This window comes from Spinacia oleracea, chromosome 6 (assembly GCF_020520425.1).
Source record: "Spinacia oleracea cultivar Varoflay chromosome 6, BTI_SOV_V1, whole genome shotgun sequence".
NCBI classification, from domain to species: Eukaryota; Viridiplantae; Streptophyta; class Magnoliopsida; order Caryophyllales; family Amaranthaceae; genus Spinacia; species Spinacia oleracea.
Genome location: NC_079492.1, coordinates 12,538,282 through 12,610,109, shown reverse-complemented (window position 1 = coordinate 12,610,109; position 71,828 = coordinate 12,538,282). Strand labels below are relative to the sequence as shown.

The window sequence follows — 71,828 nt, the reverse complement described above, 5'->3', positions numbered from 1 at the left end:
AAAACATTAGATTTCTACGTGGCGCTCTAATATTGGATTAGTGTTTGATTTTGGATTTATTTATTTTAGATTAGTGTTTGATTTTGGATTGAATTTTATTTTAGATTATTGTTTGATTTTGGATGAATTTTATTTTAGATTTATTTTTTAATTATTAGAGTGTTTTCTTTTGGATGGAATTTTATATATAATTAATTAAAATATCTATGTGGCGCCTAATTAATTTTCTACGCGGCACTCGGTTTTTTAATTCAAAAATAAATTAGAAAACTTATTTTTCATTGGCCGAAACCATTAGATTTCATACATGGCGCTCTAATAATTCAGCAAAAAGTTCTCCTTTATATTTATACTAGATTTTGCACCGTGCGATGCACGAATTCTATCAAATTGTTAAGTTAAATAAAACTCCTATATATATCAACTGCTATATTGTGTTTTACGGTAACTTTTGTGTAAGATCGCCTTACCGGAAAGACCACTTTGATAGCTTAACTAAATTTGTTTCATTGCTAAACTAATTAGTTTTAGTGATTTACTAATTAGTTTCATTGTTTAACTAATTAGTTTAGGTACTTAACTACGAAGTAATTGATTTCATTGCTGACACCAATGTGGTATTTTGTGTAAGACCGCCTTATATAAAAGTTTGTATTTTATACATTAGATTAGTTTTTGATTTAGGATTTAATTTCATTTTAGATATCTTTATATATTTTTTAATTATTAGAATGTTTGATTTTGGATGAAATCGTATATGCATAATATTAATAATTACTACGTAATTAATAAAAATATCTACGTGGTACCTAATTATTTATCTACGTGGCACTCGACTTTTTTTATTCAAAAATACTTTTGAAATCTTAATTTTTCATTGGCCGAAACCATTAGATTTCATACGTGGCGCTATAATATTGTTTTAGTGTTTGATTTTGTATTGAATGTTATTGTAGGTTAGTGTTTGATTTTGGATGAATTTTATTTTAGATTTATTTTTAAATTATTAGAGTGTTTGATTCTGGATGGAGTTGTATATATTAGTAATTGATTAATTAAAATATATATGTGGCACCTAATTAATTATCTATGTGGCACCTAATTAATTATCTATATGGCACTCAACTTTTTTAATTCAAAAATAAATTAGAAATCTTATTTTTTTCATTGGCCGAAACCAATAGTAATCCTAGATGGCTCTCTAATATTTTAGCAAATATGCCTCCTTCATATATACATCTCTATTATATAAGCCAACTCCTGAGGGTATTGTGGTAACTTAACTTTTCGTGTCCCCAGACGAAATTACCAAAACACCCTTGAATCCGTTGATGTTGCTCGCTTTCTCGCTGAGCTCCTATCTCTTGCACTCTTTTCTCTCTCCTCGCATTTCAGAGGCGATTTGCGTCCTCTCTCACGTTTCTCTCTCCTCGCGTCCCCATCGTCGTCGTTTCTAGGGTTACATTTCCTCGCCGAATCGCGTCCCAAATCAGCGTTCAGGTAATTTTTTGCGTTTTTTTCCTCCCTCTCTGTCTTTAGCTGAATTGGTTTTCAAGGTTTTGTATTTTCCGATAACTTTTTCTTGATAGTATTTGAATTTTGGTGGAATTTTGTGTGATAGGTTATAAGATTGCGACAACTCTACTTACTTTGATTCCTGTTTTTGATTTAATTAATCAATTGCTTAAGTTCTCTATCTTACTTTGATTCCTATTTCTGATTTGTTTGCCGAAATTATCTCCAGCGGGACGATCTATCCTCCATCTCAGAACGTTGGCTATTTTCATTATGGAAACTCGAATTCCTGATCTGAATTTTTTTGTGTTTGATTTTGTTTTTTTTTTACAGAAGCTGAAAAGCGGCGTAGATTTTGATTAACCCAACTTCTAGGTATCATTTCAATCTCTTAATTATTTATTTGGTTAATTCTTTTTTGTGAGTTTTTTCATGAATTTGATGATAAATTGTGTTGGTTTGTCAGTGAATTGAATGATTCAACTGAAATTGAATTTCTGCACTTGATGTTTTCCTAAGAGAATATTGGGTAATGTTTGAACTTGGTATTCGTCTCATTTCGCTGCCCTCTTCAATTCGTCTCATTTTGCTGCCCCCTTATATATGCATCTGAATCTTCTTCGACTTATTTCTCTGCCCCCTTCAATTCGCTGGAACTCTGCTGCAGAAACTGTTGTTGATGAATCACATTTTATCATCAAACCCTCAATCTCTATTATATCAGGTAATTAGGGTTTATGAATTGGGGCTTTTTAAAAAAAAAAATTGATTGAATGTTGAAATTTGAGATTGTCATTATAAATAAATTGACATAAATGTCATTTTGTAAATTTCTTATTTCTAGGCTTAATGTTTGTGGAATTTTCAGAATCTGATGATTTTTTTGCAATGAAAACTGATGAATTCGTATATTTCTGGATGCAAACCTAGGTTCGTTGTTTGCAGGAACAAAGCCAAGACAAGGGTGAAATATCAGTAAGTTAACAACAAAAATTATGTATTACATTCAGAACTGAATTTTGTAACAGACTAACAGGAAGGAAATACTGTTTTTTTATTCATATTACCCTGGGCTTTTTTATTTGGTTGAATTGAATTTGTTTTAGTACAATTTTGAAGGAAGATATGATTTGGCTAGATTCTTAAAGATGGTTCAGAAAGCTGGACTCTATGTTCATCTCAGACTTGGACCTTATGTCTGTGCTGAATTTTTGGGTAACTAATTCTCTCCTCTACACTTAACCTTATATGCACTTCGTATATGTCACCATTCAAACATGTCTAGGTGTTCTATTACCAAAACACCAGTAATTAGTTGATATGGTGAATATGCACTGTTAGTGGCTTTCTATTTGTATTGATGGCTCCCAGCTATAGATGTTCAAATGAAATGTTGGAGAAACAACGATGTCCTGCAGGTGCTTGGTCTCTTTTGGGTTTGAAATTGAATAATTCACAAGGGTATATATCAGTTATCTTAATTGTGAGATTTTCAGCAGTACTTAGCAGAGTTGATTTTACCTGATTTCCCATTCTTTCCTGCATTGGTGCATAATTTCTTTCCCATGGATACTTTTGAATTTATCTTAGCTCTCAGGTCTCTTTTATAAAGACTTCTGCTATAATTTATATTTGTTTGCGTGACTCTTGCAAAAAAATTTTGTCTGCCTATTTTTTGTCTGCGTGTTCCCTTCTCTACACTTAACCTTATATGCACGAGAATTGTAATGTACAAATGATGTGATAGCAGCCCTGGCTGCAGCTTCAAATTAAAAATCAGACTCATAAAACCTTGATAAGCACAAAACGAAAGTTGCATCTTCTGAATTTGAACTATAGAGTATCTGCATCTTCTGAATAGAGGGAGAGATTCTTCTTTCTCTTTTTGATTCGCAACAAATGATGTACTATACAAAAGGTTATACAACTATCTTTTTTAGAAAATCATTAAGCATGCGTATCATGAATTTGATCTCCTCTCAAAGCTATCTTTAATGCATTTCTTCTTCTCCACTCGAAAACCACTATCTAATGTTGCATCAAAGAACCTCAAGAACCATGATCGCGATTCTTTCAATAGGATTAGTCTGACCTCTTTTGTGTCATTCATTCTTTGGCCTTTATTAGACCATTCAAACTTATCACCCAAGCTTAGTTCTGGTGGTGGCTTTAAGGATTTCGTGTTGTTTTTCCATTGAGGGAAAGTGGTGGTGGTGCTGTGTTAGGCTTATCGTTGCTTTGTGATGAAGAATTGTTGTGTAATATCAGAAGTTTTTCCTTTGAGGAGCTTTGTTGATCAATGACTTGGTGTGAACTTTGCAAGAGAGACATGAGGATTTGTGGGTGAAGCAAAGGAACATAGATCTGCAAACATGCTGAGTGAAACAGAATGTGTGTTAATTAACTATAGGAGCTTAATTTCATACCAAATTAAGTTATGTTTAGAGATTACTATGAACAACTTACTCTATACACTTGACAAGATTTGCAGCTGTAGTTGCTTCTCCTGCAACTAAGGATGCTGAGTCTCTTCTCCTAAGCATTACCTGATAAAAATTATACAACCATAACAGATTTGAGAAAAATACTAATATTATGAATTGAGGGAATATTCACCAAAAATGAGTACCTGTCCTGGCTTCAAAAGACTTGCAGGAAGAGAACTCCAGGGGGTAGTCTGTTGATCATTGGTGTTTAATGTGGATACGCGGGTTCTTCGAATTGGTCACAAAACTTGCAAAATGTTGTGGAAAATAAACAATCAATGTTCTCCAAAAGTTGAATGTCTGTTATTTGAGTTTTGGCATAAGATTTAGTTTTGATTCTAATGGCTTAGTACTATGTAAAAGGTGTTTATTTGAAATGCTTTAGTCCCAAGACTGAGATTCTTCTATATGATGTACTGCAGGTACAAACATTCTGATGTGTTTATTCTTCATTCACAGATTTTTTGATGAACTGCAGGTACAAACTGTCTTCATTCTTCGTTCACAGATTTGGCTGTTGGTGTCAGTGTGTAAAAACAGTTTATTGACCTTACCTAGAACATGTAGTTGGTCTTTTATTTACTTTTTAACGTTGGCTGCAGAATGCTTGAAACTCTTGAGCCTCTACCTGTTTATTTCTCCATCACGGTCCTTTGCTTATAGCAAGACTTACTATCAACAATTTACTTGCCTGAAAAGTTTGGTGAAGCGGAACCATCTCGGCTACACTGTTTGACCAGCTTCATCCAAAGGATCTTATTGCTTAGATATAATAGAGATATTTTCTTATGCTCAAAGTGGGTACACGAGTGAGGCTCTCAATATATTTTAAGCATATGCAATTAGGTGAAAGAGATCACTTTTGTCGGATACTATTTAGATAGGGATGATGTATAATTTTTCTTTGGATGAACTTTGTGAACAAATTTTGTGGCATACTTCGTATTATTTTTGGTCATTAGTTGCAATAAAAAAATTTAAAGTTCTGATATTATCTCGCACGCATCGCGTGCATATAAGACTAGTATATATATATATATAGGATCCCCCTCCAATGAGAAGATCATTTTAATGAGAAGAATGAGAAACGATCTTAACCGTCCAAACAAACTAAATCAATGGCTCACGATCTACCCGACCAATGAAAATCTTAAGGGTAAATTTGAAATCCTCTCCACGTCGATTTTTCAGAATTCTTTCTCTCTCTACCTTCAGTTTTTTCTCTCTTCTTGCGAATCCTCTTCGGCTCTGCTAATGCGTCTTTCATCTTCTTCAACTTCCTTGATTCCTTGCATATCTCTTCATCTTCTTTGCGATCTTCTTTCAATTCTCCAAGGTACGTTTTTTATTTTTTGTTTTTCTTCAGTTTTGCTAGTTTAATTTGTCTCTCTTCATTCAATTAGTCCGTAGTTGTTTTTCGATTTTTCTGATTATTTCGTGTTTCTTATCTTACTCGATTGATATGTCCAACTGATTTTGCTCGAATTTGGGGTTTTCTGTAATTTGATTTTGTGGGATTAGGTTATTTATTGGAATTCAGGTGACTTCTTTGATTGAGTAGGTATGTGAATTGAGTTCAATTTGATTCAATTGTTCTCAATTCTAGGGTTTTGCGTTTATGGAAAGAGATTGTTATATTCGGTGTTATTTTTATTTTGTTGTTCTTCGAGAGTTCTTTGGAGAAGTAGATAAATCTGAGCGTAAAGGGACTGGACTAATTTGCTGAGCTGAAGTTGTAGAAATGTATTGATTATTAACGTGTAAGAAAATTTGTGCATTTGAAGGGATTTGGTATTGGTTACTTAGTAGGAGTACCATAGTATATGAATTTTCACAGGGGTTATCTGAAAACTATTGTATTTCCCTTTAATAGACTCTACTAGATAAAAGGCAGCTTTTAAAATGTTGACGAGGGTTTGAACGGTTACTGGCCTTACTGCTGTATAAGCTGCTGGCGAGCTTTGTTATCATCGGCTTTGATCGATGAATGATAGATCAATCCTCTGGGGTGGAGGGAGAATCAATATCGTGTTGCTTAATAAAAACACCCTTCAAAAAACAGTTTTTCTTTGTTTCTTCAGCCGACTTGTTTCTTTCTCTTTTTATAGACTGGTGGACAGAGTATCATGTTGCTAGATGCTTTTACTTGCCTTTGAGAATGTTAGTAGATTTACTGCTAAAAGTATGTTAATTCAATGCCTTTAAGTTTCCAAGGCCCAAGGGTATGCTATCTTTTTTCTTCTTTTCCTAAAATCCCATGCAGTTGATGATATTTAAGTCGAGATTCTAAAACTATTAAGTAATTGTTTGTTGACATTTCCATACATATGCTTGGTTGATTTTCCGGTGTTTCCATTGGCGATTGGGAAAGACTTTCTTTTGGAGCTGTATACATACATTGTATTCCACTTTCTAGTTTCTAGGAGCTTAATTCTCATTCCTGTAACATATGTCGTACTCAAGATGCGATGTTCACTCACCATCACCTTACAGACGGTATGGTCGCTCTTTCTCGAGATCTGTGTCAAGTTCAAGTTCATTGTCAAGGAGTAGATCAAGGTGCTCACACCTGTCTTGAATAGTTTGGCCTTTTCTTTTTAGCTTGTACTCTGTGTATAACTCCGTATAAAGAGTAACAGGCATGATGGTGACAACAATTTTGTTCTTCTTATCTGGCAGGAGCCGTGAGAGCAGTGTAGAGAATCCAGGAAATAACCTGTATGTGACTAGATTGTGAACACGTGTCACCAGGAAAGAACTTGAGAAGCACTTCTCGAGTGAGGGAAAGGTGATTTTAAACTTCACATTTTTTGTTAGCTGAGTAGAAATGTGGCATTATCTGGTTGAATTTAAACTAAGAAATGTGACCTTTTGCTATGTGTTACTGTAGACACCTAATTTTGTCCCCGTTCCCGCAAGGGAAAGGTTCGATGATGAAAGCATAAAAACTCCACTTGACAACGCATCTCCTATAAAATAAACGAATCTCGATTCCCCATTTCATTTCACCCGAAACCTGCTATTTATGGAAACCTGCTAAAAATAGTAAACTGCCGTAAAAGGTAGCTTCTAAAAGTGGCAAATCATAAAGGATAGAAACCTGTCAGAATTAGGTGTTGCATTCCAACATAAATCCTAAATGAGATAGAAAACCGCGAGAATCCTATTCCTAATAGGATTCGGAAATGAGAGTTACGTATTAATTAAAATCCTAACGAACCTAGAGTTCGTAACGGGCCCAGACGCATTCCGTCATAAAAATTGATACGCGCTAAAAGACTCGAATTAATCTCAAACTCTACCGATTTTAGGAATCCGAATCTGACTAAACAAAACTTCCCAGACCCTATTTTCAACGCCTGGCTCTGGGCGCCGAAATCTTCGGCGCCCAAGCCTGGGCGCTGAAAATACCTGGGTACGTGTTTTTTCCTAATTCTTTGTGGATTAGAACTCTGCAATTCTATCTTTCCACGAACTCTTCCCTATAAATAGGCCCCTAATTTCGACGTGAAAAGACAACAACACACAATTATATTCAGAGTATTGACTCCAACCCTCAGCCTAAGCCTCTCGCTGCGAAACTGTTCACGCGTTCTGTCGCAATCGATCCATAAATCGAACAGAACGTATCCTGTCCCATAATTGAGATTCGTTAAATAAAAAGGAGAAATAGCAAAGTCAAAGTGGTTAGTCTTCTGAGAACCGTGACGCACCTCTCAAGGGTGCGTCGTAATGTGTCCATTTTCGAGGATTTAACTGCTTTCCTCGCCCTTTTATGAACTGTTAAACTAACCTAATCTGATTGTTCTATCACGCCTAACAAATATAATATTTTTGGGAAATTGGATTATCATGCTAGGTCCCTTAATGCTATTTAAATCAGATAATCACGATCGAATTAGTATTATATGTTGCATATCGCTAAAATCAATTCAGATTAGTTTAATAGTTAACGCATGTCCCTTCAATTATTTATGCTGAGCTAGTAAGGATATCCTGCCTCTGGAGTTATCGACGAGCGAAGTACTCCTCTCGGTAGTTACAGTCCCCCGAACCCTCAATCTCTACCTTGCGGGTGTATATTGAGAGATCCCCACACCAGGGATCACAAGGGAACCTACGGCCATCGTGGTCAAACATAATTGCACTCCCTTTATGTCACGATAACCGGGTTTTGTCAGTTTTTCTCATTGTCGTTAAAAACTGAATGGCGACTCCTATATTACTAGTCAATTGGGTGTAAACTCACAGGAAATCCAATGACACTTGATTGAATAAAAAGAATCGTCACACCCACGAGGGACGAGGTCACGCATTAGCCCCGTGCTTTTTCGACCCCCTCACAGTGGCGACTCCACTGGGGATAGTGAAGGAAATACTCATGCTTGTAGGTAATCAAAATAGCCGAAGGGTGAAACGATCCTACCCCGCGTTTATTTCCCCATCAAGTTGGGACGACCTGAAAATCAGCATATTAATGTGAACGGCAGAACATCATAACGAATCTCGGCTCCCTCGGGAGTTGGGACTAAGGATACCTTTTTTCGCCAATAGGGGGGTGCATACGCCGCGCATGTTTCCCACTCGGTATTTGTGCAGGTAGTACACCCATCCCGAACCCAATCGATCGCTTATTAGATCCCTCTCGCCTGCATGCCCCCTTGGCTTGCACTTGCGTGTTGGCCTCTTGGGCGAAATTCGTCTGTTGAAGACACTACCTCGACCGGGGCATGTGTTGGATCTACGATAGAAGCGGTACCAAGCCAGGCGCAAATACTACCCATAGAAGCCTATCATGAACTACGTGACATATTTAATTTTCAAATCCATGTTTGTAATGTAGTTATGTGTAGCGAACTATGTGACTATGTTATGATTGTGCGTACGAATAATAATGTTAGCAAACCAACGACCTTAAAAATTACCCAAACATTCATAAACCAATTGGCCAAAGAGTTATACCAACATACGTGTTCCGCAAACCCGAATGATCGCCACAGAAATAAGCGACGCTCGGGATGGCCTGTAACGAATCCCACAAACGCTGCTACGCGTAGAGGACGTTATTTGGCAAGCACGCAAGTCGAAGTCGCATAAACAGAAGACAGAAAACGAGAACCAGCCAAGGACGCATTTTCAACGCCCCTGGCTGGGCGCCAAAATTTCTCACGCCCACTGCTGGGCGCTGAAGTTGCTGCCTGGCCTTTTGGTCAGGCACAGCAGCCTCGGCGCCCGCGCATGAAAAAATATACGTAGCAAAAAAAAAACTTTTCATTAAAATTGCTGCAGGGGCGTATGAAAAGGCACTCGACTCTAAAAGAGACTAAAAAAAAAAATAACTCTTTGTGTCGTTGTTAGGCCTCCTACGACGACAATGCTCGGCACCAAAACCGAGCATGCTAATTAAACGACCTTGAATGTCACATGGGCAAAATATTCAAAAAATAATGTTCGAATAAAGTCTTCAAGAAAAAATAAATGTTCAAATAAATCCGAGTCTAGACTAGGCTATACCAAAATACAATCTAAATCCTAAGTCTTAGTTGTCTTATCCATAGAATCGGTCCTAATGCTTGGTGTCGTTCTGCAAGTTAAAAGGTTAAACCATATTGAGTCTCCCTTTCTAACATTTAAATCAATAAGCACCCATATGTAATTGTCATCCCTTGCTAAGAATCCACAGCCTCAATACTCTCTCTCACCAATAAAAAATATAGTATTTGCAAAATGGGAACAGTCACATTCTGGAAATCATTCCCCCATGGTCGCACAACCCCCAAAGTGAACCTAAGGTGTCAATACCATTAGCAAAAAATTAATGGCCTCAAGGCTTATAATCACATTGGGCCACGACTATCATAGTCCTCTCGAGTCACTCACTCCTTGAAATACTATTAAGTACGGACTAAAAGATTTTCCATGAATGCAACATGACCAACCATGAAAATACCCAAATCGGCATACCAATAGAGCTACCATTGGGGTAAAGCAATACACACTAAGAGGGAAGCCGCACTAATGATTCTAGTCTTGCAAAAATAAAAATTCGATTTCCCCAATTAACTACCTTGCCAACATTAAACAAAATGGCGCATGACAAATGAACACCCAAGGGTTAAAATCTAAAGTGTCAACCAACGAAAGTTATGGTCCAATTAGCCTAAGTCTGAGAGTTGCTTGGTCAAGTATTATAGGCTTACGCCACGTCATTATTTTGAGTCTAGGCCACCTCCTTGCATTCCTACACGGGTTATAATCAGAAAATTAATGAAAGTTTGAGTCTAAATCACAACTTCCAATTAAATCCCGGAATCTGTAAAAAATTATTTTCGATGTAATTCTTTCGTTAAATTTCAATAAGGTAAAAACAACATTTTGAATCTACGCTATTTGCACATTTTAAGAAACGACTAAATACGCTTGCAAAGTAAGATAATTTAAAGGTCCACCCTAGGCCAACTAAAATTAAAGGTCCACCCTAGGCCTACTAAAATTAAAGGTCCACTATAGGCCTACCAAACGAGGCTCACTCAGTCTCGCCTCGTGACTCAAAGACCATAACCATCTACCTTTTAGCCCAAATAAAAAAAAATTGAAGTATTTATGTTGGGGAGAAATCCCATGCAAAAAGGAAAAAATAGAAAGAGAAAAGGGAGAGCGAAAAGAGCAAGCCACGAAATGCTTAAAAAGGAGAGAGAGAAAAGGGAGAGCGAAAAAGAGCCATGAAATACTTAGCCCGTACCTCCCAAAGTGCGAAACCTACCCCAGTAAGCGAAGGAAAAGAATTGAGTTAACCAATCCAAATCATAAAATTCTACGATGTCTACCCTTTCCAATCCTTATGCTCTTAGACGCATTCGCTCTGGGGTCCCTGTTCATCTCATCTAACCCATCCATGTTCTCATTGCCATAACCCAAGAAACCATTACCTCGACTCTTGTTCTTGAACTTGTTGTCAACCGCAAACCACGCACGGCCATTGACACGTGCGTCATACCCATTATTTCCAAAGCCCAAAACCTGTTCTTACACCACCATTAGCATAATGACCATATAACTTGTGTGGATACATCCTGTTGATATACCCTTAAGCCGTCCCCATACTACTCATTGACCTTGGTTGATTTAAACTCATGACACTAGCTTGAGGCTGCAAATTGTGAGCCCTAACAGGTGTAATCCTCATGCTCGACTAATACCTATACAACTTATCCTATCTCATTCAACCCGTCTTTCAAACCGTCTTGAGTCACGAATAAAAAAAAAAAGAAGACAAATGAAAAGTACAAAAAAGTAATAAATAATAAAGAAGGAACTTTGCAAAGCGCCTCTAAAGTTAGTCTAAAAGAAAAAGGAGCATTTAGCGCACCAAAAAAGATCCTCCCAGAAGTAATTTTCAGCGCCCATAGCTGGGCGCCGAAATCTTTAGCGCCCCAGCCTGGGCGCTGAATCTCTCTGCTCGCCAAATTTTGTCCAGAAGTGCTCGTCATTTTATCCGCACATGCACGGAAAAATAACGAACACTTGGAGGGGTACAATACGTATTCAGATATACGTACCACCAAAAAATACATGTACTCAAAAAATATATAAAACAAATTTTTGGCTTACGGCAAAGCAGTAGATTAAAATAATAATAAACTTCACTTATTCTACCGTTTCAAATAATATGTTTCCACCTCAGAACATACCTATCGAATTCGGCATTCTAAGAAACCATTTTCTAGGATAAGAACTACGCAAGACCTGATTCCAAATTAAATCTATTTAAGGCGGATACGTAGGCAATCCATGATTCGGTCCAACCAATTTGCAAAAATATTAAAGCCTATAGAAAAACAAGAATAAAAATAGAAGTCCCTTATTGAAATTTAATTACTTGCAATCCAAGTCAAAAGAAAAATTTAAGTGAAAGGAAAAATCCAAGTCATCAAAATGCCAAATTAATGAGCACACATCGAAAAATAATAAGGGCACGTACCCTTGCCAGAAGGAGCACTCACACTCCTAGGCGCTTAGCCAAGACTCAAAAGATCACTCTGCCTCAATTGAATGGGGGCTAACGCAAGCGTCCATGACCTCTAAAGTACTCGACTTGACCCTCCCTAAAGCGAACTAACTCACTTAAAGACTTTCTTTCACCACTAGACATAGTCGTTCGCTTAAAGACCTTCTTTCACCACTAGACACAGTCATGATCGCCAACAAGTAGTAAAGGCAGTAAGCTTGCAATAGAAAAGATTGTTCTACGGCATCGCCCCATCGTTCCTTCGAACTCAGGGCACCCGTTCATGGTAATTCGAATGCGTGCTAATCCCTTTGAAAAAAAATCAGAAATTGTCAATAGGACTTGGCACTTAACCAAGGCTCACTCTACTCAGACATATGACACGGGCGTCTAAAAATCGAAATATGAAAGCATCATTAATGGGAAGACATAATAGCAACTGGGGGCTAAAAATTGAAATGAAAGAGCTAGGGAAAGAACTAAGTATACCTTGACCTTTTGTACGGACATACACCAAGTAAATCTAAGTCGATTTGAAAACGGTTTATATTCCCGCAATTCTGGAAAAGATGGCCCTAAAAGCCTGAAAGCATATGCCAAACGGGCACAAGTATATCTTGACGCCTGCACCGTGGCTTCCAGCAAATCCTTAGACAGCATTCCAAAAAACGTAACAGTATTTTGATTCACTCATATAACCCTTCTATAAGTCAACTTACTTAGGACACCTCGGATTGTACACAGTAGGATTCGGATTTTAAATAATTCTCAAATAATTTTCAAAGACTTTTTCGAACATAATAAAGTATCGTAGGTTTAAGCTAAGTATGCGTTTATCTCAATTTTGCAAGTGAGTCAAAAGATTTCCAAATATGATTATGGGTAAAGAAAGGCACCTAGCTTTTGGACAAGGCACACTTCAACATGTGACTACCTTGACCATGGCAACGTCGCACAATACGACATTTACAAGAGAAGCAGCAAAATCACTACTCGAACGTACCTCGCACCAAACGAGTCTGGTTCAAACTATTCATGATCCGTGTCACCATGAATGCATAAAAACGTATGCAAAGCATTATAGCACCAAGCCAATCCCGTAGCTACAATTGGGGGCTTGAGAAAAACACTCTAAAAATGCTCGAAATGACGATTTTATCGCAAATTCTCGACGCTAATGCTATACATACATCATAGGGGCACAATCCTAAGCTTTAATCGTGTAAAACGAACCTTTGAATGGCTACAATCCCTCCCATATTCTAAAGCACTACTTAGAATATATAAAGTCACCCCACTATCAAGGGTAACTGAAAATCGCGAGTCACCGAAACTCCGATCAAACCACTGCACATAACGCTCGCCCTATAAAGCGCCCGTTACACAGTCTACATCGTTCCAAAGCAAAAGCGAAAGAAAAAAAATCAAGGATAAGAATATACTCAGAAATCATTTTTAACGCCCAGAGCTGGGCACCGATATCTTTAACGCCCCAGCCTGGGCGCTTAATCTTTCTGCTAGCCAAGTTTTGCCCAAAAAAGGGGGGGGGGGGAAGAAACACTTATGAATCCTCGCATCGAACGAAGTAATAAGGCCGTGCAAACCCACGCAGAAGGTGCCACACTTATTCAAGCACCTGAACAAGGCATGATGAAATACTCCAAATAATGATATCCCAACACTTGGAGGAATGTTCTAAGACACGCCGTTAGGCCACACAAGCCTGCGTTGCACCATAATCCCACAGTACAAGTCTAAAAAAAGGGTAAGGCACATTGCACTAATGCAAGCACGACCAAGAGTAAGAGGCAAAGACTACTTATCGCCCAAATGCAAGCCACACGACTTCTACATTAAGGATTAAAGGTAGCAAAACATTACCTACCACGGAAGGGATAGCTCGCACCTACACGAGCGAAACCCCAAGGCATCTTTCTCGAAAGAACCTACAAAATCGTACGCCAAAAGGAAGCATCCGAACATGCATACTTGGGGGCTCCAAGCTATGAAACAACCATAAGAAAATAAAAAATCTCGAAGCAAATGTTTGAACAATCGAAAGGGCACGATGTTTGAGCCCACTTCATGAATGGACCTGACCCCTATCAAGCTTCTAAGCAAACTATTCAAAATCAGTCATTGCTCAAAAAAAAATGATTCAAGCAAACTGATTAATGGACCGCACACAACGGCCATTCTATGAACGCTCGTTCGCACATACATATCATCATTCACGAACACGTTCAAAAAATATAAGAGCGATCAAAGTCTTACGCCTCAAGGTATGTTCCTCGGGCCATATAGACTCGCCCAACTGTTGCAATAACTGTACGCCTTAAAGAGCAATAGTTCCTTAAAATAATCGCCCCAAATCAACAAGCACCGTAGTCCACCAATCGGCTACGGCTTCTCAAGAAAATCATCACGTTCTAAAAAAAAAGAAGAAGAAAAAGAGAAGAGAATACATAGAACTTCCAAGTGAAATAAGCGAATGAACAAGAGACCAACTGTGTCATCAAGAAACCTCGCCAGAAATTATTTTCAGCGCCCAGCGCTGGGCGCCGAAATCTTTAACGCCTAGGCTTGGGCGCCGAAAATGATCCCAGATCCTTTCTGACTTCTATAGGGCCCTGCCATATTCATTTGACTCAAAAATTACCGATTTCCTTACTGAAAGTCGCACCTCACGACTTTGTCAAGAGTAGCACACCACTACAAAGATCGCTCGCACTTACGAGCACAATCCCAAACACGATCAAGGACATTACAGAATGCGTATCCCCAAGGAACCTCTTTGACAAGAAATGACCGTCAAACACGAATGCTTGGGGGCTCGAAAGAAAAAGTTAAAAACAATATTCCCAGACTACGCTGTACGAAGTCCCGTGTTTGGATAATCTCAAAATATAAAACCGGATTACGACCTCAAGACAAAGGTCACCGTGGATACTTAAACATAGTCCCTTAATCAAGGACCCAAGTAGTGGCAAAATTGAGCCGCAAGGACTAGCCCAAAACCATGAAAGATGATGACCACGAGACAATGGTCCGTCTAAGCACGTTGTCAACCCACATTCAGGTTGCAACTAAATCCGAGCATCCCTCGAAAGAATTCGCTCTTACAAGAATGAACAAAAATAAATTCTCAAAAAAAAATCACAAGAAAAAAAATGAAATAGGGACTTACCCACCTCAATCAGGCAAGATCGAACCACGCGAGTTCCAAATTAAAAAACGAATTCAGGGACGTCCACCCTCAGCGGACAGGGCTTGCCCACCTTCAGCGGGCGGGGTCTGCGTCACTAGCCGCGCAGGTCCTCAGTTTTCGAAAATGAAAAGAAAATAAAATCTTCAAAATAAAACAGGCTCGCCATCATCAGCCGTCGGGGTCTGCGTCACTAACCGCGCAGGTCCTCAGTTTTCAAAAAATGAGATCGTCAAAACACAAACAGGCTCGCCATCTTCAGCCGGCGGGGTCTGCGTCACAAACCGCGTAGGTCCTTATTTTCAAAAAAAACAAAACAAAATTTCAAAACAGATTCGTCCACTTCTATCGGACGGGGCATCCACCCTCGGCGGACAGGTTCGCCATCTTCAGCCGGCGGGGTCTACGTCACAAACCGCGTAGGTCCTTATTTTCAAAACATCAAAACAGATTCGTCCACTTCTATCGGACGGGGCATCCACCCTTAGCGGACAGGCTCGCCCACCTTCAGCGGGCGGGGTCTGTGTCACTAACCGCGCAGGTCCTTAGTCGCTGCAGCGATAACTTTTTTCGGTTTTCCCTTTTTCCAAAAATTAAAGGATTAGTTTTCCCTTTTTCTAAAAATTAAAGGATTGGTTTTCCGTTTTTCCAAAAAAGAACGATGTGCTGGATTTTCTTTCGTTTTACGTCCTATAAAAACAAGGGGGTTTTTTTCGTTTAGCTAGCCCTGAAAATGAGAATCTTTAAAAACGTTTTACCTCGTGATTGGGCTTGGCCAGGCCCAATTACACTTTACAGCTTTGATTTCGAAATAATCTGTAGCTACTCCAAGTGACAAAGTGAGGAAGTTTTCTACGCACCTTTAGATCCTTCCAATGACAAAGTGAGGAAGTTTCTATACTATCAGTTGACAAATCCCAATGACACGTGAGGGATATGTCGACACTTCAAGTGATGACCCTTAAGTCAAATGTTATCACTCGGTGGCTCGTGAGACCCTCGCAAAACAGGTCACATACACCATGGCTTGTGTGACGCACTCCGTCTAATACTTTGACCATCGTCTTACTCCAAGACTCAGTCAAAGTGGGGGCTAACTGTAGACACCTACTTTTGTCCCCGTTCCCGCAAGGGAAAGGTTCGATGATGAAAGCATAAAAACTCCACTTGACAACGCATCTCCTATAAAATAAACGAATCTCGATTCCCCATTTCATTTCACCCGAAACCTGCTATTTATGGAAACCTGCTAAAAATAGTAAACTGCCGTAAAAGGTAGCTTCTAAAAGTGGCAAATCATAAAGGATAGAAACCTGTCAGAATTAGGTGTTGCATTCCAACATAAATCCTAAATGAGATAGAAAACCGCGAGAATCCTATTCCTAATAGGATTCGGAAATGAGAGTTACGTATTAATTAAAATCCTAACGAACCTAGAGTTCGTAACGGGCCCAGACGCATTCCGTCATAAAAATTGATACGCGCTAAAAGACTCGAATTAATCTCAAACTCTACCGATTTTAGGAATCCGAATCTGACTAAACAAAACTTCCCAGACCCTATTTTCAACGCCTGGCTCTGGGCGCCGAAATCTTCGGCGCCCAAGCCTGGGCGCTGAAAATACCCGGGTACGTGTTTTTTCCTAATTCTTTGTGGATTAGAACTCTGCAATTCTATCTTTCCACGAACTCTTCCCTATAAATAGGCCCCTAATTTCGACGTGAAAAGACAACAACACACAATTATATTCAGAGTATTGACTCCAACCCTCAGCCTAGGCCTCTCGCTGCGAAACTGTTCACGCGTTCTGTCGCAATCGATCCATAAATCGAACAGAACGTATCCTGTCCCATAATTGAGATTCGTTAAATAAAAAGGAGAAATAGCAAAGTCAAAGTGGTTAGTTTTCTGAGAACCGTGACGCACCTCTCAAGGGTGCGTCGTAATGTGTCCCTTTTCGATGATTTAACTGCTTTCCTCGCCCTTTTATGAACTGTTAAACTAACCTAATCTGATTGTTCTATCACGCCTAACAAATATAATATTTTTGGGAAATTGGATTATCATGCTAGGTCCCTTAATGCTATTTAAATCAGATAATCACGATCGAATTAGTATTATATGTTGCATATCGCTAAAATCAATTCAGATTAGTTTAATAGTTAACGCATGTCCCTTCAATTATTTATGCTGAGCTAGTAAGGATATCCTGCCTCTGGAGTTATCGACGAGCGAAGTACTCCTCTCGGTAGTTACAGTCCCCCGAACCCTCAATCTCTACCTTGCGGGTGTACATTGAGAGATCCCCACACCAGGGATCACAAGGGAACCTACGGCCGTCGTGGTCAAACATAATTGCACTCCCTTTATGTCACGATAACCGGGTTTTGTCAGTTTTTCTCATTGTCGTTAAAAACTGAATGGCGACTCCTATATTACTAGTCAATTGGGTGTAACTCACAGGAAATCCAATTACACTTGATTGAATAAAAAGAATCGTCACACCCATGAGGGACGAGGTCACGCATTAGCCTCGTGCTTTTTCGACCCCCTCACAGTTACTGATGCTGATTCTAATTTCTGTTGTTTCGAAATGGATGACAGTTACAGGTGGAGGACGTCTGATCCATGGACCAAAGAATCACGGGGTTTTGGCATTGTGACCATGTCCTTTCTCGAGGAGGCAGATCGTTGTATCAAGTATCTTAACTGCTCTATACCTGAAGGGCGTGTCATCATGGTTGAGAAGGTATATATTTGTTTTTCTATATACATTTCCAGTTCCCTCTACCCTTGGCAGATATTATCATCATATCAGCGCTTTCAGCGGAGCTCAGCAATTCACAAGCATTGGTAATTTTTCAAAGTATTTTTACTTTTTAGAGCTTTGATGATGGTCTTGTTTATATTGGAGCTTATCACTATATCAAAATTGGTACTTGTTTCATGTAAGTACTTCTAAGATTGAAAACAGTTTGCTTGTTGTCGCCTGAAGTTTGTGACAGAAACAGGTTAGCTGTGCGTAGCCTGTTGGTCCATATAAGTGTCTTCTACTGTCAAAAACTCCCTTGATGGATCAAGATATTAAACAAAAAAGGAAATACATTGATGGCGAAGATCAATGCAACTGCACAGATTTAATGGTTCCAAAAGTGAGAGACAGAGGGATAGAGATTATATAGTTGTTGGTGATTGGGATGTTAGAGCTGGCACAGGCTTGAAAAGAAGCATGCAGACGTGAAAGCGCGAAAATTGTGAATTATGATTTTTTTTTCAAGTATTAGTAATGCCTATTAGCTCAATTGGTAGAGCTTTGTGCGATCGCACAATGATGTAGGTTCGAATCCTACATAAGCAACTCTTTGTTTAAAAATGTAATTTTTTTTTGCTCATTTGTGTAAAATTATAAATAATGAGCAATTTTTTTTATTTTTTTTTAATATTGAGTAATTTGAGATTTTAAAATAGTTGCTCATTTATGTAAACTATAAAAAATGAGCAAAAATATTTGCTCATTTATGTAAACTATAAAAAATGAGTAAAAATATTTGCTCATTTGTGTGAACTATATAAAATGAGCAAAAATATTTTTGGCTCATTGTGTCTAAATGAGAAAATATTAAAGTTCGAATTTTAAAGTTTTTGCTCATTGTGTCTAAATGAGTAAATATTTAAATCCGAACTTTAAACTTTTGCTCATTGTGTCTAAATGAGCAAATATTATAATTTTAATTTTATAATTTTGCTCATTGTTTTTAAATGAGTAAATATTAAAGTTCAGATTTTAAACATTTGCTCATTGGGTCTAAATGAGCAAATATTAAAATCCGAACTTTAAACTTTTTCTCATTGTGTCTAAATGAGCAAATATTAAAGTTCAGATTTTAAAATATTGCTCACTGTGCCTAAATGAGAAAATATTAAAGTTCGGATTTTAAACATTTGCTCATTGTTTTTAAATGAGCAAATATTAAAGTTCGATTTCGAACTTTGGCTCATTGTGTCTAAATGAGTAAATATTATAGTTCCGATTTTAAAGTTTTGCTCATTGTGTCAAAATGAGCAAATATTAAAATCCGAACTTTAAACTTTTGCTCATTGTGTCTAAATTAGCAAATATTATAGTTTCAATTTTAGATTTTTGCTCATTGTTTTTAAATGAGTAAATATTAAAGTTCGGATTTTAAAATATTTGCTCATTTGTGTAAAAGATAAAACATGAGCAAATTTTTTTAATGTTAAGTAATCTGAGATTTTAAAATATTTGCTCATTTAGACACGATGAGCAAAAGTTTTTAATATTAAAAAACCCGAACTTTAAAATTTTATAAATAAGCAAAAATATTTGCTCATTTGTGTAAAGTATAAGAAATGAGGAAAAATATTTGCTCATTTGTGTAAACTATAAGAAATGAGCAAAAATATTTTGCTCATTTGTGTAAACGATAAAAAATGAGCAAAAATATTTGCTCATTTGTGTAAACTATAAGAAATGAGCAAAACTATTTGCTCATTTGAGTAAAGTATAAGAAATGAGCAAACATATTTGCTCATTTGTATGATGTATATGAAATGAGCAAAAATATTTGCTCATTTGTGTAAACTATAAGAAATGAGCAAAAATATTTGCTCATTTGTGTAAACTATAAGAAATGAGCAAAAATATTTGCTCATTTGTGTAAACGATAAAAAATGAGCAAATTTTTTGATTGTTAAGTAATCTAAGATTTTAAAATATTTGCTCATTTAGACACGATGAGCAAAAGTTTTGAATATTAACAAACCCGAACTTTAAAATTTTATAAATGAGCAAAAATATTTGCTCATTTGTGTAAACTAAAAAAAAATGAGCAAAGTTTTTGAATGTTAAGTTATCTGAGATTTTAAAATATTTGTTCATTTAGACACAATGAGTAAAAGTTTTGAATATTAACAAATTCGAACTTTAAATTTTGCTCATTTGTTTGTCACTACAAAGGTTTAAATTTTTATATGCACTAATTAAACCGATCCTTGATCCTTAAAAGAAAAATAAGAATAGTTAGTTATTCTTATTTCTTGAAACATAATACCTCAAAAAAAAAACATGAACTGATAAGAACTTAATAATATTAACCCAAAACTCAAAAGTAAATAAAACAATACAAAAAGTAAAGATTAACCTACCTGGGATTCGAACCCACATCTTGTGCATTTGCACAATGCCTACCTATTGAGCTAGTAGGCTAGTATTTTTAAATAGAATCAACAAAAGTAAAGCAAAAACCAAAAAAAATGTAAATCAAAACAATTCGAAAACTTGAGCTAATGGCAATAACAGACCAACATCAACAGATTTCACGAAGTCAATGTAGGTCAACTCTTGCCAAATAATTAATTAATTGACCTAGATTTCTCCTCTTTCTATCCAGATCATGGATGCGAATGCAATCTGCCATGCCCTTGTTGCTGCTTCAATAGACCAGCCAAATCTGGAATCCAATTAGGTACGAGAATTATCAACCTGTAAATGCAATCAGATTTTTTTTTCAGAACTTCACAAAACAGAACACAAAGCTGGTCAAATCACAGTTTTTCCAACTTTGGTGCTGTAATACTTACTTCCTCCTTGAAGCAGCATGTATAATTTTGATTCATAGTGTAGTTGGGGATGCTTGGTCTTCACATATTATTTCACCTGTCCCTGCAAACCGCCTTGCTTCTTAGCTTTCTCTTGTGGGGCTTGCTTCTCTAAATCTTCAACGAAGGTCTTATCACTAAGCCTACTAAACTGAGCCTACTAAACCTAGCATTGAGTGTAGCTAGAGATGACGCTTTGAAAGGATCAGGAATACCAATATTGTCTTCTTCATCACTAAGAATCACAACATCAACCTGTGAGAGTTACAACATCAACCTGTGAGAGTTACAACATCAACCTGTGAGAGTTACAACATCAACCTGTGAGAGTTACAACAACCTGTGAGAATCACAGATATTGTTAATACTCAAAATACAAACTACATCAGCCAAAACCAGGAGAATAATGAACCAGAAGCAAGAGAATCGCAAATATAACCAAACTCAACACTTATAAACTACTTGGACATTCATGAAAGGAAAAAAAAAACAAATCACAGATTCAATGAAATCAACTCAAATCGATTCTTGAATTTATCCAATTCTAGGATATCTAATACAGAACCCTCATTCAAGGAAAATAAATACGAAAATCAAGTAAAAATGGCAGCAGGTTGATAGACTGATCACCTGGTCGGCAAGAAGAGTCACATTTAAACCAGCAGCGAGTGCAACAACTCGAAACTTTTCTGGATTTTCAGCAACTATATCTAATGTCTGCAAAGATTCGAGTCTCTAATTAAACTTTATAAGATCCATCAAAACTTTAAACAATATATAAACATATCTATTTCTCCTGAACAAAGACGATACAACATATTTCCTAAGACAAATAAAGTACAGCTTATGGTCAGCATTATGCAGATAAACTGCATTTTATCAGAAAGTTGGCACGGAAATCAAGTTTTAGATATCAAAATGTTACAACCAAGTTCATTTACAGTATTATGTTTATTATGTTTACCTGAGTACCAATAGAACCAGTAGATCCAACAATAGATATAGGCTTCGGACCATCCCAAACCTTGCGATCAGGCTCTGCTATTGCTCGTCCGGGCCAGGCTGGGGGTGGTCTCCGAGCCGGTTGCGCTGAACATCAGATCTTTTTGCTATGTGTTTGAATGTCCTTCCTTTTGCAAGATAAATTACCTAGAGCAAAATAGACTTCGGCTCAATTTTTCAGTTGGGAAGCAATATTGAACTAATACATCCTGTAACAATTCCACTCCATTATCTACCAAGAATTTAATGAATTGTCATCTGTAACATTAGTTTGGTATTTAACCAAGTCAACTAACTAAGAACTCTACCCAATACTTACTGATGCCTTCTTTGCAAGAATACCAAATATCTGTTTGAAGAGTGTGTTGAAAAACTTGATAGATCACAAGAAACTAAAAGAAGATGGGTGCAAGGTGCAATCATCCCAGATGGCTGTTAACATCACAAATTGCATGACAAGTTTGAATTATCTTACCTAGATAAATAACCTTAACTTGACTGTATCAAGTGAAACAAGAACTGAAACCAAAGGGCTATGAGGTTAGAAGGCGAGAGTAAATGTTCAGTTGGTAGAGAGCAGGATAACCCAAAAAAATGGCGGTTGAAATAGAGCAACTGAAAGAAGGTATTTAGTTAAGTTAAGACACAGAAATGGAGATGTAAAGAAGATATTGTTTGCTACATAGAACAAAAAATTAGGATATTCCCTTTAACTTATTGGAAGTGCTTGATGCCGTAAGATTTTCACACTACACCAATACTATGCTTCATTATATAACTGCAAAAATGCAGTACTACAACTATACGAGGCATTTCACCTTCTTTCTTCCTCCCAAGTCCCAAGTCCTCCTACATAATTCTAAAAAGGCATCTGCAACTCTGCAAGTCTGCAAAACAAACTTGATATTCCCTTGTCAAGCAAACACATAGCATAAAAAAATCTGTAACAAAGCTCAAAGAACTAGCAACTTCAGAAATACACTCATTAAATCCATCAGATCATTTAACAGCCTTTTCTACTAATTCTAAAGTAATGGGAAATTCTCTATGTCTTAACGGCTACCTAAAGATAGTAGACGGGGATTACACTAGTCACTATCAAACAGTTAAAATCCAACTAAAAGGAAATCATACAGACGGGAGAACGGTTGCAGTGCTTAAGGCTCATCTCCAACAGGATTCTGGAAATCGAAGCATGAAATTGGTAAGCTCTTGTCTACCACATCAGTAGAAGCATGAGCTGTTGCAAAAGGTGTCATGGTAATAACTACATTGTCATAAGGTTTCAATAAAAGAAAAAAAGCCCACTATAACTTTGTAAACTTCCACAATCAATGGCAATTAGCTAGACACAAAATGCTTTTAACCTGATAATCAACCAATCATAGTAGTTTATTAAGAAATGAGCAAAATTGAATCAAAATAATGAACAATTAAATTTGCTCATTTGAACAAATGAATAATTATAATATTTCTCATTTGGAATAAATGAGCAAATTTTTCACTACAACCAGCTTCAGAGTAGATTCTAAAAGTATTTGCTCATCTGTGTCAACAATCCGAAAACAATTGCGCAAAGAAACAGAACCAGACAGAATTCAACATCACACATTTCAATCATTCAATCATTTGAGGAGCTTCAAATTAATCAATTTTAACTAACCAACACAAAATCACAGGAAAGAACAATCAACAACCTACTCAATTGCAGAAAATTCCAACAGGAACTAGAACCCTTAAATTTAATAAAACCCTAAAAATAACTCACGATAGGAGAAGACGTAGATATGGTGGCGGTCGGAGATGGAAGGGTGGAGATGGTGACGGCGCGGTGGATGACGGTAGCGTGGAGATGGTGCCGGCGCGGTGGTTACAGCAGGTGAGGAAAGGAGAGAAAATCACGAAGGAGCTCCTGAGAGGGAACTCGTGAGGAGAGAGAAAATGAAGCACGAGAAGTCAGGAGAGAGAAAACCATTGTTCTTTTGTTTGATGATGATGTCGATTTTTGTTTGTAATATTTACAATAACGCCATTACTAAAACGTCATTGGAGCGGTTAGATCGAATCTCAGCGAACACACGAGATTGCTTCTCATTCTTCTAATTTTAAGCTTCCTTCTCATTTGAGTGTGTATATATATATATATAGATTTAGGTTCCTATGAGAACCACCTTAAGGTGAGAACCTATCTTAACGTGAGAACCACCTTCATAACCGTTTGATCACACGAAATTAACGGATGAGATTATTATGAGTCAAATAAACACCACGAAAAAAAATCAACGACCACCGATTTATGTTCTGATCCAGTTAACTTACCAGACTATCAAAAACTATGCAACCACTTAAAATCAAGCTAAAAATGTGAGTTAGCCATAAATATCATAATTCAAACAATTTGTAAGCAACCAATTTCGTACTAAATTAGGACAAATTAATATACACAAAAATAGATTAATAAACCTATCATTTTGAAGTTACCTTTTCGATTGCTGAAGAAGTCTTCATAATCACACTAGAATACTTAATTCCAGCATCCCATAAGATTAAATTACAAAATTCAAGGAAATATTTGACCTTGAAGCTCAAACTTAATCTGCAATCTAAATCGAATAAACTAAAAAAAAACCTAGAAATAAAACTGGACTAGATTCGCAAAGCTTATCTGTGTATTTGAGAAAGTTTTGATTGAAGTAAATTGACCAAATTATACAAGAAGCTTGGGGATTGATAACAAATTCAGAAAAATCGCAAAATCATCTAAAGACTGAGACGAAAGAGCTTGAAATTTTTGTTAATTGAGTCGCCAATTTTTCTGGAAAGAAGAGAGAGAAAATTTAATTTTTGGAAGGCAGAGAGCAAAAATTGTGAAGCTGACCCGTAAACATTCGGATTATGGAATTTAATCGCAGCCGGAAACAATGATAAGAACGTAATAAGAAAATGATTGAACGAGGTTACTTTGTGAACATAAGTAAAAAAGATTTTTGTGTACACTTTTTTTTAAATTAAATATGCATATTTTTTAAATTAAGTGTGCATATATTCTTTACTAAATATACATATTTTTTCGTTTTCAGAAAATAAAAAGGTATATTCATCTTGGAATATTATGCACATAAAAAGGTGTACATATAGTTGAAATATTATGCACATTTAGTTCAAAACATATGCATATTTAGTTCAAAAAATATACATAAAGGATTAAAGGTCCTCACCGTGAGGGAGGTTCTCACGATAAAACAGTTCTCACCGGAACCTTACCCTATATATATATGCTAATGTTATTTTTTCATAAAAAGCAAATATTACGTCATTTTAACGCGCGATAGTACCTTCCTCCCAATACTCTCGAGTGTACCTAACAATTTGCGGCTTACTCCAGCAAGTAAATTTTCCTCCTCACCAAAATCGGTTTGACATGGTGATGGTCAATCAAATTGATGTTCTTCTCAAGATTGACTCTGATTTGGGTACAGCAGTCATGTTATTGAGAAGGCCTCTTTCATATATCCGGAAAAAGGGGTTGTTTGGAGTTTTTAAACTTAGGTTTTAGATCTATCAATCGCTGCCGAATTCCGATGACCCCTCCTTATTGGCTGTTAATACTATACTTTCAATGATGAAAAACGTAAATACAGAAAACTAGATTAGGACGAGTTAATCTCTGTCCTTAGGATAATAATAGCCGTGAGGGAGTAATATAACTAACCCAATACTAGCAAACCAAGCCCAATGCTCCACTAGGCCCAACAACCCAAGTCATCTCATATTCAATATATGAGGCACATGGGTACATTTAAAAGACAACCAAAACATCATTTCTCTTCCATGTGGGAGAATACTCCTACTCATACAACTTGAAGACTAATATCTAACATTGGCAAGTGGGATTGGGCTCCCTAGCGTTGCTGCTGGATTGCATGGTAGAGAGAAGTTTGAATTAGGTATTTAAACTAATTTCTTCTGTCTTTATTTATTTCAAAGGTCTTGCGCGTACAAGGTTTATTGTACATCAAGATAACTTTTATCCATTTTTTTGGGTAACTTTAACCTAGTTTTGATTAACTTTTATATTAGTAAAAATAGTTGATAGATAAACATATTAAAGGGTTAAATGATTAATGTTATACATTAGTGATTTGGAATAAATACGTTTTACTAAAATGAAAAAATTTATCACTAAAAAGTAGATAACTCTTACCTATATAAGCTTAACTTTTAAGCATTTTGAGTTAAATTTTACTCCGGTGTACAATATTTATTCTACAACCTTTGTAAATAAGAATTAGTGTATTCATTTATGCGGTTTAAATTAGATTTGCGCTTCTGGAGTACCTGGGTTCCTGAATTTGGGAAATAGGGGAATTATAGCTGATTGAATTTTGGTATATGAGCATTAAATATATTTCCCAAATTGGTACTCCGTATTAGTTTAGGAGTTGTTTGGGCTCCCAATTGATTCTCAATTGGGCCACTAAGTCCAAAGCCCAATGGCTCTAAACAAACAGCATCAAACCCACCAATGGCTAGTCAGCCATCCATCAAGGCCCAAGGCCCAATAGCAATAAATGACCTATGGGCATTTATTATGCAAACACTATAAATAGGCCGCCAAGGCTCACACCTCAAGGTACGTCGAATTTACCGCCTTAAGACTACTCTTCTAGAGAACTTCTCTCTAGAATCCGAGCATCATTCTTACTTAGGCATCGGAGGGGCTTTCCTCGGAAACACCCCCGAGGCTAGTAACTTTGCTATTGTGCAGGTGAATTCGGACTCCACTCATTCAAACAAGCAAGATCTTCAACACATACAAAAGGGCCTTCATTCGAAGCCCATTGTTTCCATCTTTACAACACCGGAACAATTTGGCGCCGTCTGTGGGGACGAACACTTCAAAGCCTTTGAAAGACATCAATCACCTCTTTCCGCGAAAATGGTGAACGATGTTGTTAACAACAATGACGACGATATGATGGTGCGGTCAGATTCAGAATCTGACCAAGAGGGGCACCCTCAATCGATGGCGAGGTCACAGCCAAGCAGAGCTACGACCGCCACAAATGCAGGACCTCCGATTCCAACTAGGGAAGAGCTCACTGCGGCCATGACCATCATGCAAAACTTCCTCTTCAATGAGAAGCAGCAAGGGCTGGCAAATGACCGCAGAGAAGAGAGGAGGACCAGGCGAAGGCTGAACGAGCCACCCAGTGTGGAAGTGTCCAGACCCGAACGAGAACTCCTTCCCTTGACAGGTACACACTTGACGTCGAGGTGGATGGAAAGCACGTGGGACACCCAAAAAAGGGCACAACAGCAACCAGATTGATTTGCGAGACCATCGCCTACTCCAACAGCTCTCCAAAGCGAATCAACTACTCGTAACACTCGGATCCGAAGCTCGGTGCTCAGCAGGTTGAGACCCTCGGTCCATTCAAGGTTAAGACCTTCGATCCATACGAGACTCGGGATAGGTGAGTCGAGCAGGTCTGGCGAACGACCCGAGGTCAGTAGCCGAGAAAGAAGAAGAGACAGGAGGCATGATCGAACCCCTAGCCCCCATCGTACGCCCGAGCGTTCTAGTCACAGAACCTCGGCAAACGAAGGCATCAGGGCTAGACTCGGGAAAAGAATCATGACTCCTACGTCATCCCCTTTCTCGGACGAGCTGATCATGGAAGAAATACCGAAAGTAAGACTGCCAGCGCACCTAACCTACAGCGGAATCACAGATCCGAGGGATCATGTCATCTCATACGAACAGCAAATGTTCTTGAGTCCCTACTCCGAAGCATGTTGGTGTAAATACTTCCCAACCACGCTAACCGGAGTGGCGGGAGAGTGGTTTAGATCGCTGCCGAAGGGATCGATCAAGAGCTGGAAAAAGCTGAAAAAGAGATTCTGCACACAGTTCGTGAGCAACAATCGCCCCGAGCGAACCACAGCAGAACTGACCTCAATCCAACAAGAAAGAGACGAAAGTCTGAGAGAATTCATGGCCAGATTCATGAAGGAATCAACAAACATACCAAACTTGCAGCCAGACGTGGCCATCTTCGCCCTGAAGCACGCGCTCCAGGAAGGGAAGTTCCGTGACGAACTCTCAATGAAGAACCCCTCCAAAATAGCTGACGTGCTCCAAATGGCCGATGCGTTCATCAGAACCGAAGAGTTCAACAAGGCCGCTGCAAAATTGAAGGGATCGTCAGATCCGAGAGACACAAAGAATAACCAAAGCAGGCCCGAGGGCGGCTCAAGGAAAGGGAAAGAGAAAGTAGGAGCTAGAGAGATGAGCCCGAAGAAAGACGGGAGAAGGGGTGAACTTCAACCCAAATACACCAACTACACTCCACTAGCTCTGCCCCGAAAAGAGATATTTAGCCTCAACAGAAATGATGAAAAGTGGAAACTACCGGGGAAGCTCAAGTCCAACCCAGCTCGGAGAAACAAGAACAAGTGGTGCGAGTTCCATGATGACTTTGGTCACCATACCGAAGAGTGCAACTCGCTGAAAGACAACATTGAGGACCTCGTTCGCCGAGGCTACCTGAAACAGTACTTGTTAGACCGAAGGGAGGAAAAAGAAAAGGCCGCAAGCGGCAAACAACACGAGCAACCCCAGAAAAGGGTCTACGAAGCAACAGGGCACAAGAAAAATGACATCCTAGTGGTGTTCGGGGGACAGAAGTCTGGCCAGGCCAGCAAAAAACACCTAAGAGCCCTCTCCCATCGGGTCAACTTCAGCGCGGTTGGAGACAACCAACCACACCCCCCGAACATGACCTTCACTGCTGATGATTGCTTCGGAGTCCAGTACAAACATGACGATCCTCTGGTCATTTCCATGGACCTCAACAACCACAACGTACATCGAGTGTTAGTCGACGGAGGAAGTGCCGTCAACATCATCTTCAGAAACTGCTTCGAGCAGCTGATCCTCGAAGAACCAGAGGAAGCACTGACGAAAGTCAGTTATCCTCTGATCGGATTCAACGGATCCGCAGCTATCCCTCGAGGAAAGATCACCCTGCCAGTCACAGTGGGCGAAGGCCAGGCAGCAAAAACCCTTCGGGACGAATTCTTGGTGATGGACTGCGACTCCGTATACAACGTAATCATGGGGAGAACCATGATTCACAAGATGCAAGCAGTCCCCTCCACATACCACCAGCTGATGATATACGTCTCGGATGCAGGATTCGCCGAACGAATCAGAGGTGATCAAGAAGTGGCGAGAAGAACCTGCCACACTGCTGTCCGAAAGCCCAAACTAGGGGACGGCCCCGAGGAGGAAAAAGGAGCTACGGGAGAGGAAAGCGAGGCAAAAAGGAGAAGAGCAAGCACGAGCAGCTTGTCTCCCGCGGAAGTTGATGCTCGCCCCGAAACCCTATCCCCCGAACCAGATCAAGAAATGGAGGATATCTTCCTCGAAGATGATTCAGACAGGAGCGTCCGAATAGGCAAGGGCCTAAGCTCGGGGCTCCGAATCGATTTGATCCGATTACTCAGGGATCATAAAGACATCTTTGCATGGTCAGCAGCAGATATGCCAGGGATAAATCCGAAGCTGATTTGTCACAAGCTGGATGTCAACGCTGAAGCTCGGCCAATCAAGCAAAAAAAGAGAAATTACTCCTCGGAGAAAAACAAAGCCATCGCCGAGGAGGTTAAAAAGTTGCAAGAGGCCGGATTCATCGAACCATGCATGTATCCGAAGTGGCTGGCCAACGTGGTGATGGTCAAGAAAGCGAACGGCTCATGGCGAATGTGCGTAGATTTCACAGATCTGAACCGAGCCTGCCCCAAAGACTGCTATCCCCTGCCAAGGATAGATCAACTGGTTGACTCCACCAGCGGCCATGCACTGCTCAGCTTCATGGATGCCTTTTCAGGCTACCACCAAGTATTCATGCACCCCGATGACAGGGCAAAGACAGCGTTCATCACAAGCGCAGGAGTGTTCAACTACAAAATGATGCCTTTCGGCTTGAAAAATGCCGGAGCCACCTACCAGAGGTTAGTTGACCACGTCTTCGCCGACCAGAAAGGGAGGAATGTGGAGGTCTACGTGGATGACTCCATCGTAAAAAGCATCAAGGAGGAAGACCATGTCAAAGACTTGGCAGAGACCTTCGGAAATCTGAGGAAATACAGCATGAAGCTGAACCCAAAAAAATGCGTCTTCGGGGTGAAGTCAGGGAAGTTCCTCGGATTCATGGTGAGCGAAAGAGGAATTGATGCGAACCCAGACAAAGTCCAAGCGGCATTGGATTTACCCGAGCCGAAGACCAAGAGAGATGTGCAGAGGCTAACCGGCAGGTTAGCCGCACTAACAAGGTTCATATCAAAAGCCTCGGACAAGGGAGCCCCCTTCTTCAAGGCACTGAAACCAAAGAACCTCCCCGGAGGAGAAGCAGAACCAGTCAAGAAAAAGGGGGTCCCGAGGAAAGTGGATCCCGAACTGATATGGGAACAGGAGCAAAAAGAAGCTTTCCAGCAACTCAGAGCCCACCTAGCTCAACTGCCGACACTGGCCAGACCAAAGGAGGGGGAAACCCTGTACCTATATGTCGCAGTTAGCCCTGGAACCGTCAGCGCAGTGCTTCTTCGGGAAGAAGAAAAGAAGCAACAGCCAATCTACTTCACCAGCCGAACACTCACAGGGGCCGAAACCCGGTACCCACTCATCGAGAAAGTCGCATATGCAGTAGTGGTAGCTGCCCGAAAACTGAGGCCATACTTCGACTCCCACCAGATCACAGTGCTAACTGACCAACCGCTCGAAAAAGTACTCGACAAAATAGAGAGGTCAGGAAGATTGGCTGCCTGGGCCTTCGAACTATCAGAGTTCGGCATCAAATATCAGCCGAGGACAGCAATCAAAGCACAAGCATTGGCAGACTTCTTGGCCGAGTGCTCATACCAGGAAATGTTGGATGATACGAAAAGCACTTGGGAGGTCTTCACTGACGGATCTTCCACAATAAACGGCTCAGGGGCAGGAGTTGTACTGATCCCCCCGACGGGGAAAAGCATAGAGTATGCATTGAAGTTCGGCTTCAAAGCAACCAACAACGAGGCCGAATACGAGGCCGCAATCGCAGGGATAGAGCTTTGTTTATCCCTGGAGGCCGAACATATTCGCCTCAAAACTGATTCCCAGCTTGTAGCCAACCAGATCCGAGGGGAGTATGAGGCCAAATGGCCCAGCATGACAGCCTATTTAGCAAAAATTAAATCCTTAACGTCAAAGTTAAGATCCTTTGAAGTCATCCTCATTCCCCGAGGACAGAACACGCAAGCAGACGCACTGTCAAAACTCGCAAGCTCAACACTCATCGACCTAAACAGGTCGGTCCACGTGGAAGTTCACCAAGAGAGAAGCATCGACTTGCTACCCACCACAGTATGCAGCTTACGTACCGAACCTAGCTGGATGGACGCAGTAGTTGCATACAAAGAAAGGGGAGAACTCCCCGAAGATAAGCTGCAAGCGAGAAAACTGAAAAGATTCAACAGATGGTTCATCATCAGCGCCGAAGGAGAGCTCATGAGGAAATCATTCTCTGCTCCGCTGCTAAAATGTGTGGGTCCAACAGACGCTGACTACATCCTAAGGGAAATCCACCTCGGGATATGCGGAAACCACATTGGAGGTAGGACATTAGCACATAAAGCCCTTCGGGCTGGGTACTGGTGGCCCACTATGGTTTCCGAGGCAAAGCAGATGGCAAGGAAATGCGAGAAATGCCAAAAGTTCGCACCAGCCATCCATCAACCAGCTCAAACCCTACAATCAACACTGTATCCCTTACCATTCGCACAGTGGGGGTTAGACATCATTGGTCCCTTCCCCTCAGCGACGAACCAGAAGAAGTGGTTGATTGTAGGAGTCGACTATTTTAGCAAATGGATCGAAGCCGAAGCTGTCTCCTCCATCACCGAACCTCAGGTCCGCAAGTTCATATGGCAGAACATCATCACAAGGTTCGGCATACCAACACTGATGGTCTTCGACCACGGGAAACAGTTCGACAACACCCCGTTGCAAAAGTGGTGCAAACAGTTCGGCATACACCTAGCATACTCGGCAGTCTGTCACCCACAAAGCAACGGGCAAGCCGAAGCTGCTAACAAACTCATCCTCAACGCACTCAAGAAAAGAGTCGAGGATGACAAAAACAAATGGTTAGAAGAGCTACCCGGAACGCTATGGTCCCTTCGGACCACTGAAAAAGAAGCTACCGGACAAACACCGTTCCACCTTGTATACGGATCCGAAGCTGTAATTCCTGTGGAAATCGGAACAGAAAGCCTGAGGATCCAGGCATACAACAGGTATGATGGGCTCCAAGGAGAAAGCAACAATCAACTTCTATCCGAAGCTCTAGATCTACTGGACGAAGCTCGGAACGATGCAAGGACACTCAACGCAGCCTATTTGCAGAGGGTCAACAAGCATTACAACCGAAGAGTCAACGCCAGACCCCTAAAAGTCGGTGATCTAGTACTCAGAAACGCCGCCTCGGTTCAGAAAGGACGGATCCATGGCAAACTCTCAGCCACTTGGGAAGGACCATACATCATCCATTCCGAAAAAAGGCCAGGCACGTATATGCTGAAACAGTTAGATGGAACAATTCTGAAGAACCATTGGAATACCGATGTTCTCAAGAAATATTTTGTATGATCTCTGTCTGTAAACCAAGTAAGTTGTTTAATGAGAAGAGGAAAGCCATTTGGCACCATGTGTTTCATTGAACTTATCTCTACATTTATTGTCCCTTTATATATATCTGCAGCCTCGGATCTGATCAATCCGAGACTAAAAACAGGTTGACTTTGCCCATTCCTTGATAAAATGCAAGAAATGACCAAATCATACACTTCAGGGAACCGTCCAGAATCCTCGGATTCGCGGTACCCTAATAAAATTTGTTCGCAACAAACAGTCGCTCGAATCAAGTTATAAAACTCCGGCTCAGATCCACGGATCGCCGAAGGCATAACTAAAGAGGCAGACTAGCGATCTCTTGCCCAGGTTTCCGAACCACAAGAGATCGGAAGAACAATCCAAACCTCTGAGCAGATCGACGGATTTGAAGAGTCTGGAAACTAAAGAGTCTCTTAGCAGATCTACGGATTTGAAGAACTCGCAAAACTAAAGAGTCTCTTAGCAGATCTTCGGATTTGAAGAACTCGCAAAACTAAAGAGTCTCTTAGCAGATCTACGGATTTGAAGAACTCGCAAAACTAAAGAGTCTCTTAGCAGATCTACGGATTTGAAGAACTCGCAAAGTCAAAGAGCCTCTTAGCAGATCTACGGATTTGAAGAACTCGCAAAAGTTAAAAAGTCTCTTAACAGATCTACGGATCTAAAGAGCTCGCAAGGTCAAAAGGTTTTTAGCAAGTCTACAGAAAGAGGAGCTCGAGAAATCTACGGATTTAAAGACCTAAAAATTGCGAAAGAACAAGTTGAAAAGAAGCAGCCAAGTAACAAACATTCATTTTTTATTCAATATTTGGGGGAAGTACAAATACATCGAAAAACCTCAAAAATTGAAAACAAAATGAAACAAGTTAAAATCGGCAGCCATCAACAGACAATACCGGCCTACCGAAGTACTAAAGAAAACAAAAAAGAAATAAGTACAACGCAGCGCCGAGGCAAAAGGGGGGAAAGGCAAGCACATGTTCGGAAGTCCTCAACTGGAACCGACCGACTCTGAAGAAGACGACTGCCCGAATCCCTAGCTCTTGGGAGTCTCAGGAGCATCCCCCAGAGGAGCATCCTTCGAAGAACCCCCAGCAGTAGTATCACCTTCGGAAGCCGCCTTCTGGGCCCGAGCCTCTGCAAGAGCAGCTTGGCGTTCAGCTTCAGCTTCGTCTCGATCGGCCTGGCACTCCACCAAGTGATCCTGGGCCCTCATCCAGAGCGGAACCTTCTCATTCCAAGGGAAATGAGGCATATGCTTCGCGAACATCCGCCGAGCACCCAGGATGCCATTCCAGTATTGCTCTCTACACTGATCAGCAGTGTAGAGGTCAACTCTCTCTTGCTCCAACTTCCGAATGGCAGCATCTTTCTCTCGGATCTTCAGCTGGAGAACGGGCACCTTGTCAGCTTGATTCTGAACAATCTCCCGGTGCTTGATAAACTGCTGAAGCCTCGCCTCCGCTTCCTGGCTCTGCTTAATGGCCGCCTCAAATTTAGACGTCATCTCCTTGAGAAGACTGTCTTTTTCTTCAAGCTCGCTCGCAAACTTGGCAGCCATTTCTCTCCTCTCCCTGTCGAAGGAAGCTATCTTTTCAGCATCCTCTTCAACTTGGAAAGTGAGCTTCCCAACTTCGGCCCCGATCTGTTCCGCCGCTTCCCTAGCCTCACGACTGTACTGAAGGTACAGTTGCTTGAGGTCCACCATCTCGGCCATGAGCTGCCCAGCCTTCTGGTCCAAGACAGGGATATCACGAGCATAAGCCTCCTGATACCTCCTCAGCTGCCTTTCCTCAACCGAGCTACACTCGGAAGCGAACGAGGACCAGAAAACAGCCTGGGAAAGAAGAAAGGACGAGAAAAGATGAGGAAAGAAGAAAACAACAAACAAAAAAAAAAAAAAAAAAAAAAACGGAACTCAAAACAAAATTTCCAACACTTACCTCATTCAGATAATATTGGGCCATCATAGCTGGGTTCCTCTCCTCAGCTCCAGGAACCCTCCACTGCGGGTTGGCCCGAAGAAGATTCTCCCGTGCAGCTTCGGGACCCACCAAAGATCCCACGTGAGCCATGGGGTTCTCCCCCAAAACCGGAGCTCTGGCATAGCGAGCCATCGCTTCCCTTACCTCTTCGGGGATCCGTTTCAGCGGAACATCCGAGCAAGGGTCAGCGTGGATCAGTCTATCCAGGGCCGAGGTCGAAGTGGAGCCCAAGGTCGAATGACGCCTCTTCCTCGTCAGACCCTGCTCGGGTTCCTCCTTCTCAGCTTCGGGAACCTCTACGTGAGCTTCGGTGAGATCCACCATCTCCTTATCCGGACTTTTCTCCCTTTCGAGAGAAACGTCAGCAGCTTCTTCCTTCTGCTCGGCCACAATAGGGACATCCGAGCCAGGAACAAGGTCGGCTTCAATTGCCTCCATCACCTTGGTTATATCCTGGATCTCGATCCCTAAAGCAGCAGACGGCTTCAGCGGAGAAGGGATGGTATCTTCCTCAGCCAGCGGTTGGTCCACGGGAGGCGGTTCCACAACCACCACACTCTTCAACTTCTGCCCGGGCAAGGGCATGAAGTGAAGGAGGTTTTTGGGAGGAGGCATGACTTCCGAAACCACTTCCTACAGGGCAAACGCTCAAAGGTCAGTTTCAGAAAAAGAGAGAACAGACCACAAAAGCTCTAAGTCAGAACAAATACCTTCTCCGAAGACTGATCAGCTTTCGCCTTCTTCGGATGCGCAGAAGGCCTCAAAAGAGTGCTGCTCTTCCTTTTGCGCTGATCCTAAACAGAAGAAACCAAGGGTCAATAAAGGTAAAACAAGACAAAGGAAGGAATAAAGAAAAATCGCGAAGTACCCGGTTCCTAGATAAAGAGATATCTATCCGAGCCGGAGATGAAACCGAAGGAACGGCACGCGGCACAGCGTCAGTCCCAGGACCCTAAAAAGATGGTCCAGGACCAAGACGTTAGCCGACGGCCAACCAAAAAGAAAGACAAACAAAAGATATTGAGATTAGAAACACTCACCGGATCCGAGGTTGTCCTCAAATCAGGGAGCACGACTTTCACTGGAACAGCTTCGGGAGAAGAGGCAGAATCCCACGGATCAGCTCGAACTTCAGATATCCGAGCGACACCCGACGGAGACAGCACGTAATCCTTCAAACGAGGATTACGAGGATTCTCCTTCCCGAACTTATAATCAGGGGCAGAGTCGTGAATGGTCTTCAGATCCAAAGAAATACCCGAGACCACAGGATCAACGCAGCTGAAGCCGTACTCTGCAGAAACAAAGCACAAAACGAAATCAGTAAAACGAGACCAAAAAGGAGGAGGACAAACTTACTAAAGCACGGTCCCAGCCGAAAGACACCTACCCTGTCAAAAATCCTGCTGAGACCGGCAACAGCAAGAATGTCCTCCCGCAAGATATAGTTGAGGTTCGGGAGCCAGTTGGACGGCAATTTGTAGTTGTCCTCCCGAGCCAAAAACCACTGGAGGAGATCCACGTAGTGGTGATGGTTCCGATCCGGAGCAGCCACGCTTCGCATATCAGGATCAGGAGTCACAAACCACTTCGGAGGGCGGTAAAAATGTGGATGCTTCGGATCTGTCGGCACACGAACGAACAACCACTCCGTCTTCCAGTTATGATCAGAGCTGAGGTAAGGGTAGGCCGTAATATAGTTCGGCTCCCCCTTTCTTCGGGATCTTTTGTTGATAATGGTCCACCAACCATACCCATCCCCCTTGGAAGCGTGGTTGAAAGACAGATCGTGCAGATCCCGAAACACGGCAACAGAGCATGGAAAGTTAATAAAATCGCACACCCATCTAAATCCGATGATGTGCCTCATAGATTTGGGGGTAAGCTGGGCCAAACTGATGTTATACGACACCAAGAGCTCGGATATGAAGGGATCCAAAGGAAAGCGGAGGCCGTTCTCCAAATGATGAGTATACACAGAGATGAACCCCCTCGGCGGATGAGTCACCCGAGGACGCTCCTGGTCGGGAAGCTCGCACCAGTACCCCAAGGCGTGCTGGATTCCGTATAACTCTTCGGCCCTCCGATGGTAATGCCCCAGCTTCGCCTCCACCAACCAGTCACCACTGACCGATTTTTCCAAGGGACCATCGATCTTAGTGGTCTCATGCAGAATCGGGGCATACTTACCCTGCGGATCAGCTTCAGTCCAATGAACTGGAAACTCAGGGTAGGAGCGGCGCACACCCGAAGAGCCAGCCTTTTTACCAGAAGTTGCGCGTTCAGACACGCTAGACCCGCCAACAACATCATCTTTCGAAGCATCCCAACCAGTCGAACGCCTCTCCACTGGCCTCTCCGAAGGCCGACCCCTCGAAGTTTTCGGTAACCTTCCCGAAGGCACGTTCTCCCTCTCACTAGAGGAGCCAACGACGAACTTGCTCTTGCCCCTATTCTTTGCCATGGCCGCGAATTCTCGGTCTAGGGTTGAGATTGAGGGGTAGAAGGAAAAACGAAGAAAAAAGGAGAATTCAGAAACAAATTACCTTTTTCCGAAGCGGAATTCGCCGATAAAACGAACAACACAAGTTCCCGAAGTCCAAAGTTGGCCGAATTTCGTAGATCTGAAGAAACAAATTGCACTGCGATCGCCGGAATTTAGAGAGAGAAAGGGTTTGAAAGAAGGAGTAAAAAGTTCGAAAAGAGCAATGCACCCCGTATTTATAGAAAAGAAAAGGGGCGCATCAACTTCCTCAACCCACGATCTCCACGGCACAATACAACTCCCAACACTTGTCATCAATGCAAATCATCCCTTTTCAGAAAAAGAGAGGGAACTTTCGGACTTCTGACAGCTGGAAACCCACCCATTTAATTCTAAATGGACCGGGTCTGGGGGGCATGTTGTTTGGGCTCCCAATTGATTCTCAATTGGGCCACTAAGTCCAAAGCCCAATGGCTCTAAACAAACAGCATCAAACCCACCAATGGCTAGTCAGCCATCCATCAAGGCCCAAGGCCCAATAGCAATAAATGACCTATGGGCATTTATTATGCAAACACTATAAATAGGCCGCCAAGGCTCACACCTCAAGGTACGTCGAATTTACCGCCTTAAGACTACTCTTCTAGAGAACTTCTCTCTAGAATCCGAGCATCATTCTTACTTAGGCATCGGAGGGGCTTTCCTCGGAAACACCCCCGAGGCTAGTAACTTTGCTATTGTGCAGGTGAATTCGGACTCCACTCATTCAAACAAGCAAGATCTTCAACACATACAAAAGGGCCTTCATTCGAAGCCCATTGTTTCCATCTTTACAACACCGGAACAGGAGTGTATGACAAAGTCACGAGTTTGTACAACTAGAAGTCTAGAAAGACTCCGTTTTTGCAACGAGAAGGCCAATTGAACAATGTGTGACTATTTCTAAGACGACGCAAAACGAATTAGATTTTAATGTTAAAGTGTTCTTTTGAATTTGGCTAATTTTAATTTTTTTTTTTTAACTTATTTTTACTACGTTTCGTAGTTATAACTTGTTAGTAGTACTTGGTAGCCCGAATAGAACATATCTCATCTCATTGAAACTTATTTGAACTTATCACAAATAATTTCTCGTAAAATATAATTTTGGAAGCTAAAGACAAGAACAAAGCCTTGTAGAATTAAAATTGCATTGTGTTGAGGAGCTGTAAGTCTTAAATGGCTTGTGTCCATGTTTATATGGACACAAGTGACTCATATTGGCACCCATTAATTTGGTATTGATACTGAGACTCATGTGGTATTGGTATACCAATACATGGCTAAGAAGTAAGAAATAGCCTTACAGCTACACAAGTCATTTGTATTATTGGTAGTGACATATTATATGTTGATACTAAAAGTGGTTGTATTGTTGGTTTCATGTTTCAACTTAAACATAATCAATTAACTTGAAGATAATAATAATAAAAAGAAGCTTGTATACAACTCCATGTATAAAACTATACAACTTATATCTAAACCATATCAATGTATAAATTACAAAACAATTTTTGTGTGTGTGTTTATGTCCGACTTGAGAATGTTAACGCGGGTACATGTTACTTTCCTGACTTCGGAATCCATCTTGTTCTCCTGTAATTTGTATTTGTTCACCTGGCACACTCGTGTCATATGAAACTGAGGAAGAGGGCGATGGAAATTGGATATCGGAGGAGTTGTTTTGAAGAATGAGGAGGACTGATTCCATTCCTGGTCTACTTGAAGGGTCTACTTGTACACAAAATAACCCTACTTGGATACATCTTAGGACTTCAATTTCGGAATAGTTGTTTCCTAGTGATGGATCAACTAGCTCCATTGTAGTCCTTGTGTTCCAAAGTTTCCACGCCTGTAGTAAGGGAAACAATATCAATTACTTAGTACCCTACTAGTCCACTACCTTGTTGGCCTCTTATAAGCACATTTTAATCTAACTCGAAACAAAACAAAAAGATAATAACATATTGGCAAATTTGTCAAAAAAACTACTTTATAAATTTGAGTTTTTTGTGAGAAATTACCTCATATAAAAGATGTTACAATTAACTACCTTACTAATATTTTATGTTGAACTATGTAAGATATTACCTTTGACCAGATTATGAACATTGATTGAAGATTTCGAGGTTAAGGTGTATCTCACATGACATCTCACGGAATAGGGGTAATTAAATGGCACACGTAAGATGCATATGGTAAAGTCAACTCCGAAGTTTGAGTTAACGTTTATCAATTGGGAAAAGGTAATATCTTACGAACATAAATTTTTAATAAAGTGGTTAATTACAACATTTTTTTTATAAGGTAGTTTTTCGCAAAAACATGATTTTATAAGGTAGTTTTTGACAAATTTTCCAAGAAGATTTTTTAGATGACTTACATGGCTTATAAGGCTGCCCTTCCCTTGTGATCGAAATAAATTATTGTTTTGCCCGCTTATGATTTCCAAAAGCATTAGTCCAAAACTATAGACATCTGACTTGGTAGAGAATACTCCCACTGCTGCATATTCTGGAGCCATATATCCACTGCAACACATTTTCACCGTCAGAAAATGTGAGTCACTTGGTAACATTTTGTGTATGCTTAAGAGATTTGGTGAAGTAAAATTTCTGTAATCAATTTTCTTAAAGGTTAATGTAGATCTTACAATGTGCCACAAACTTTTGAAGTATTTGCCTGTGTATGGTCAATGTTCATAAGCCTTGCAGTTCCAAAGTCTGCTATCTTTGGGTTCATCTTTTCATCCAACAAAACGTTGCTTATTTTCATATCCCGGTGTATAATTTTGATGCGAGAATCTTCATGAAGGTACAAAAGTCCTCTTGCAATTCCAGTTATGATTTTGAACCTTGTTTTCCAGTCCAAGTACTTGCGCCTGTTTGGATCTACAAGATGATTATGGTTGTCAGTAAAAGGAATACTATCAGAATCAGTTGAATTTGTACCTGATGAAGTGGTTTTAAAGACAGTACCAAATAGAAACTTATCCAGACTCAAGTTGGACACAAATTCATAAACAAGCAACTTTTCTTCGCTTTCCACGCAAAATCCCAAAAGATTGACAAGGTTTTTGTGTTGAAGCTTGGCTAACAATTCGACTTCATTCGTAAATTCTCTGAGACCTTGACCGGAGTATTCAGAGAGTCTCTTAACAGCCATTTCCTGGCCATCTGGAAGCGTTCCCTGCATCAGGTATAAGGAAACTAATTAATTCCATAATGGAGATTAGGCCACCATTTTCCTGGTTAAAAACTTAAACCAAATCAAAATTGTGTACTTTGAGGTGGTTTCCAATGGACATGTAGGATATATTTGGGAATTAAGCCACTGTTTACGCGGTTAGAAACTAAAACCAAATCATAAAGCTGTACTTTAAGGTTATATGACACCAGACATGTAGGATATATTACCTTGTAAACAGACCCAAACCCACCTTCGCCGAGTTTGTTATCAATGGAGAAGTTCCCTGTTGCAGATTTAATTGTTTCGAAGTTGTATTGCAAGGATTCTGAGCTGTTTGAATGTTGGGTTTTTGAATCATCACCATTGCCATCTTTGAGATGACCTTTTCCAACAGCTGAAGAACAGGGGATGTAAAAAGTGTGTGTCATTAGTTGGTATAATTGGGAAACAATGATTACAAGGGTAGCTTCATTTTACTGACACTATGATATCTTAGAGAAAAACTTCGATAAAAAATTTCTCTCAATATTTTTGCAGCCTATTCATTTAAAAATGCCTAATGAGTATGTTACTACATGTTGTTTTGAATGTTTTCTACCAAGTAGAAGTGAAAATATAACAAATAAATCATCATCTGACCCTATTATTAAGGTGAATTGTGTTTCATACATAGTATGTGAAGAGATATGTATCACAAATTCTTATTTAAACATATTGTACAATAAATTTGTACATCGGAGTAAAAGTTAACTTAAATTGCTTAAAAGTTACCCCGATATAATGTAAAAGTTATCTAAATTTACCTGCAGCTGTAGGGGTCGACTGTTTCTTCCTCCTCCTATACACACAAAATGCAATAATGCAGAGAAACAACAATATTAAACCAGCAGCTGGAACAACTGATATTATTGTGTAAAACAGTATGCCTTTGCCTGCCCTGTTTTGATCCATGTTCTGTATGTCCTTATTACTGAGAGATTGCGAAGGTTGTTGGCTTGACGGGATTGGCAGCAAAGACAGTTTTGAGTAAAAAGGTACTGAATCGTACCTCATCTGACAATTAGACCGGAAAAACATAACCATTGTAGAATTTGGAGCATTAACATTTATATATTTCAACAGACCAAGCAAGCATTTCTCGCACTGTAGACCAAATATATCAGGTGTGCATTGAACAAGAGAATAAAGTGTGTTAGTTGGTGGTAGGGGAATAACAGCAGTTTCTGCTGTTGCATAACCATTGTAAGTGTTGTTTTTAGCTGCTTTCTGAACAAGATTGTTCATAGTTTTTGTCACTACTTGTTGAAACTGAATGGGGTCGGATACACTAGACTGACTGAACGCCTGAGAAGTAGGAGGATCGACCTCATATAGAGAGTTGAGCGGTCTGTTTGCGTACCTAAGAGTGCATTCCTGATACCAAATAACTCCTTCTTTCTGGTTTGTACAGTTGACATTTACAATCTGTTTTTTCGCTGATTGTACACATGATTGGCACAATGCAGGATCAATATCTGCTCTGCAATAGAACATGCCATAGGCTTTGTCAGGGGTTTCCCCACTAGTGGAGTTGTGGAAACTGGTTCCGGCGGTTTGTGTACCCAGATCTAAAAGGACATGGTTGAGGTTGTTCTGATATATGCTGTTTTTTGTGTAGTTGCCATTTTTGTCACAGATTGTGTAGAAATAATTGGGTTCAGAGTCTGCAAGAACAGTTTTTAGTAAGAGGAATTGAAGGAAGGTTAAATAATGGAGGGTTTTTGAGATGTAGTAAGATGGTTCCATACTGTCTCATTTGTTGCAGGTATTTGTCTAATGGTATGACCCTATTTCACCATCTTTGCTTGCTTATAGGCAATTTGGCAATTTCAAAGCCAAAATATCTGAAACTTTCTATGATGCAAAACTATATGGCTTCTATAGTTTATTGATACACTTGTAGTATTGCCGAATGAAAATAGCCACTTGTATTATTTTTTGAAATGCTTTAACCGGTTTAGTAGGTTGCAAGTCACACGACTACACGAGACCGTTTAACGTAAGGTCGGATATCTTAGTGAAGGGTGTCCATAGTTTTGAGGTTGGCATGAGTGGTTAAGGGACTCTTGCTCCTTAACCAAGGTCTCGGGTTCGAGCCTTGGTAATGGAAAAAATCTCAACTGGAAGTATGCTGCCCATCGAGATACCCATGCAAACTCCCGCGGGAAGTGGAAACTCCTTGTATTAGAAACAAAAAAAATATAGTTTTGACCTCTTCTTTTATCATTTTGTCGCGATGTTAATTTTTAATGAAAGGAGTTATATATACTGTGCATATCTTTATGTGTCCTAGTTGTCTAACTTGTTGTACATTTCACTTCTGATTTATATATCCCAATTTGATTTTCTTGTACGACATTATTAAGACTTTTTAAAGACCTAGACATTTGTTTTGTAGACGTGCTAAACAGTCGTATAATCCTACAAACTAACTCTAAGAAGATGGACATTGTTGGAACTTGGAAGGACCCAATACTCACATTAGACCACTTCAAATACGACTAGGTATCTCTAATTTGACTTAGTTTTTAATTATATAATCGTGAGATCGTGGCTATTACTTCCTACCAATTGGTTGAGTACTGAGTAGAATAAGTTTTTTGTCTGTTGAAAACTGTATTCATGATCAAATCAAATGCAGAAAACTTTGTAGCTCTACTGCAGTATAACAGACCGACAGAGAGAGAAAGATATTATTAGAATAAGGAAACCGATTACAGGCTAAAAAGATTATGAGAGTTAGTTCTAATACAAGCTGCATAACTAACTATATATACTCCTGACTTGGTGTGCTGTCACAACCAATCATCATACAGGAAAATAATACTCAGCCAATTACAAGGCTTTAACAATTATATGGATTCTACAAACTTTTTTGAAATCTATAGGACGTAGCACCTGTTTCTGTGTTTACAGACCAAGACCAAGCAATGCCAAGGGCAATAGAGAAGGTACGTTTGACATTTACCTTCAAAATAAGGTCATTTACTATACTAAGTAACATCAGTAACATAGAAAGGTAACATAAGTAACATATTGAAAGTAACATCTTTAATTCAACAAAGATAACTTCTAATATGAACATGAAGTAACAACTCAATGTTAGAATTAGTGTGTACAGGGTACCCGTTCCAAAAAATTGAGAACCTGAACCGGAACCTGTTGCAACAGGTTCTCATATTTGTTACTTGGAAGCGAAACCTGCACAATAGGTTCCAATTCCGGAAACGCAGGTTCCTAACAGGTATGAACCACTTTATATAGTTTTGAACGGAAAGGAAGTCTCTCCGTTAATGTATCCTTTAAATCTATAACTTATATGTGACAGTTTTATGTATAACACCAACTTGTTACAAATTGTTGTATCTTCTAATAAAATACTAGCTATACATTGTGATTAAATAGTTATGTTTGATTAATTATACTCTACAATAAACTTTGCATACATAGAGGAGCAGTTGAGATGTTCTCGATGGTACATTTTTCAGATTTGTAAACATGACTTTGTTTAGAAAGGCTTTAGATTAGTGAGGTTTTCTGAATCTATACAGGTAATACCATTAAAATGGTATACTAAAGGCAAAATAGTAACTTTAGTTGGTATATTAAGGGCTAGATGTTAAGTTCATGTAATTAATAAATTGAGTCTGGCCCACGAAAAATAACATTTATCTTTGGCTTGTTAGTACCAAACTATGTTGTTTAGAACCAAATAAAAATGAAACCACGTTACCAAACTATGTTGTTTGGTATCACATGAGAAAATACAACTACTTTTTTTGTACCAAACTATGTGATTTGGTACTAAATAAAAATGCAGAATATTAGTATACCATTTTAATGGTATACTTTAGTATAGATTAAGATTTCCTCTTAAATTAGTACCCATGGTTAAGCTAGCATGGGTTTTGACTGGATAGTGATCTGATGGCTGTTACCGACGACGCTTGTGGAGATTCCGATACATCATTTGATTGCCCTTTGTTTTCTGCGTTGAATGTATACATGAATCAAAATTTCGCATCAGTCAACTCATGTTAAGGGCTTAATTACAAGTATCAATATCATAAGGTTCCACATAAGCATCTATATCGATACTTGTATAATTTATTGTTACAATGCAAGTCGATCAAATATCGATAGCATGATAATCATATAATTGTCTAGCATATTAATAGAGATTATGAAGTGTAAGAGATGTGCATTGTGCACAGTGTTGGTCTTTTAGAGTCTTTGTTACCCACGAAGGAGGCAAAGAGATTTGACCATGAACATGCGCACTTATTGATAGACTTATCGGACCACACACCGGCTTATACAAGAGAAAAAATTGATCACATAAAGTCGAGTTAAGCTTGCACGGTTTAGGCTTTATCAATTGCCAAGTCTGAAAGGTGATGAGGCTTATAACAGAGACTCAACAGACTTGTACCCACGTTGACATTCCCACGAGTAGTCTCACAACACCAAGATATACTTTCTCTATAATATGACCGACCTCCCCGCCCCGCCATTCCCGGCCCCACACCCTCGCTCGCGCACACACCAACGAAAATAACTTTTTGTATTGCATGATTCAATCGAGTTTATGTATTGAATATAGACTTCTTTTCTTGTTCAATTGACTGAAAATCTAAAGTCAACACTTGAAATGGTAAAATGATTTTGGCACACCACTGTGAATAATTTTTCGTGCTTTACTCACAAGACGGTGTGTCAAATTCAATTTTCCTTTAAATGGTGTCAAACTGTCAACAATACAAAGATTGCATGAAATGGTGTCAACCCTTGAAATGGTGTATGTTTAATTTGAAACCAACCGATTGCATGAAATCTGCATGAATGTTTATGTCAACAATTAAAAAGATTGCACAGAACAAGTAAAAGAGCAAACACAAACAAAATTTTAAATAATTAGAGCTCGAATAAACCCTAACCCGTTCGAATTTAGGTGAAGATATCACACCCTTAACAATAAAAATCTAATTCTTTGATACCTCGGTCTTGATATTAGATTAGTGGCACAACATTCTATTAACCATGAATTGAATTTGAAGTATAAATACAGACTAGACTATGGAGTGATTTAGATTAGAAATTCAATCAGCCCCCTAATTCGCCAATTTCAGGAGTCGAAAATTACTTAAACATACACAAACATCAAACATGTAACTTCAAGGAACAAATTGAAGAAGAAAATATTGAAATATTAATCTAGAAAAATCTAGATAATACGATTGTAAAAATCTAGTAGTGAAATGTATTAATGTAGAACCATCTAGAAATATATGATTGTAAATTATAATCTAGAATACTCTTAGAAAATGTCTAGAATTATGCTAAGAAAAATCTAGTATATAAGAAAAATCTAGATAAATGACAAGTGTAGAAAAATCTAAAAACTAGGATACAACAACTATAAATATGTTGTATGTGCATAAATTGAGAAGTGAGCTAATCAAGCGAGTCAATCAAGAGAGTTCCCACAAAATATGAGGGGTAGAAACAAGTGTTCTACCAAAGAAAATATTGTTGTACAATTCTATTAATGTAATCAATTATAAAAATACAAATGTATTATATAATTCAGGTCCATCAAAATTTCCGCGTGCGTCCTCAAATTTTTATAAGAAAAATGTAAAAACGAAGTAAGTAAATTGAATAGACTAGTGAAATGCCTAAATTTCCAATTAGGATACTGAACTGAGAGGACTTCCAAATTCAATGATCCTTAGCATTCACCTAGGACGCAGAAATTAGGATCATCTTTCTTGACTGCCAAACATCTGCCGTTTCACTGTCGCCAAGAAATTGACCAAGATGATCTAGTGTAATAGTATCACCATGCACTACCCTTCCGGCCGGTTCTGAAACTTGAGAGGAACATTCATCTTTCCATTCCCCAAATGAGCGACAATAAGTGAGCGCATTTGGTGTACAATTAATTATTTATTGATATTGGATTACTTTTATTAATTTTTTGATAATTTTAAATGGATCGTTTTTACTAAAATTAAAAGTTTGATCATTAAAGAATGAAATGAGTAACTTAACGTTATATTGGAGTAATTTTAATCGGATATACATACAAATCTGTGAATAGGGAGGACTGGAGTGAGCTTTGAACATGAGACAGATTGACTTTATCACACGCCTTCTTTACTTAGGCACAAAGAAGGAATTTTTTTACTGACTTATGCATAAGTCTCAAAACTTATGTACAAGTAAGGATGGGCATGGGTCGGATCTAGGCCGGGTTTGGTGAGACCCTGATCCATATCTTTTAGGCGGACCCAGACCCGCCGCAGATCCATTGCGTCTGAAAAATTCTGACCCATACCCAGATCGATCCAATAGGTCTAATGGGTCTCGGGTCAAAAATAGGTATAGTGTTATTTTTAACATTTTTTTCTTAGAAAATTTCCCCGTGCCATTAATATAACCGCCATTTACCATCCATATTCACATTCGATACATAAAATATCACAATTTGCAAATTAGTGCCAAAATACTAATGCAGGCATTTATCTAATGAAACTATTTCTAATTTCTAATAATTGGCCGGGTCCAGGGTCGGATCTGGGTCTGAGAATATTGGACCCATACCCGTTTTTAAACACATGAATCAGATCCGCCCTAGATCCATTAGGCCTCAAATAATTAGACCCAGACCCTTAAAATGGATTGGGTCCAATTAACCGGGTCTTGGACCATGCCCATCCCTATGTACAAGTACCCCAATAACCCTGAAACTACTGCCAAAACACTTAGCAAAAGGCTATCTTCCAATCATGTGTGTACTTTCTCAATATAGAATTTGAATAAGCAAAAAAGTCTTTGTTTTTTCTGGTAAGAATAAGGAGAAAGAGATATTTGAACCTTTAATTTAGAATACACATACTTTTAATTTTAACCACTAAATTAAAATTTTATTGGTAATTAAAAACAACTATCCTAATTCCAAATACAACGGAAATGCGTGTATACTCGTATCAACTAGACCATGATTTCTTTGCCTTAAAAAAACAAATTTAGTAAAGTAAATTTAGGCCCTGTTCTTTTCACCTCATTTTCACTCATTTCAAAGAAATAAGTTCAATAAAAATAATAATTATCCAAAATGCAAATTATAACTAAAATAAAATTTGATTACTCCTATTAAATTCATAAAATATAGACAAAATAAGTGAAAATTTTCATGAAACACCATCCTACTTAAATTAGTCAACCATATATGGATTGGAGCGGCCGGCACATGGGCCGCCTACTCCGGCAAGCATTTTATTGAACTCACATGAACTCATGGCTGTTGCCTTGCTCGCAAGTGTGGCCTATGGTGCTGCCTTTGCATGTCGAGCGATGGGCCGACTCGCTTGCCGGCTTGTCACTCGTCGAGCTTCCGATTCGTTTTCCGTTTCCGGAATTGATTTCCTTTTCCAACAAATATTTACGTTTCCGTTAATATTTTCGATGCCGGAAATGATTTTCTTTTCCAACAATATTTCCGATTCCGGTTATAATTTCGTTTCCGGCAATATTTCTGATTCCGGCAATATTTCTATTTCCGATAATATTTTCCGATACGAACCATGTTTCCGTTTCCGGCAACATCTACGACTTGGATAATATTTATATTTCCGTCATGAACCATATTTCCGTTTCTTGCAATATCATCATTTCCGGAGTATTCTTTATTCTGCCTTTGGACGATTTCATCTCCCACTGGAACCGAGATCCGTCGTTTCCGAATGTTCATAAATGGAGTACTAATATATTCACTTAAATACTTAATTCGTTCACATACTATTTGTGTGACCCTACGAGTTCAGTCAAGAGTAAGTTTTGGATTAATATTATTAATTCCACTTGAACTGAAGCGGCCTCTAGCTAGGCATTCAGTCCACTTGATCTCACCGAATTTATTAACTTGTTAATTAATACTGAACCGCATTTATTAGATTTTAGCATTGAATGCATACTTGAACCAAGGATATTATTTCCTTCAAGGGTATCCCACCTCAATCCATCGTTCACCGTTTCATTTATAGAAGAAAAAGAATTAAAATTAATCGCGATTGAGAAGAGATAAAGCAAAGTCGGACAAAATATGGAGGGGAGAGAGAGAGAGAGAGAGAGAGAGAGAGAGAGAGAGAGAGAGAGAGAGAGAGAGAGAGAGAGAGAGAGAGAGAGAGAGAGAGAGAGAGGGGGAGATGAAGGAACATGTCGAAGTAATTTAGAAACCCTATAGTTGTATCGGAAGAAATTTGGACCAGGCTGTTGAAGCGAACAATTAAATCCCGCCCAGATAGCCATACATCTGTTGAAGCTCGCATCCGGAAGCACGCCTCAACATTTGTTTTTGAAGCAAACTTTTAAAAAGCCCGCCCTGAACTATCAGTAAATAACTTGACCCGTGTTGACTTAGTGGCTGTCGAGGCGTAATATTATATGCCCGTCCAACATGGGGGTCGCAACAACAGTTTTTTCTTCTAGTAAAAGGCTTACAACAACCCTAGTGATTAAGCAAAGACAACTCCTGTTGAGAGGTATTGGTTCATACCCTTCATAGAGGTTTATTTGGAATTAGCTAAAAATTTACTGTAAACACTGAATTGAGATAAACATAATAATCTTATCTAAAGCCTAAAACTTTAAAAAAAAAGTCCGAAAGATAAGAAGAGTACAAGGCAAATAAGGTTGGATTCTAACACCTTGCATACAGTTTGCTCCCCAATTTAAAATACAATAGAGAACAATGGCGAAAGGAGGAGAAAAGAAAACAAAAGACTAGATAACTGGGGAGAGATTCTGAATAAATTAGCATATACGTTGTGTACTACTCCGTACGTAATATATACTACATCTGTTTCACAATACATGGTCCATTTATTTGCACACTATTCATTAATAAACTTTGACAATGTTTCTTCCACCGTTATGTAAGAAAAAAACATAATCAAGTGAGATCCATGTTAATTAATTTCGTATCACTGTGAAGATTTCAAATATCAACCTTCTATAATTTTTACTTGTACGCATGTAGAGATATTACTGTCCAAAAAAGCGTGTTAGAATACGTGTAAGAAAAAATATTGTACTCCAAATATATTATAGAACGGAGGTAGTATGAAACACCACCGTACGTACTTGGTCAAACAGATATCGCTAACTGTTGTACCCGGGTACAGCCAGCTCTGGCTGTACCCCCAAAAACGACGCGCTCATATTGTTTGTTCATACTTGTCGACTGTTTGTTCTTTTTTATTGTACTGTTTGTTCATTCTTATTGTATTGTTTGTTCTTTCTTGTTGTACTGTTTGTTCATTCTTGTTGTACTGTTTGTTCTTTCATGTTGTTTTTTAAATTCATCATCAAATTTTCATAATTGTTGTATTTTTTGTTCTTTCTTCTGGAATTTTATGTTCTTTTTTATATTGTTTGTTCTTTCTTGTTTATTTGTTTGTTTATAATAATCATATGGTTAATGTTCATAATTAAACTCTTCATTAATCTTTTATTCTTTCTTTTTGTATTGTTTGTTCTTTCTTGTTGTACTGTTTGTTCTTTCTTGTATTCATCAAACTTATTGTTGTATTGTTTGTTCTTTCATGTTGGCTTTAAAATTCATCATAAAATTGTTCATAATTGTTGTATTGTTTGTTCTTTTTTCTGGAATTTTATGTTCTTTTTTATATTGTTTGTTCTTTTTTGTTGAATTATTTGTTCTTTCTTGTTTATTTGTTTGTTCATAATAATTATCTGCTTTATTGTTTGTTCTTTCTTGTTGTATTTTTTGTTCTTTCATGTTGGATTTAAAATTCATAATGAAATTGTTCACTTCATTGGTCTTTTATGTTTTTACAAGCGCCTATATTGTTTATTTCCAAATAAATAAATAAATGTTCATTTCCAAAATAGTAAATGTTCATTCCAAATAAATAAATAAATGTTCATTTCCAAAATAGTAAATGTTTATTCCAAATAAATAAATAAATGTTCATTTCCGAAATAGTAAATGTTCATTTTTGTAGTTTATTTCCAAATAAATAAATAAATGTTCATTTCCAAAATAGTAAATGTTCATTCCAAATAAATAAATAAATGTTCATTTCCGTAATAGTAAATGTTCATTTTTGTACCAGTATTTGTTCTTTCTTGTTGTATTGTTTGTTCTTTCATGTTGGCTTTAAAATTCATCATAAAATTGTTCATAATTGTTGTATTGGTTGTTCTTTTTTCTGGAATTTTATGTTCTTTTTTATATTGTTTGTTCTTTTTTATTGAATTATTTGTTCTCTCTTGTTTATTTGTTTGTTCACAATAAATATATGGTTAATGTTCATAATGAAATTGTTCACTTCATTGGTCTTTTATATTTTTACAAGAGCCTATATTGTTTATTTCCAAATAAATAAAAAAATGTTCATTTTCGAAATAGTAAATGTTCATTTTTGTAGTTTATTTCCAAATAAATAAATAAATGTTCATTTCCAAAATAGTAAATGTTCATTCCAAATAAATAAATAAATGTTCATTTCCGAAATAGTAAATGTTCATTTTTGTACCAGTATATTAATGTTCATTTTAAACAACACAAACGACATCATTTTGGATGGGGGTACAGCCAGCTTTGGCTGTACCCGGGTATAGCCAAAAATTTGCGGTCAAACAGACAACCATATATTGAGCGGCCGGCACATGGGCCGGCTACTCTGGAAAGCCCGCAATTAATCATTCACATCATTTTTAAGACGGCAAACAACTAAATTTCCCTAATTAAAAATCAATTGATCTCCGTTTGTTAGTTGAAAATGCTTATTGTATTATTGTACGAGGCTATCTTCAAATTAAAAGTACCCCAATCATATTTTATAATGTATATTCGACATTGTTGAAGGTCCATAGGTTTCTATGTATTAATGTGTATATTTATACATATGCACTTATTCAAAGTCATCGATACTAAGATAAACAACATGGCTAGCTTCAAAATTATTCACTTATTTTTTCAATTTATCATGTTGCCATTTATACTTATATCCCAAGTAGCAGCTCAAATTCCAATTCATGATAAAGGTATGGTTAAAGTGATTTTGGCACAGTTAATATGTTAGCACAAGAAACTGTGCTATACTCGCATAGAGGTGTGCCAAAATCAGTTTCTGGTTCAGTTCGGCTATTTATTTGCACTTCCCTTAGTTATCTCTGGTTATTACTTAACTTGTGTGCTTCCGTTTTTCCGCTTAGGTAGTGGCAAGACGGTTTGGATTGTTTGGAGACCTCTAATCATAATAGTAGCTATTGTAGCCGTCGTTGTAGTTGTGTTTGTTGTTGGCTGTGTTTTTGCTTGCCTTGGAATATGCTTTGGTTGTATCAAAGATGATCAATCTCAGGGTAATGATCTTTCCTTCGCTTCTCATCTTGTTTTACCCAGTTCGCTGGAGTAAATAATACCGTATCATCTGCGTATTAAATGTTCAGCATTTGTTATTTATGTGAAAATGTGAATTGTCCTACATTGGAGAAGAGAACAGCAAATTATCGTTGCCTTATAAGAGTTAAGAGTAAAATCCACATAGGAGCATGAGACTAGTTATCCCACATTAAAGAAATAGAGAAAAATTGACGAGCTAACATATATGCTACATCCGTATCACAATAATCTTTACAGTTACTATTTACACAAATATTAAAACAAAAAAGGAAAAGTTGGTTGAATACAATATAATATGAATAAAGTAAGATAGATTTAAAAAAAAGTGGATGGATGTAAGAAAATAAGGAATAAATTAACTAGGAAGAGAAATATAGCGGAAAGTTATAAATGTTGTTGGTACGTATGAGGGATAAGATAGTAAATTTAATGTCTAAAAATACAATAAATCACAATGTAAAGAACACTATGAAATGAACTAAACGGAAAGTGTAAAGATTCCTTTGAAATAGAGGTAGTATAAGATTGGCGGGCTCCTCCGCCTATCACCTATCAGTTTCAGGATGAAACCCCGTCAGAATTATATGTGGTCAATCTCTTCTCTTTTATGAACTTGTGTATGGTGCAGTAAGTCTAACAATAAGCACACTTGTACGTGGTCAAATCTCTTTGCCTCCTTCATGGGTAACAAAGACTCTAAGCACCATTTTCAAATTACCTAAAAGATCGTACTAACACTATGCACAATGTACATCTCTTACATCTCTTACACTTCATAATCTTTCTTTATATGCTAGACAATTATTCAACTTTGGGAGGAGTATATGATTATCATGCTATCGATATTCGACTTGCATTGTAGCAATAAATGATAGATGCTTGTATGTGAAACCTTATGCTATTCACACTTGTAAGCCATTAACATGACTGATGCGAAAATTTGATTTATGTATACATTCATTGCAGAAAACAAAGGGCAAACAAATGATGTATCGGAATCTCCACAAGCGGCCGTCGTCGATAACGGCCATCAGATCTCTATCCAGTCAAAACCCATGCTAGCTTAACTATGGGTACTAATCTAAAGCCTTTGTAAACAAAGTCATGTTTACAAATTAATTAATTGTATAGTATAATTATAATTATATATATAACTATTTAATCACAATTTATACAAATTTATACAAATTAGTTTCAGCGACTGCATTTTCCGCCTTTGTAAACAACTATGGGTACTAATCACTTATAAGTTTATTGTATAGTATAATTATAATTATGTATTATAACTATTTAATCACAATTTATAACTATCTTATTAGAAGATACGTAGTACAACTATTTATTAACAAGTTGGTATATATTATACACTACAAGAATTTGTATCTTTAACGACAACCTAATTACGACGGGTCAAAAATCCCGTCGCAAAAGGCTTTTGCGACGGGGATAACAACCAAAAAATGACGGGAATAACCGTCGCAAATGTCTTTTACGACGGGTTTACGACGGATTTACGACGGGATTTTCTATTAACGACGGCCCCCTTTTATGACGGGTTCGCGACAGGAAATCCCGTCGTTAATCAACGATTATTGGCCTTTCGCGACGGATTTCCTGTCGTTAATAGTACAATTTCTTGTAGTGATACATGCATAAGATTGTCATACTTCATCTGTTCCGGAAATATCACACCATTTGTTTTTTACACTATTCATATACGACTTTGGGAATTTTTTGTGATTGGTACGTAATGAAATTTTATTCATTTGGGGTCATGTTAGATTCGTATCGATATATATTTTCTAAATATTAATTTTTTATAATTTTTACTTATACACGATTTGAGATATTAAGAGTCGAAGTAATGGTTAGAGGAGTAAAAGTCAACCATAATGCGATATTTCCGGAACGGAGGAAGTATATAAGTTTTAGATTTAAAGGATACAGTAACGGAGAGACTTCTTTTCTGTTCAAATTAAATCATACTACGTATAAAATAGTTCATTAAGGGCATGCTTGCATTGAAGGTAATGTATTAAAGGGGTAATAAAAGTCAACCTAAGGTAATTGAGGGTGATGATGAGGGGATGAAGTGGTGGCAAAGGGAACAATCTAGTGTTGGCAAGAAGAAAATAAAAGGGAAGGGGAAACAAATACCCTCATCATGGGGGAATAGTTACCCACCATCAGACTAGGGTGATTATTACCCTCATTTGGGGGTAATTACTTCCCCCCTTCCTCCCTTCTCCTCACAACACCACCACTACCACAACTTCTCATTACAATACCACCACACCACCCTCCTTGCAACCACCTCAATTCACCTTCATTGTCCTTTTATTATGGTGGTTTGACTTTTATTACCTCCATAATCCATTGCACCCAATCCAAGCATGCCCTAAGGCAAAATGATTGAATAAGTCCAGCTAGACCAAGTTTATAAAGATTATTATTTGATAGAACCACGTTAATTAATTAATCCATCTAAATATATACGATTGACTTTGAATAGTTGTTATTATGTTGCTATACAACACGTATAAAATCGAACTTGTTTTATAGAGATGGCGGGTAACTCACCTTGTGACTTGCAATTGCAGGTCACAAGTTTGAGCCTCGCCATTTTGCTTATACTTGGGAGTAGGGATTCCCGACCCTTACCACTCCCCTGCTCTCAAACGTTGACATGCGTTGATAAGTTGATATTTTGCTTGTGCTTGGGAGTAGGGATTCCCGACTCTTACCACTCCTTTGCTCTCAAGCGTTAGACCTATATTGATGAATTAACTGTCATGTGAGAGACAGTGATTCAATAGGGTTTTCCTCCTCACCCATAAAATCAGGGGCGGATCTTTGTTATGGCTGGGGTGGGCCTGGTCCCCCGGCCGAAAATTTTTATAGTGTATTTTTAGTTACGGCCCCCTAAAATTTGTGTATAATTGTATAATTACATAGTATATTACTTAATTTTTTTCTACAGGCCCCCCTCATAAAACCGTTCAAGGTCCGCCACTGATAAAATAAATATGGCACAAATAGGGCACGTACTACTTCCTTCAATTATCAAATACTAAAAACATGGCCATTTTTGTTTTCTCGACAAATTTTAGACTCGGTCTCTTTATCGCCATTTCTTTCATCCTTAATATCAACTCCCAAGAGTTTCGACAATGTTACGAGGTTGATGGCATATACAACTTTCATCGAAACAACTCTCGACACAACATCGACAAAGCTATCACTCAACTGGTATCGAACGCAACAAACACCTATTTCAACACCATCTCGACAGGCTCTGGGTTAGACAAATTTAACGCCTTATATTCTTGTCGATACGATTACCCCCTTCAATCTTGCCATAGTTGTGTCAAAAGTTTCGTCGACGTAGTCCTTTCGTGCCTTCCGAACGTACAAGGCCACTCATATCGCGACGAGTGCACGTTATATTACTCTAACCGTTCCCTAGACCTCTCCGATGAAATGGACAAATTCCGGCGGGTTGGTCTAGCTGGCGGCCGGACTGTAACCTCGAAAGAGGAGAACAAGTTAAGTCAGACTTTGTATACGACCGTTACTCGTCTCATCGAGGAAGTGATCTCTGAATTTAATGTTTCTTCTCGTTACTTTGCTATGACATCGGAGAAGTATTCGTCGAGCGAAACCATTTATGCACTTGCTCAATGTAATCCGGATCTTACCTCCTTCGAATGTAAAACTTGCCTACAAAGTAGTTTTGATTGGTTTACGTCTGATCGAACGTTTCCTGGTGTAGCTCAAGCAAAGATTTATACACCCATATGTAGGTTGTTTTACATGTTTTCTAACAAGGAGCTAAGTCAACCATGGAATTTTGCAATTTCATCAACAGGTATGATCGATTTTCCCGCTGTCTCAAGCCATGTTTTACTTAGGTTCAACATTTCAATTTTATATACAAAAAATTGTACCATTAACGACGGGAAATCCCGTTGTTAAAGGCCAATAAACGTTGATTAATGACGGGATTTCCCGTCGCGAACCCGTCATAAAAGGGGGCCGTCGTTAATGGAAAATCCCGTCGTTAACCCGTCGTGAAAGACATTTGCGCGGTTATTCCCGTCTTCGTTTGGTTGTTAGCCTCGTCGCAAAAGGCTTTTGCGACGGGATTTTTGTCCCGTCATAATTAGATTGTCGTTAAAGATACAAATTCTTGTAGTATATGCGTATAGTAAAACATAAAATCAATCCGAAATTTTGAGTCTAACACTGGTAATTTGGGAAAATGCCTGTATTATCTTAGAAATATGAACTTTTTATAAGGTAATTTTTCGCAAACACAATTTCGTAAAGTAGTTTTTGACAAATTTGTCTTTAAGTTTATTTATACTACTTTAGATTTGGCAAAACTAGGTCAAGTTAAGCAACAATAAATTATTTTTATAAGCAATTTCAATCAACTGTAATACTACGTACGTAATACATGTTAATTACTTAAGCATCATGCTCGTTCTCCCTATCTCAAAAATATTTTTAATCCAATCTTTTTCTGAATTCGACACAGGAACACGAGGAAATCCAATAATGGCTGCAATAGTAGCGAGTACTTCGAGCGTGGCACTATTATTAAAGCTTCTACTGTAAGGGCTGTAACTATGGTGTACTTGATTCCTTTCTAGTTGATCAACTGGTATAATGGTTTGTCAAGAGTGCTAAATAAAACTTGTGTAAAACTGCATATGCATGTTAGCAATTTTCTTTGTTCGCAATTTGTAAAATTGTTATTAAGTGGTACTACGTATTTGTATAATTTTCAGATGATTATTCGAAAGTAATAAAGGTCGCAACTTGCAACAAAATATTGGTTTCGCAAGTATGACGTGTCATGCTGACATGTCAAATATTTAAATTGGAAATTAGAGATTTATGTTGTTGGCTTTGCGATATGCATCTCACAAACAGTACATTCCGGGGTTTCACGAGTATGACATCTCACAAACATTAGCTAGATTCTCCAACTCCATCCATAATTCACGGTAGTTATTATTTTTACTTTGTAGGGTCTGTGGATGGCGCCCATGCCTAAGTAGAGGGGTCGTCCACAGACGCGTGCACCTAGGAGGCACCAACCATTGAGCCCCCCTAAAATAATTTTTTGATGTTTTGGTTCGATGGTCAAGTATTGGTCACGTGATTCGCTCAAAGGATAGTCAAAGAGAGAGGGGAAATGAGAGAGGAGGAAGGTGGTGTGTGTTGGTTGCCCAACAGTAGTGGGGTTCACGTTTGGTGGTTATGTTGCGGCTGACAAGGTGGTTTAGTTAAGTGGGTCGGGATGGTCCAAGCCCCTCAAGGGAGAGGAGAGGCCGAGAGAGAAGGGAAAGATCAAGGAGAGAGTGAAAGGCCGGAGGGGCAGAAGCGTAAAACATCCTTGCGATTCAAGAAGCTTTTTGCTGCAAATAGCAATTTACTAAGGCTTTGTTTGGTAGGGTGTCAAACGTTTTCATTGTAAAATGATTTTCCATGGAAAACATTTTTCAAGGAAAAACACAATTCCAAACTAGTTTTCCTTTGTTTGGTACCTTAAAGGAAAATGGGAGAAGATGGTAAAGATTGTGGGGAAGAAAGGAGGGGGAGGTAAGGGAAAGAATGAAAAGTGGTTTCCCTCCCTATCAAATGGAAAAGGATTTTCCACCTTTGATGGAGGCATGGAAAATTGTTTTCCATCCTTTACCCAACCAAACAACGTAAAATGATTGAAAAGGGAAAAATCGTTTTCCATGAAAATGTTTTACCCCCTACCAAACAGAGCCTAAAACATTCTTAGTGATACTGCAATTGCTGACAACACAGTGGAGCAGACATTCAATCAGCATTACAATGCTGGACTTGCACACAGAGGATTGCTACCCATGTAACCATTTTCTGTTACATTGTCAGCTATATGCCAGCTGTCTTATTTACCCATAATTGTTAAAGCCTTGTGATTGGCTGAGTATTATTTTCCTGTATGATGATTGGTTGTGACAGCACACCAAGTCAGGAGTATATATAGTTAGTTATGCAGCTTGTATTAGAACTAACTCTCATAATCTTCTTAGCCTGTAACCGGTTTCCTTATTCTAATAATATCTCTCTCTCTCTCAATCAGTATGTTATACTGCAGTAGAGCTACAAAGTTTTCTGCATTTGATTTGATCATGAATACAGTTTTCAACATGGTATCAGAGCAGTGATTCAAGATCCTAAACCAGTGGCAACTTCTGAATTCGTAGATACAATTGATTCCAGAAACTCAGTATCTTGTTCTTGAGGGTATGATCATCTGATTTTGATTTCTGCAACTATATTTCCTGTTTCTACTTGATTCTTTCTGAATAGTGAAATAGCTGATTGATTCTGTGCTTACATCAGTGATTAGACTATAGTATTACCTGTTTCTCTTCCTGAAATTGTTCGATCAACTGTTCGATCAACTTTTGCTTGATTTTTAGCTCAAACTATTAACCTGAAAATTGTTGTTCTAGTTTATCACATTAACACATAAAAACCTCTTTTTGATTTCCTTTTCCACACACAAAACATACATTCAAACCATTCCTAAAACAAAATTCATAAAAAAATCTTACCAATGGCAACACAGAACTTACCACCTAATCAAGATCCTGCTAGTCCTTTTTATCTGCATCCTACAGATAACACTGCAAATCAGTTGGTTTCAGTGAAGTTCAAGGGAGAAGGATATTGAGATTGGAGAAGGAGTATGATGATCTCTATGTCTTCCAAAAATAAACTAGGCTTTGTGAATGGTAGATTGCCAAAACCCGATCCTACTGATATAACATATGAAGCATGGTTGAGATGCAATGACATGATGATTTCATGGATATTGTTTAACCTGGATTCAGTGATATCTAAAAGTGTGTTGTATTTCAATAATGCAAGAGAGATATGGCTTGACCTAGAGGATAGATTTGGATTTGTTTCTGGTCCACAAATTTATGCTCTTGAAAGGCAAGCATCAGACATCACACAAGGTTCACAGAATGTAGCAGAATTCTTTACTGAGATCAAGTCAATTTGGGACAAGATCAGTGCAGCAAATCCTCTTCCAACTTGTACTTGCAACTTATGCACTTGCAATTTGACACAAAAGACCTTCAAGATGCAACAAGAGCAAAGGTTGATGCAATTTCTTATGAAATTAGGAGAGCATTTAGCTGCAGCTAGAGGCAACTTACTCATGATGCAACCACTCCCAACGCTATCACATGCATATAGGATGCTGGCACAAGAAGAAAGACAGAAGGAAATTAGTGCTCCTGTACAGCATGAGAGTCATGCTTTTGCAGCAGACAGAAGAAGGTATAATGATTACCAAGGGAGAAATAGTTACAAGGCACAACAATCAGGCTATAATAGGAACAATTATCAATCAACTGGAGGGAACAAAGCAACTGGATATAAGAGACCTCCATCTAGCTACTACTGTGATCACTGTAAGGTTAATGGACACAGCACAGAGAGATGTTTCAAATTGCATGGTTTTCCACCAGGTTTCACAGGATTCAAGAGTGACAAAAGAGCTGCTGATGCTGTCTATACTGATGAAGCTTACTATGATGATATGACTGAATATCAACAGCTATATTTTCCTAATGACAGAGAGCAACAACCACAACAGCCACAGGCAAACTTTTTCACACCAGAACAATGTACACAATTGTTAAATCTACTGAACAAGCAACAGGTTGAGAAAGTGGCTTCCACAGATGCTCAGTTTGAGGAAGGGGACAGTTCAGGCCATGCATTCATGGCATGTAACAGTTATTGCTTTCTTACTTGTTCTCATTCAAGTTGGTTATTAGATAGTGGAGCTTCAGATCATATGTGTGCTAGTCTTAGCATGTTTGATTCATATGAACCTGTTACTGGAACTGGAGAGTGCATAACAATACCAGATGGAAGGAAAGTGAGTGTCCTTCATAAGGGAACTGTCACCATAAATGAAAACATACAGCTGACAGGTGTTCTGCATGTTCCAGATTTTCAGTACAATTTGTTATCTGTGAACAAACTATGTACTGATCATCAATGCACTGTGTCATTTACTGCTGATAAATGTTATCTGCAGGGCCATTTAATGAAAGAGAAAGAGGTTCTTGGTAGTGTGAAGTCAGGTCTTTACAGTGTGGATTCAGAACAGCATCAGTCTGCAACTTCTTCCACTACATGTCTAGCAGCAACAACATGCACAGATCCAAAGTTTGGCATTTGAGACTTGGACACATGCCTTATTCCAAGATGAAATTTGTTGTTGATTCTTTAGTTTCTACTGGACTTGGTGATAGTATATGTCAGATTTGTCCTGCAGCTAAGCAAACTAGAAATCCCTTCCCCATCAGTAGTATTAAGACCACTAAGATGTTTCAAATGATTCATTTGGACACTTGGGGGCCTTATAAGAATAAAACACACAATGGTTGTACTATGTTTCTTACCATAGTGGAGAATTTTACAAGAACTACTTGTACATATCTTTTAAAATCCAAAACTGATGTTGTACATGTACTTGTTTCTTTTCTGAAAATGGTGGAAACACAGTTTGATTCAAAAGTCTTGTGTGTGAGATCAGATAATGCACTAGAATTGTGTGAAGGTGACATGAGATTACTTTTCCAAAACAAGGGTATTGTGCATCAAACAAGTTGTAGTGGAACCCCCCAGCAAAATGGGGTTGTTGAGAGGAAGCATAGGCATTTACTTGAGACTGCTAGAGCTCTTCATTTTCAATCCAAGTTGCCTATCAGATTTTGGGGGGAATGCATTATATGTGCTACTTATTTAATCAATAGAATGCCATTAAGGAGTATTGGGAATCAGACACCTTATGAGAAGTTATTTGGAGACAAACCTCTATATCAACATTTAAGAGCTTTTGGTTGTTTGTGTTTTGTTTCCACCTCCAAGTTTGATGCTCGAGCAAAACCTTGTGTTTTCATTGGTTATTCTCCCACACAGAAGGGTTACAAAGTTCTAGATCTTGCCACTAACATCATCAGTGTTTCCAGAGATGTAACTTTCCATGAAACCCATTTTCCTTTTCACCATTCTCCTACTGATTATTCATCTCATACTCCCCTTACAGATTTTCCACCTTACATTTTTCTTCCCATCCATACACCTTTTCTTCCTGATCCCAATCTGGATTTACCTTTTCTTTCCTCTCCTTCTCAATCTCCTGACACATTTATTTCTTCTCCATTCTCTTCTTTACATTCTACACCTCTATCTTATCCTTCTGTTACTCCCTCTTCTTCTACACATTCTACTCCTCTCTCTTCTACTCCTGCTTCTTCTTCTGACACTCCTACTGTTGAAGCTGGTCTCATTCTTGACTTGTCAGACCAAGGTCTCAGAAAGTCAACTAGAGCTCACAAACCTCCCACATATCTCAAAGATTATCATTGTCACACTTCTCAGCATTGGTGTAATTTGGTTTCTTACACTTGTATGCCAGTCCACCATCAAGCCCTCATTAGTAAGCTGGAAGCTCTCACTGAACCCAGAAATTATAAGGAGGCATCTTTATCTCCTGACTAGATTAAAGCCATGGAAAAGGAAATTGAAGCACTTCTTCACAATCACACTTGGGATGTTGTTACTTTACTAGTTGGAAAAAAGGCCATTGGGTGCAAATGGGTTTTTAAGGTAAAATTGAAAGCTGATGGTTCTTTGGAAAGATGCAAGGCTAGATTAGTAGCTCAGGGATACACACAGAAATATGGCATTGATTTTGAGGAAACTTTTTCTCCTGTGGTGAAAATGGCTACAGTTAGATGCATTGTTGCTTTGGCTGCTAGTATGAAGTGGACAATCTAGCAGCTTGATGTCAATAATGCTTTCCTACATGGTGATTTACATGAGGAGGTTTATATGAAAATTCCAGAGGGAATTCCCAATCCAAACAATCATGTTTGCAAACTCAGAAAATCACTTTATGGCCTAAAACAGGCATCCAGGCAATGGTTTACCAAACTTCATGGGGAGCTGCAGTTACAGGGGTTTGTTCAATCCAAAAACGACTACTCTTTGTTCATCAAGAAGGATAATGCGCACATTACTTTAGCTGCAGTCTATGTGGATGATATCCTCCTTACTGGTAATCATCTTCCCACTATTACTGCCCTAAAGAAACACTTGGATGTTGTTTTCAGTATCAAAGATCTTGGTGTAATGCATTATTTCCTAGGAATTGAAGTTGGTTATTTGGTGAATGGGGTGATGTTGACACAAAAGAAGTTCACCAAATCTCTTCTAGCTGACTGTGGTTTTGATGTTAACAGATCAGCTGCTACTCCTCTTCCCATTAACACTAAATTATTTAAAGATGCAAGGCTAGATTAGTAGCTCAGGGATACACACAGAAATATGGCATTGATTTTGAGGAAACTTTTTCTCCTGTGGTGAAAATGGCTACAGTTAGATGCATTGTTGCTTTGGCTGCTAGTATGAAGTGCACAATCTAGCAGCTTGATGTCAATAATGCTTTCCTACATGGTGATTTACATGAGGAGGTTTATATGAAAATTCCAGAGGGAATTCCCAATCCAAACAATCATGTTTGCAAACTCAGAAAATCACTTTATGGCCTAAAACAGGCATCCAGGCAATGGTTTACCAAACTTCATGGGGAGCTGCAGTTACAGGGGTTTGTTCAATCCAAAAACGACTACTCTTTTTTCATCAAGAAGGATAATGTGCACATTACTTTAGCTGCAGTCTATGTGGATGATATCCTCCTTACTGGTAATCATCTCCCACTATTACTGCCCTAAAGAAACACTTGGATGTTGTTTTCAGTATCAAAGATCTTGGTATAATGCATTATTTCCTAGGAATTGAAGTTGGTTATTTGGTGAATGGGGTGATGTTGACACAAAAGAAGTTCACCAAATCTCTTCTAGCTGACTGTGGTTTTGATGTTAACAGATCAGCTGCTACTCCTCTTCCCATTAACACTAAATTATTTACAGATGAGGGACAACTTTATGATTAACCAGATCAATATAGAACCTTGGTGGGCAAACTGAACTTTCTCACACACACAAGGCCAGATTTATGCTATGCTGTTCAATTACTCAGTCAGTTCATGCATCAACCTAGAGTACCACATGTCAAAGCTTTGCACCATGTGCTAAGATATGTTGCACACACTGAGGGTCAAGGTATTTTCCTGCAAGCTTCAGATTGCTTAACACTGCAGGCTTTCTTAGATAGTGATTGGGCTGCTTGTCCCAATACTAGAAGGTCCATAACAGGATACATTATTTTGTTTGGAAATTCTCCTGTTTCCTGGAAATCAAAGAAGCAAGGGACCATTTCAAAAAGTTCTTCAGAAGCAGAATATAGGGCAATGGCAATTGCAGCTTCAGAAGTTACTTGGCTTGTTAGGTTACTTGAAGAAATGGGTGTAAATAAGTTAAAGCCAGTCACTTTGCATTGTGACAACCAATCAGCCACATACATAGCTAAAAATCCTGTTTTTCATGAAAGGACAAAACACGTTGAGATAGATTGTCATTTCACTAGGGATAAGGTACTTGAAGGTCTTATCCAGCTAACCTACTTGCCTACCAAATCTCAGTTAGCTGATGTGTTTACCAAAGCTCTACCTTCACCTCAGTATCATGATCTGCTCTCCAAGCTAGGAGTTACACCTGCCACACCTAGCTTGAGGGGGGGTGTTGGTGATACTGCAATTGCTGACAACACAGTGGAGCAGACATTGAATCAGCATTACAATGCTGGACTTGCACACGGAGGATTGCTACCCATGTAACCGTTTTCTGTTACATTGTCAGCTATATGCCAGCTGTCTTATTTACCCAATAAATGAATCTGTTGTTTCATCTCCAAGGAAAAAGCAACCAAACATTGAAGTTTTCCAATGGTTGTGTAATGCCGACAAAAAACCCACAAATTAGATTGTACTTGTTGGTTCTGTAAGTTGTATCAAAAATAGTAACATCTCCATAGGATAAATAGTCTTCTCTCGTAATAGAATCTCTCCAGAATATACTTTCCAATTTTCCGTTTTCTTTTGATCGAAATCGAAAAAATACATCTGGATCATCAGATTGTAGGTTATATAAATTGTCAATGACATTCTGTGCGTCACCACCTTCAATTTCCTTCATCTTCTTCCTTGTCACAAAGTTCAGTTGGTATTTTATTGAGTGTCCAACTGCTTCTTCACCTACAATAAATAAAATGGTTATAATTTATTTATTTTATTTGGTACAAATTATATTTTCATATAATTGTTACAATTGTTACCTCCTGCTTCATGAAACATAACCTTGTATATTGTGTAGGCTTTAACCCACTGTCATCAAATAACTTTATTGTCTCAGCTTTGTCCTCTGTGATTTTCCTTTCTGATATGTGCCTATGCTGCCAATCTTTTCTAGTGAACCGATGATTATGCACAAGGACATGCTCGATTATTTCAAATAAGCCATCTTTATTTATTTTTGCCCTTATATAAGCTCTGCACCCTGTTCTTGTAATAGGAACTTGCTTGCCTTTCTTCTTTTTGTTGACTGTTACAATAGGAGTGGTTACTTTTGTTAATTTTCTTTTGCATCTGAAGCCTTGCTTGTTACATACGAAGTATTTTTCGTACATTACTCTTGTTACAGGATGTAGTCTATGTGTATACAGTCTTACACCAAAACCTAAAACGCGTGCATGCTTTTCATAAACTGTCAATATGTCTTTTATATCTTTTTCTTTATGCCCCAGTAAAATTCCAGAGTAACCCTCATCATCTTCTTCTGTATTCCGTGAATAAACACAGACAAAATTAGTATACTTTATTTTATTTTTTTGGTATTTTAGAAAAACAATAGCGTTGTTATTTTTAATAATAAGAGGAAGTACTTTTATAATATTAGTGTTGTTATCTATATATTAAAAGAAGTGTTTTTTGTGTATTAATAGAAGATACTTTTGTCTAGGTAAATTTATAGTGTTACAGTTGTTACCTATAAAATAATAGCAAGTACTTTTACAATTCAATGTTACGAATGCTACCTACATCTTAAGTAGATGTTCTATATATAATGGTAATAAATACTATATTCCAGTATCATGGATAATATTTATAAGAGGAATTCCTGGTACTTTATAGTGTTAGGGTTGTTAGCTGTACATATTGTTAGGTTATGATACATATGACATTACATAGATCATGCGGAAACAACCATTAACCCAGGACAACATATTATTTACACATAATCATATAGCATAATTTAGATGCATACTCTTTGTTGCGTGCCCTCCCTAGCTGCGCCCGAACCGAACAAGAACAAGTCTTTAGGACTCCAAGTGTCGTCCCTCCGTAGATAGTCCACAGCACGTCCGGATCCGCCTTAAGATTGACCAACTAGAATCGCCCTTAAGGTACTAGAAAATTTCGGCACTTTTATGAGCAAGATGTGTGTTTTAATTTTCTCTCAAAAAACTCACTTTTGAATACTTTGAAACTTATTATAAATTGTGAGCCCTAGCCTCATATTTATAGGGGTATGGAAAGGGAATCGAAATCCTATTCAGATACAAATTAATTAAACCTAGAATCCTACAAGAACTCTAATTTTAATTAATTTATCAAATAGAATTAGGAATTGAATCATTAACCGAACTCTGCATGTTTTAGGAAACGTGCACGAACACAAACACTTGCACACACACGCACGGCAGCCACGATGGGCCCCATGCGTGCGCGCGAGCAGCAGCCCACGCAGCGCCCGCGCGCGCTGCGCGCTGCGCGTGCTGTGCGCGCTGTGCGCGCTGCGCAGCCTGCTGGGCCTGGCCTTGCGCTGGGCCTGGCGTGGCTGTTTGTGCGGCGCACTTGGCTTGCTGGGCGATGGCCTGGCTTCGTGCTGGGCCTCGTCCGGCAGGCCTCGTCCGATGCTTATTCGTACGATGCGCTTCCGATTAAATTTTCCGATTCCGGAATTCATTTCCGATACGAACAATATTTAATATTTCCGATTCCGGAATTAATTTCCGTTTCGAACAAATATTTAATATTTCCGTTTCCGGAATTATTTTCCGATTCCGGTAATATTTCCGATTCTGACAATATTTTCGTTTCCGGCAATATTTCCGATTCTGGCAATATTTCCATTTCCGATAATATTTTCCGATACGTACCATGTTTCCGTTTCCGGCAACATCTACGACTTGGATAATATTTATATTTCCGATACGATCCATATTTCCGTTTTCGGCAATATCATCGTTTCCGGAGTATTCATTTCTTGCCTGTGACGATCTTAGCTCCCACTGAAACCAAGATCCGTCGGTTCCGAATATTCATAGATGGAGTATTTAATGCCATTAAATACTTGATCCGTTTACGTACTATTTGTGTGACCCTACGGGTTCAGTCAGGAGTAAGCTGTGGATTAATATCATTAATTCCACTTGAACTGAAGCGGCCTCTAGCTAGGCATTCAGCTCACTTGATCTCACTGAATTATTAACTTGTTAATTAATACTGAACCGCATTTATTAGACTTAACATAGAATGCATACTTGGACCAAGGGCATTATTTCCTTCAGTCTCCCACTTGTCCTTAGGGACAAGTGTGCATTTCCTAATTCCTTTGTCGCTCGATGCTTGCTCTTGAACATAAGGTAAGAGTTGTCATCCTTATTATGTTCAGAGGTGTTCCTCGGTTTCAGAGTTCAACTGATCAAATAAACAGATAATCATAGCCTATGATTCATCCGAGCACGGCCATGCATTTCACAGTTTCTAGCTCTCCGAGTGGCCTTGTACAACTTTTAAGCATCTCATCCCGATTTATGGGAGGACAATCCCAATCTTGCGATCTTGAGATTAGACTTCGTTTGATAGGTGATTACCTGAGCGTTGCCTTTATAGCCTCCTTTTACGGTGCGACGGTTGGTCAACGTCAAAGCAACCAGTTCTCAAACAAGTAATCTCAAATCACTCAGGTATTGAGGATTTAGTGTCTAATAATTTAATGAAATTTACTTATGACAGACTTTCATCTCTTACAGTAAAGTTTCATAGGTCTTGTCCGATACTAGTCTTCCCAAAGTAAGTATCTATGCAAATGATTATGACATTGCCATGTCCACAGAGTTCAAGAAACAGAACTACTAGTCATCTTGCATTCTAATCGTCTAACGTTTTCTATGCGTCCAATTTTATAGAAAACTCCGATTAGGGACCATTTTCAACCTTTGACATTCAAGTTCACTTGATAGACATTTCTTAGTCACAGGACTGGTCCTGACAGTCTATCTTGAATATATCGTCAAATTGAAGGGACTCATCATTTAATAAACCACAAATTAAATGGAAAAATGAATTCTTTTCATTTATTGTGAATGATTAACCAATAATGTTTTACAAAGATTTAAACTCTAAAACTTTAAAACATTAAACAGAGACATCAAAGCCATTCTCCAATATGCTTGATTCCCATAGCTGCAGTGTGCGAGTTGTGCTTCGCCTGCGGCAGAGGTTTAGTTAATGGATCTGATATGTTGTCATCAGTTCCAATTTTGCTTATCTCGACTTCTTTTCTTTCAACGAACTCTCGTAGAAGGTGAAATCTACGAAGTACATGCTTGACTCTCTGGTGGTGTCTAGGCTCTTTTGCCTGTGCAATAGCTCCGTTATTATCACAATACAGGGCTATTGGTCCTTTAATGGAGGGGACTACACCGAGTTCACCTATGAACTTGCTTAGCCATATAGCTTCCTTTGCTGCTTCATGTGCAGCAATGTACTCCGCTTCAGTTGTAGAATCCGCAATGGTGCTTTGCTTAGCACTTTTCCAGCTTACTGCTCCTCCGTTGAGGCAGAAGACAAACCCAGACTGTGATCTAAAATCATCTTTGTCGGTTTGGAAACTTGCGTCCGTATAGCCTTTAACAATTAATTCATCATCTCCACCATAGACCAGGAAGTCATCTTTGTGCCTTTTCAGGTACTTCAGAATGTTCTTGGCAGCAGTCCAATGCGCCTCTCCTGGGTCTGACTGGTATCTGCTCGTAGCACTGAGTGCGTACGCAACATCCGGGCGTGTACATATCATAGCATACATTATTGAACCAATCAATGATGCATATGGAATCCCATTCATTCGTCTACGCTCATCAAGTGTTTTTGGGCACTGAGTCTTGCTTAGAGTCATTCCATGAGACATGGGTAGGTAGCCTCGCTTGGAGTCCGCCATCTTGAACCTATCAAGCACCTTATTGATATAAGTGCTTTGACTAAGTCCAATCATCTTTTTAGATCTATCTCTGTAAATCTTGATGCCCAATATGTACTGTGCTTCTCCTAGATCCTTCATCGAAAAACATTTCCCAAGCCAAATCTTGACAGAGTTCAACATAGGAATGTCATTTCCGATAAGCAATATGTCATCGACATATAATACTAGGAAAGCAATTTTGCTCCCACTGACCTTCTTGTATACACAAGATTCGTCTGCGTTCTTGATGAAACCAAAGTCACTGACTGCTTCATCAAAACGTATATTCCAGCTCCTGGATGCCTGCTTCAATCCGTAGATTGACTTCTTTAGCTTGCATACCTTTTTAGCATTCTTTGGATCCTCAAAACCTTCAGGCTGTGTCATAAACACAGTTTCTGTTAAAACGCCGTTTAAGAAAGCAGTTTTGACATCCATCTGCCATATTTCGTAATCGTAATATACAGCGATTGCTAACATTATTCGAATAGACTTTAGCATTGCAACTGGTGAAAAGGTTTCATCGTAATCCACACCGTGGACTTGCCTGTAACCTTTTGCGACCAATCTAGCTTTGAAAACTTCAAGTTTCCCATCCTTGTCCTTTTTCAGTTTGAAAACCCATTTGCTTCCAATGGCTTGGTAGCCATCTGGCAAATCGACCAAATCCCATACTTGGTTTTCAGACATGGAGTCTAATTCAGATTGCATGGCTTCTTGCCATTGCTTGGAGCTAGGGCTCGTCATAGCTTGCTTGTAAGTCGCAGGTTCATCACTTTCAAGTAATAGAACGTCATAGCTCTCGTTCGTCAAAATACCTAAGTATCTTTCCGGTTGAGATCTATATCTTTGCGATCTACGCGGGGTAACATTTCTAGATTGACCACGATTCTCACCAGATTCTTCTAAAGATCTCTGAGTTTCATCCTGAATGTCATCTTGAGCATTCTCTAGAGTTTGTTGTTCGACTCGAATTTCTTCGAGGTCTACTTTTCTCCCACTTGTCATTTTGGAAATGTGATCCTTCTCCAAAAAGACACCATCTCGAGCAACAAACACTTTGTTCTCAGATGTATTGTAGAAGTAATACCCCTTTGTTTCCTTTGGATAGCCCACAAGGATACATTTGTCAGATTTTGGATGAAGTTTGTCTGAAATTAATCGTTTGACGTATACTTCACATCCCCAAATCTTAAGAAAAGACACATTTGGAGGCTTTCCAAACCATAATTCGTATGGAGTCTTTTCGACAGCTTTAGACGGAGCTCTATTTATAGTGAGTGCAGCTGTATTTAGTGCATGTCCCCAAAATTCTAATGGAAGTTCGGCCTGACCCATCATTGACCTGACCATGTCTAGCAAGGTTCTGTTCCTCCGTTCTGACACACCGTTCCATTGTGGTGTTCCAGGAGGAGTCAATTCTGATAGAATTCCACATTCTTTCAGATGGTCATCAAATTCATAGCTCAGATATTCACCGCCTCTATCAGACCGCAGTGCCTTAATCTTCTTGCCTAATTGATTCTCTACTTCACTCTGAAATTCCTTGAATTTGTCAAAGGATTCAGACTTATGCTTCATTAGGTAGACATAACCATACCTACTGAAGTCATCAGTGAAAGTGATAAAGTAGCTGAAACCACCTCTAGCATTTGTACTCATTGGTCCACATACATCTGTATGGATTAAACCCAATAGTTCATTTGCTCTTTCTCCAACTTTAGAGAAAGGTTGCTTTGTCATTTTGCCAAGTAAACATGATTCGCATTTACCATAATCCTCTAAGTCAAATGGTTCTAGAATTCCTTCCCTTTGAAGTCTTTCTAAGCGTTTCAAGTTTATATGGCCTAATCGACAATGCCACAGATAGGTGAGATCTGAATCATCCTTTTTGGCCTTTTTGGTATTTATGTTATATACTTGTTTGTCGTGATCTAATAAATAAATTCCATTGACTAATCTAGCAGATCCATAAAACATCTCTTTAAAATAAAACGAACAACTATTGTCTTTTATTAAAAAAGGAAAATCCCTTAGCATCTAAGCAAGAAACTGAAATGATGTTTTTAGTAAGACTTGGAACATGGAAACATTCTTCCAGTTCCAAAACTAGCCCGGAGGGCAACGACAAATAGTAAGTACCTACAGCTAATGCAGCAATCCGTGCTCCATTTCCCACTCGTAGGTCGACTTCACCCTTGCTTAACTTTCTACTTCTTCTTAGTCCCTGTGGATTGGAACATAAGTGTGAGCCACAACCTGTATCTAATACCCAAGAAGTTGAATTAGCAAGTATACAATCTATAACGAAAATACCTGAAGATGGAACGACTGTTCCGTTCTTCTGATCTTCCTTTAGCTTCAAGCAATCTCTCTTCCAATGCCCCTTCTTCTTGCAGTAGAAGCATTCGGATTCAGAAGTGGGTTGACTGACCTTCCTCTTTGCAGATTTGGCGCCAGTTTGCTTAGTTGGGCTGGCCTTGTTGCCACCTTTCTTAGCATTCCTCTTCTTTCCAGATTTCTTGAACTTGCCCCCACGCACCATAAGCACATCCTGCTTATCACTTTTGAGCGTCTTTTCAGCGGTCTTCAGCATACCGTGAAGCTCAGTGAGCGTTTTGTCCAGACTATTCATACTGTAGTTCAGTTTGAACTGATCATACCCGCTATGAAGAGAATGTAGGATGGTGTCTATAGCCATTTCCTGAGAAAATTGCTGATCCAGCCGACTCATATTCTCAATGAGTCCAATCATTTTGAGAACATGTGGACTTACGGGCTCGCCTTTCTTAAGCTTGGTCTCAAGAATTTGCCTATGAGTCTCGAATCTTTCGACTCGAGCCAGATCTTGGAACATGTTCTTCAACTCACTGATGATTGTGAAAGCATCTGAGTTGATGAACGTTTTCTGCAGATCCGCACTCATGGTGGCGAGCATTAGACATTTCACATCCTTGTTGGCATCAATCCAACGATTGAGGGCTGCCTGAGTGACCCCGTCGCCTGCAGCTTCGGGCATCGCCTCATCCAGGACATACTCCTTTTCTTCCTGCATAAGAACTATTTGCAAGTTCCTTTGCCAGTCAAGGAAGTTTTTCCCGTTCAACTTCTCCTTTTCGAGAATTTATCGAATGTTGAATGAATTGTTGTTTGCCATATTAAAAACTACAATTGAAAAGATTAAACAAATAAATAACCATTCACAGTTTCTCTTAATAAACTTAAATTCTAGCATACATGCATAATTCAATGTTTATTAAGCATTTTATTCAAGTTATGTGTTCCGGCAGGTGTGAATAAAATGATTCCAAGATCCTAAAATCATTGAAGAACTAAGCACAGTTTGTCGACTTAATCCTAGAACATCTTAGGAAAGCAAAAGCCTTTTGCTAATAGTCTAGAAACTATTCTTGGTTGATAGGTACGTCTAAGAACTTATTAGGTAAACCTATCGATTTTGCCACGACATAAAAGGACTCCTTACTTATATCGTTGAGTTTCACCAAAACTAACATGTACTCACAATTATTTGTGTACCTTGCCCCTTTAGGACCAATAAGTAACACCTCGCTGAGCGAAAACTATTACTAGATTGATGTAAAGGATATCCAAGCAAGTGTATATTTTGGCATGGCACCTTTTAACTCAATTTTTAAGTTTGGAACTTAAGGCTCTTACTATGTTGGTTAGATTTTAAGTGAACTAAAATCCTTAATCATGCAACATAATCAAGCTTTTGATCTCATGCATTTTAAGACATATTTAAAACAATAAATAACTTAAAACATGCATAAGATAAATGTGATCTAGTATGGCCCGACTTCA

General features: G+C 38.8%; 5 protein-coding genes and 1 long non-coding RNA gene across 17 annotated transcripts; 3 read left to right on the top strand and 3 right to left on the bottom strand.

Moving 5' to 3' along the window:
- Positions 1–20,234: 20,234 nt before the first annotated feature.
- On the bottom strand, positions 20,235–24,789 carry LOC110792150 (uncharacterized). 12 transcript variants are annotated; one of them, XR_008922643.1, is made up of 6 exons: positions 24,317–24,776; positions 22,654–22,722; positions 21,798–21,982; positions 21,464–21,550; positions 20,816–21,154; positions 20,235–20,717 (listed from the first exon to the last, which is right to left on the bottom strand). It is a non-coding gene; the product is annotated as an uncharacterized lncRNA (long non-coding RNA). The 12 variants fall into 12 exon arrangements; XR_008922642.1 differs by lacking the exon at positions 24,317–24,776 and adding an exon at positions 23,604–24,296; XR_008922641.1 differs by having other exon boundaries at positions 21,798–22,722; positions 24,317–24,789.
- An 8,432-nt stretch (positions 24,790–33,221) lies between these two features.
- On the bottom strand, positions 33,222–38,383 carry LOC130462941 (uncharacterized). The gene is made up of 6 exons (XM_056831933.1): positions 38,369–38,383; positions 35,578–35,775; positions 35,406–35,489; positions 35,248–35,331; positions 34,496–35,170; positions 33,222–34,389 (listed from the first exon to the last, which is right to left on the bottom strand). The coding sequence occupies exons 1-6, from the start codon at positions 38,381–38,383 to the stop codon at positions 33,589–33,591; spliced, it is 1,857 nt and encodes a 618-aa protein (XP_056687911.1). The 3' UTR covers positions 33,222–33,588.
- A 16-nt stretch (positions 38,384–38,399) lies between these two features.
- LOC110792152 (cysteine-rich receptor-like protein kinase 10) lies at positions 38,400–42,182 on the bottom strand. The gene is made up of 6 exons (XM_021996964.2): positions 41,054–42,182; positions 40,478–40,644; positions 40,040–40,250; positions 39,715–39,952; positions 39,445–39,592; positions 38,400–38,913 (listed from the first exon to the last, which is right to left on the bottom strand). Exons 1-6 carry the CDS (start codon positions 42,033–42,035, stop codon positions 38,608–38,610), a joined length of 2,052 nt encoding a protein of 683 aa, XP_021852656.2. The 5' UTR covers positions 42,036–42,182; the 3' UTR covers positions 38,400–38,607.
- Positions 42,183–51,222: 9,040 nt separating this feature from the next.
- Positions 51,223–52,998, top strand: LOC110792155 (uncharacterized). Its single transcript, XM_021996968.2, has 3 exons — positions 51,223–51,365; positions 51,537–51,683; positions 52,690–52,998. The coding sequence occupies exons 1-3, from the start codon at positions 51,227–51,229 to the stop codon at positions 52,788–52,790; spliced, it is 387 nt and encodes a 128-aa protein (XP_021852660.2). The 5' UTR covers positions 51,223–51,226; the 3' UTR covers positions 52,791–52,998.
- A 1,665-nt stretch (positions 52,999–54,663) lies between these two features.
- On the top strand, positions 54,664–56,548 carry LOC110792154 (cysteine-rich receptor-like protein kinase 10). The gene is made up of 2 exons (XM_021996967.2): positions 54,664–55,591; positions 56,264–56,548. The coding sequence occupies exons 1-2, from the start codon at positions 54,802–54,804 to the stop codon at positions 56,341–56,343; spliced, it is 870 nt and encodes a 289-aa protein (XP_021852659.2). The 5' UTR covers positions 54,664–54,801; the 3' UTR covers positions 56,344–56,548.
- Positions 56,549–58,327: 1,779 nt separating this feature from the next.
- LOC110792160 (uncharacterized) lies at positions 58,328–59,974 on the top strand. The gene is made up of 2 exons (XM_021996971.2): positions 58,328–58,407; positions 58,510–59,974. Exons 1-2 carry the CDS (start codon positions 58,328–58,330, stop codon positions 59,972–59,974), a joined length of 1,545 nt encoding a protein of 514 aa, XP_021852663.2.
- The last annotated feature ends 11,854 nt before the right edge of the window (positions 59,975–71,828 follow it).

Excerpts from the sequence above, each read along its gene's own strand:
- LOC130462941 (XM_056831933.1), bottom strand. Across the intron at positions 35,490-35,577 it reads TGAGGACAACCTCGGATCCG|GGTCCTGGGACTGACGCTGT; the intron begins GTGAGTGTTTCT and ends CCATCTTTTTAG. Across the intron at positions 35,332-35,405 it reads TCTCTTTATCTAGGAACCGG|GATCAGCGCAAAAGGAAGAG; the intron begins GTACTTCGCGAT and ends TCTTCTGTTTAG.
- LOC110792152 (XM_021996964.2), bottom strand. The coding sequence starts at position 42,035 with ATGGAACCATCTTACTACATCTCAAAAACCCTCCATTATTTAACCTTC. Across the intron at positions 40,645-41,053 it reads GTCGACCCCTACAGCTGCAG|CTGTTGGAAAAGGTCATCTC; the intron begins GTAAATTTAGAT and ends CCTGTTCTTCAG. Across the intron at positions 40,251-40,477 it reads GGTTTGGGTCTGTTTACAAG|GGAACGCTTCCAGATGGCCA; the intron begins GTAATATATCCT and ends TACCTGATGCAG.
- LOC110792155 (XM_021996968.2), top strand. The coding sequence starts at position 51,227 with ATGCACTTATTCAAAGTCATCGATACTAAGATAAACAACATGGCTAGC. Across the intron at positions 51,366-51,536 it reads AATTCCAATTCATGATAAAG|GTAGTGGCAAGACGGTTTGG; the intron begins GTATGGTTAAAG and ends TTTTCCGCTTAG. Across the intron at positions 51,684-52,689 it reads CAAAGATGATCAATCTCAGG|AAAACAAAGGGCAAACAAAT; the intron begins GTAATGATCTTT and ends CATTCATTGCAG.
- LOC110792154 (XM_021996967.2), top strand. The coding sequence starts at position 54,802 with ATGGCCATTTTTGTTTTCTCGACAAATTTTAGACTCGGTCTCTTTATC. Across the intron at positions 55,592-56,263 it reads TTTTGCAATTTCATCAACAG|GAACACGAGGAAATCCAATA; the intron begins GTATGATCGATT and ends AATTCGACACAG.
- LOC110792160 (XM_021996971.2), top strand. The coding sequence starts at position 58,328 with ATGGCAACACAGAACTTACCACCTAATCAAGATCCTGCTAGTCCTTTT. Across the intron at positions 58,408-58,509 it reads ACAGATAACACTGCAAATCA|ATTGCCAAAACCCGATCCTA; the intron begins GTTGGTTTCAGT and ends TGTGAATGGTAG.